The sequence below is a fragment of the Hevea brasiliensis genome, chromosome 5, assembly GCF_030052815.1.
Source record: "Hevea brasiliensis isolate MT/VB/25A 57/8 chromosome 5, ASM3005281v1, whole genome shotgun sequence".
Classification (NCBI taxonomy): Eukaryota; Viridiplantae; Streptophyta; class Magnoliopsida; order Malpighiales; family Euphorbiaceae; genus Hevea; species Hevea brasiliensis.
This window is the reverse complement of record NC_079497.1, coordinates 4,988,390-5,051,926: the sequence shown is the minus strand read 5'-3', so window position 1 is coordinate 5,051,926 and position 63,537 is coordinate 4,988,390. Positions and strand designations below refer to the sequence as shown.

Genomic DNA, 63,537 nt, shown 5'->3' with positions numbered 1-63,537 from the left:
ATACCTAGGACCTACCCAACCTGCAAAAGGGCTCAAAACACACTTCTATATTCACAATCCATATGTCCACAACTCAATCACATCACACAGCCCCTCCTGGGCCCACCAAATCAATCATCCATCACAACATGTAAAATTTCAATTTAGTCCCTATAATTGACCATTTTTGCAAAAACTGCCCAAATAAGCTCTAAAAATTCTAAAACTTTGCCCCGCGGTCCTTAGCAATATTACTAAGCTATTGCAAAAAGAATCATAATTTTCTAAGCTACCACGAATATTTTATGAATTTTTAATCCCATTTAAGCACTAGAAAATTACGAAAAAGCAAGGTTCGGGTTTACCTTTGCTAATTCCGACTTCTGGAACGCGCTCGGGACGTCTGACAATGGGGGGCTAGCCAAAACCTCGGTCCAATTCGGAGACTTTTCCGTGTCGCCGAATTTCGCATCTTGGCCAATCGAATTTTCGCGAATCGAGGATACCTACACGAAGCCCATAACACGGGGGTTAGTACATAAATTTTTTCAGAATTTTCTAAGCTCATTAAATGCTCGGAAAAACACTGCGAAGTTCCGTGAGACCCACCGAAAAACGGTGTCGGAAAAATTTGAAATTTATGTCGCCGCGAAGCTCTCGACGAGTGGAGCGCGCTGGTAGCCTCGGTTTTCTCGTGGGATTCATGGTTTTCGAGAAATCTAGCCCAAAAGTTGAAATGGGCTAAAATTTTCCCGAGCAAAAATCGGACAAACCGCTCGATGGATTTCGGCGTTCTTGGTGTCTATGGAAAGCTCTCGCCGAGTAGATGATTTTAGACACAAGACCCGGTCCAATTGGTGGCCGGATCGGCCGGATTTGGCCGGGGAAGCCGAAACGCCGCGCGCACTAGGGAGGGAGATCGCGCGCATTTTTCGGCCGTTACGGGCGGCCGGTCAGGGTGGCAGGGTGGCGCGCCGATGGGTGGGGTGGCGGGGAGGTGGTGGCCAGGGAGGGAGGAGAGAGAAAAGAGAGAGAAAAGGGAGAGGGAACGACGCGCGGGGGGAAGAAAAAGGGAAGAAGGAAAAGGCCGGTCCGATTCGACCGGTCCGATCCGGTCCGATTCGATTCGGCCGGTTCGATTCAGAATACAAAATTTTGAATTTTTACTCTGCCTCGGGACCGAAAACGAGGTCTAAAAATTTCGAAAAAATTTCAGAAAACTCAGAAAAATACGTAGACTCCAAATATATTTTTAGTTTTGCCACGTGGTCTTTAAATAAATTTTTAAAAATCATCAAAGTTTATATTTTCGGAAAATCGAACCCGATTTTTAAAATCCGAAAAATCTCAAAAAAATTCATAAAATTTAAATAAAATTAAAATATCAATAATACTCATAAAATAATAAAATTTAAAATTCTTGGGGTGTTACAAATAATGCAATACAAACTGCGTCTATAATAGCTATATACATATAATTATAAGTGAATACATGAGCATGTCTTGTATGTATAGTAATATTGAAATTATAAATAAAATCAATATCTACTCATAGTATACTGGAGACTTCTATGGCAGCTAAGTGAAGGAAGATAGTTGACCCTAATCACCTAAATAATTATATTGTGAATTTATTAGTGCTAACTCAAATCAAGAACTTAAAGAGACAAAAGACATCCTAATTTATGCCGAAAATCCGACAGACTTTTCTATATACCTAGAACCTACCCAACCTGCAAAATAGTTCAAATCACACTTTTAAAATCATAAGTCTCAAATCCACAACTCAACAACATCACAGGGCTAAACCAGATAAAACTCACGAAATCAGACAATTCAATTATAAGGCTTAAAACTAATATTTTTCAAAAATCATCCAAACTAACTTAAAAAATTCTATAGACTCACCCTGCAGTCCTTAACAATATTATAAGGCTATTGCAAAAAGAATCACAATTTTTCGACTACCCACGGATATTTTATAAATTTTATTCTAAATCTGGTATTAGGCGTAAATGAACAACTTGAAGTTTGGATTTACCTATATCAAATCTGATATCTGGAACGCGTTTGAAATGTCTAAAAATGCTATGATCGATTGTAATATTGACTATATTCCGGGACGAGCCACTGAGCAGCCGTATTTGGTCGAAACTCGATCTCGAACGTCGGTGGGCTATTATCGATCCTATCGCACCTAAATGAAGCTCAAAAATTATTAATAATTATCATAATTTTTTTTTAATTTATGGGAATTGAAAAAACCCGAAAATCTCACCAAACGATCTGGACCGTTTGATGATCACCTTTTTCAAACGGTGTTCGACCGGAGCGAGATTGGTCCCATCTCAAAAGTTTCGTCACTTTGAGTTAATCGGTGATCTCATATTGCCAATTCGACGACCAGATCATCAGAAAAATAACCAAAATGTAGCTACCTTCTCTCTCCTCCACCTTGCTGAAAACCCACCATTTCGGGCATGATTGGTCGGAAAAGAAAGCTTAGAGGAAGGGTAGTCGAATGCCGATCCCAAATCTGTTGTCTGATTTGTAGATCGCCGAAAAAAGGTTGCTAAAGTTTCTCTCTCCTCTCTTTCACTCTCTCTCTCTCTCTTTGAAACTGTCGAAAAGCACCACCTCCCACCGCCAACCTTACTCCTGCTGCGTCGTCGGACAGTGCTAGACCCTGTATGGAGGCTTGCCGATCGATGGGAGGTCGCCGGAGCAAGAAAGAAAAAGGAGAGAGGAAGTGAGATATAAGAGAGAGAAAATGTAGTGGTGGGGAGAAGTTCCCAATTCCTTTTTCTTTTGATTTTTTTTGTATTTTTGTTGTTGACAGTGATAGTGTACTACAACTGAAGTTGCAATTGTCACGTCACCTTTTATTAATTTATATATATTTATGTGTGAAATTATTATATATATATAAATAATACTTTTAACATTTAAATACATTTAAATATATAATATTTTATTTAAATCACTTTATCAAATCTCTAATCAAATTAATATTAAAATATTATTAATATTTATAATAAACTATTACTTCATAAATTAATTAAATATAATAATATTAGTAATAATAATAAGAATAATTACATTAAATTTGAAAGATCAAACATAAAATTATGATAAAGATTCAATATTTCTAAAGATTAAATTGTACACTTCAAAATAATTTTATAAAATACATTAAATACATAAATTATTTATTCCTTAGCTAATAATAACATCAAGTACAACTTAATGAATTGTTTAAATCAATAAAATAATATTATAATAATATTAAAATTATATTTTTATATAAAAAAAAAATTGGGTTGTTACAGTATATTTCTTAAAAAAACCCTTTCCTTTCTCATTATTTTTCCTTTTCCTTTACCTAGAGTTAAGCCTTGTTACCGTGACTTGTTGGTCTCTCCCTACCCTCCAGGGCAGGGGAAGGCCTCCTTCCATTTGGCCCAGCATGAGTTCCCCCTGAAGGAGCGGAAGCATGGTCGTTTGTGCATTAGAACATTGAATTTCAAAATTTTCTTCTAGGGTTTCATGCATCATGCCACGTCTCTTGTGTGCCTAATTAATTTCAATACTCAATTACATATTAAAACACTTTTAATATGTATTAGGATCTACATTTGCCATTAATTATGAATTAACAAATTAATTCAATCAAACCCTAATTTGAAAGAGGAATTTGGGCACTAACCTCTTTGATGCACTATAGATATAATTGGCACCTTTGGGAAGCACTTAAGATCCCAAGTGTTGTCCCTCTAGCTTGTCCACACCAAGATCACCAATGGGCAGCCCCCAACTTTGCTTCTCAAGCCTTGCCAATCATTTATAATTTGGGGTTTTACTTTTAGAGAGGTTATATGTGTATATAGGACACTAGAAATAATTTCTAGCAATTTTAATTCAAAGGGAATGGAGTGATTCTCTTTGAATTGATGAAGAAAAGTAAGAAGAGGAAGAGGGAGAGGGAGAGAGGTGCCGCCACCTTTGAGAATGAAGAGAGTTATCTTGTTTCTTCTTTTCTTTTCCCTTTTATAATTAGGTCAAATAATCACTTAAACCCTTTGCCACATGTCACCATCACATTGCATCTTATTTTTAATTGACTTAATCACATTAAGCCAAGTGTCAAAGCTAGACTTAATCTTGACTTTGATCACCTTGCATGATAGGAAGACAAATGACAAACTTATATGGTGCCATGTGCCACCATCTCATGCCACATGTCACTATGTGAAATGGCCAAATTACCCTCATATTTTAATTTTGAGTTCTCAACCCAAAATCATTATTTCTCCTCTTCTAATTAATTTATATCAAATATAAATTAATTAATTAATCTCCATTAATTAATTTCTCACAATTAAATTCATATTTAAACACTTTAAATATAAATTTAACTTATATTATACATCCAGTAACCTAGATTTGGTTTCAAGCCATGCTAGGGACTTTGCAATCATATTGCAAACCAAACTTATTTAATTAATCAATTAAACTCTTTAATTAATCAATTAAATCACATTTAACTTGGTGATTAACTTGTGTATATGTGTGACTCACTAGGCTCATCACTAATTGGCAATGAGATATGATATCAACTCTTAATATCATCAGAACTTTCTTACCATGAATGATTTTTCTAAATTATTTTAGGCATCTCATAGACCATGGTTGACACCTAGCATAGCGTACTATGGCCACCCAATCAATAATAATAAATACCTTAAATGAACCTTTAATCATATGTTACCATGCACTAAAATCTCTCTGTTACAAAATCCCAATTCGAGCTGGAGTCATGGTTAATGTCAAACCCCATTTGCTATGAACATTATGTTCTCTTTTAATTCCAGTTCTTGATTAATTAGATTTTCTTGTCAGAAACTCTTTTCTGATTAAATCTATCTGTCCTGGCCAAGAACTTGAAACATCAAGAACAATTAAATGAATATAAGATTTTATCCCTATTTACTTAAGGTAACAAATTCCATCTTAATCAACACCTATCTCCATATATAACTAGTAGGAGCCAACACATGCCCATATACTCATACACAGTACAAGTATGAAAGCAGTATCAAACTCAAACCACCTATATACAAGATAATTGTGTTATCTCAGGTCTAAAGATTATATGCATTGATATGATATATGACAATGCATTGACAAGAGTAAACTCCATATACTTGTCATATGCGTCACTGGTTCGGTCTACTTATCATGTATAAGTGCTTATCATGTTTGTTATGTGGCATGAGACTCACCACTCCATCTTATTTATATCTCATATAAATACCTTGGGAACAAACATGATTACAATATTTTTGGATAAGTCATGTCCTGTGTGAAGTATCCTCGATTGTGAACCAATTTATGATACTTTATGCTAGAAATACTGTCACTCATATTCTTAACAATTTAATAATAGAATTTCTAATAAAATATCAATGGATCTTTTCTATGACACATAAATACATTATGTAAATGAAAAAGTAAAATTGTCTTTTATTAATAAAATATGTACAAGATACATACTAAATAATATGCTATAGGGCATACTACTAACACCCCCTTGGATTATAAATACTGATTTTTGCTTAAGTTGCAACTGGGTTGATTATGTTGAAGGATTCATTTTAAGTTGCCTTGTGTTCCTATGCTTTCTATTATGGTTGTGTTGCATGTTATGGAGTCAAGCATCAATGCATTTTCTCCTGGTTCAAAATGGTGAGAGGAAGTTTGTTGGAAAGTATGGTATCTCACTGGGTTTGAGGTAGGGCCATAAGGAGTGAGGGGGTTGCCAATGAGCTTTGCCACCCCTTCCTCTGCTAGATCAGTGATGCTCTAAAGGTTCCTGTGCTTCTCTTGGCCTGGGTTTAAATCAATCACTGGATTCCATGAAGTTTCGATAGCTAACAGTGGCAACGAGGTCCTCCTTGGCTCTTTTGTTTGCCATTAAGCCTTGCCTCTTTAGCATTGTTTAGCTTTGCATGTTCTCTCCAGCAATTGATGGGGTAGTTTAATTATAACGGTGCTCTAATTACTGTCCTTTAATAAGTTTGGGTTATGGGTCGATTATCCGCTATATATATATATTCACATTTCATTTTATCCAAAGATTTGGCACTACCAAAAACAATGGCTGCCTAAGCATAAATTCTAAGGTGATTTATGAACCCTAAGAAAGGCACATGAGATATGGGCATTGTGCAGAGACCATTAATTCTGAGCACCACATCTTTGGCTTTTGTGGAAACTCAACTGGTCAAGAAAAGAGGCTTGATTGTGACATCTAGTGTTTGAGGATTATTCATGCTAAAAAGGAAAAATCAATAGAATATATAGTCCTCAATTTCTGGTTAAGAGGATGAGAGTCTTATAAGTACTTGTCAAGTGGGAATTGTGGCAAAACAATTTGATTGCCATACACCTATAATTGTAGGTTCCACCTTTTATATCTTTTAGTCCTTTTTTTATTTATTTTTCTGCAGAAAATTTGATGGTGTACAAAAAATATATGTAAGTAAATTAATTAATTATTCATTCATCATTGGATTTTAATCTAATAAAATTGTTAAAATTTGATTATTTTGATAGACATAACTTCTATTTTCGATTTAATTTATTACTTATTTATAAAAAAAAAATTTGATTTATTTTGTTATCAATTTGTTTACTTTGAAAATGGTAACCAAAATTTTATTATAATACAGATTGAGTATTATTAGTTAAGTGTTATTTTAGTATAATAATATTACTTAGAAGCAAACATCAATTAAGTTAGTAACATCTTCTCTCAATTATTAAAAAGAAAAAGAGTCCCTTGTTGATTTTCATTTTCCTAGATAGATATACTTGCCAAATTGAGCATTGATTCTGAAAACTTTGAATGTGGGTCTGGCCATCCTTAAATTTGGGAATCAATTCCATTTAAAAGAGAAAATTGATCATAGCCCCATCATTCTTCTTATTAGCCAACATGGGAGAGGATTCTGGGTTATGGGAGGAGAGCAACTTGTTAATTTTATTATATAGGATTGAGTTAAATAGTTGATATAAATTAATAACTCTAAATCTCAAATTTAAAGAGTTATGGCTATCATATGAAGAGTTTTATTTTTTTCAAATAACATATATATCAATTTGATACATTTAAAATAAATATTTTTTAAATATTTTCTAATAAAATTAAATTTTAATTAATAAAAAGAAGAGTCTCACTTTTACTAATTAAAGTAATTATACTTGGATAATTCAACCCTTTTCTTTAAACAAGGGAACTAAAAGAGCTCAACATTCTCTCCCTCTCAAAAACATTCTCCTAATTTTTTTTTTCTTACGCATTTCTTTTCTTTTTCAAATCTTTATCAAACACCCTTTGTCCTTCCTATAGCGGTACTGTAACGCAGGGAGCAAAAGACATTTTCTGAAGAAAGTGACAGAAAATTTGTTTAAACATTGATCATAGTCTGATGATTTGGGGTGCTTTCATTAGTAGGCTCAATCCTTCTCATCATAAATGAAGGCTTAAGTGATGAATCATCCTCGTTATGGTACACATAAGCAAATCCCCCATGCCTAGTCAGATCCATTCCTGCCATCTCATCCTCACTTGAGATCCTTAACAACCGCAACTTTTTAAGCCCATAGAACAGTGGGCCCATGGTCACCGTCACCCAACCTGTTATCACCAAAATCTGGATGATCTGAGCCGCACAAAGCTTCCCACCACCACCCATGAACAACCCATATGGCCGTCCTGGCTTGTTAGGGTACACCTCGTTGACATAACTCTTGGTGGCGAACAACCCTGTAAATAGTAAGCCCCAAGCCCCACATCCACCGTGCAATTGAGCGGCTTCTAGTGGGTCATCATACTTCAACTTCTCTGCAAGCTTGTTACACCCGATTAAAACCCAAGCTGCAATGAAGCCACATATGATTGCAGCCCACGGTTCTACCACTGAGCACCCCGAGGTGATCGCAGCAAAACCTCCTAATAAACCATTGCTAACGTCGATCACATTCCAATGACCCACTAATAATCTTTTGCTAAATAAGGTAGTAAGTGCTGCTGTGCACCCAGCCAGTGTAGTCGTGACAGCTGTCCTTCCTACAGCACTCCATTGACCATAATACCCTCCACTATCACCGTAACTCTTCAAGATTGTCAAAAATGAACCCGGGTTGAACCCATACCATCCGAACCATAATAGAAACGAGCCAAGAACTACCAAGGATGCACTGTGACCACGTAACGCCACGGATCGACCTGATTGGTCGAATCGGCCGATTCGTGGACCTTCAATGAGAGCCCCCCATAAGCCAGCAATACCTCCAACCATATGAACCACACCCGAACCAGCAAAGTCAATAGCACCCGACCCGAATAGGAGATTGTTATCAGATTTGGAAGCACTAGCCCACCCGTCGCCGGACCAAATCCAATGGGAGACAATAGGATAAACGAAGCCAGTCAAGAAGGAAGAGTATATGAGGTAAGCAACGAACTGGGTTCTCTCTGCAATGGAGCCACTAGTGATTCCAGCAGCAGCTATGGCGAAAGCCCATTGATAAAGAAAGAAGCTATAGTCAGCCTGAGGAGAAGGAAAGTCATTTAGGCCAAAGAAATGGCGGCCAATGAAGCCATTGCTAGGAGATCCAAAAGCGAAAGCATATCCAAAGAGATAGTAAGAAAGACCTCCAGCAGCAGCATCAAGAACGTTGGTGAGCATTATGTTCATGGTGTTCTTGGCCCGGACAGAGCCTGCACAAAGCATGGCAAATCCTAGTTGCATGGCAAAGACTAAGTATGCAGAGAAGAGGAGGTAGGTGTTGTTAACTGCATAGGATGTGTCAGAGAGCTGGTTGGCTATGGCGGTGAATTGGGAGCAGAGATAAGTCGCAGCTTCTGTGGAGTTTGTGGTGGAGGAAAGGAGAGAAGCTAGTTGTGAGGCTGAACAGGTAAAGGAAGCCATGGGAGACTGAAGAGTGGAAGGAGAAAGGGGTGAGTATGGAAAGGAAAAGAGTTTGTTAAGAGAGTATATATAGAACAGAGAGACATTAATTAATGTGAAGACTTTCCACTGTAAACGACATAAATGTATACACAGATTTCCATATGTACATGTCTGTATATGAATATATAATATACTATACGTATGTGCATACATTTATATACATACACATTTATATAAAATAAGTCAACGGGTCAAATTAGTGTGTGCCAACTTGTAATGGTCCATGCTGGGGTAGAAGAAGAAGAAGAAGAAGAGCGTGTGCTCAAATATTTTGAAGGTGGAGATCCATGGATCGGATCCCACCCTTGTTTTGGCTGATATAGAATAAGAATATGTTGGAAATGCAAAAAGTGAGAGATTTTTTTATAATATATATATATATATATATATATATATATATATATATATATATATAATATGAAAAAAGAAATGTTGGAATATTGCTATCACACATTTAATTTATTTAAAAATGTTAAACAAAAAATAAAACAAGCTAAGGGCCTTCTGCAAATGGCTGATTTCATAGTTGATCTCTCAAGTTTAATTTCCTGATTATATGTTGAATGAAGTTTCAATATTCTAAAGGTCAATGTGGGTTTTTGAGAAAATAATCTTAGTTATAGGCAAAAGTGAACCTCATTGTACTGTATAATTGTTCATTACAATAGTTAACCAATTGCAATTACTTAATTATAATGCTAATAATATATATCATAATGACGACTGTGATTGTTACATTTATACTAATTTAAAATTTTTGTCAATATCTCCTAAAAGTCTTCCATGCCTCACAAAGGTAATTGCCTGATGTTAGCTAAGACTAATTAAGTAATTAGCTCAATTTTTGTGATTAATTTAAAACTAATGACATAATTAAGATAGCCACACCAAAAGTTTGTCAACTACTTTATGTATTGTAGTTTAGGGACTTCATATATTAATATATATATATCTGTCTAATCTAAGGTTGAATATCTCATTGAAATTTGTTTAAAACCTTAGGAAAGAGAGAAGGGTTAATTACCTAATAATTAATGTGATTATTGGCCTTTACAACCACAGTAAAGAGTTAATCACCTGCTCAGAAATTAATCAAATATAAATAAATGGCTGCAGCTTTGGTATCTATAATTCAACAGACACCAGATTCAAAGAATCATTATGAGTATTTTCTTTTAGGGTACAGGAATCAATATGAATATTCAAACTCCAATTTAATCAAATATAATAAGCTATTGCATACCTCATTCACTGCAACTAGAAGAACTTGTTACCAATAATGCTTGCTTGCTTTCTTTAAAAGGCAATTGGGTGGTTGATATGATAAAGCATCTAGCTTTACCAGATTTTACAGATCTGCAAGACCAGTTATATGTAATTAATTAATAGCTTTTTTAAATATGTATATAGAACAGTTTACTGACCAGGAGTGGTCTTAAATTATATAATTTGTGAGGCAGCGAGTCGGTCAAGTTTCTGTGGTCCTTGCTTAGAGATGATGCATGCAGTTTTTGGTTTCTTTGATTGGCTTCTTCATTTCTAAATACTACAAAGATGATGTTTAAAGGTTAACTGAAACAAATAGGAAATACATTCCTTCAGATATCTATCTGAATTTGCATCTCAAATGAACATTCAATGAAAGTTTTGTATAAAATGACACGCAGTACAGGATGATTGCATACAAAACTAATAGCAACAAATGAATATCAAGTTATCAACGCAAGAGTCAAAAACAAGCAAAGGACATGGCCTCTTAGTGAAGTTGAAGCCACAAAGAAATAAAAATTCAATAATTAAAAAAAATATATATGTAGTAGTACTCTTACTTCAGGGAAGGTTATGCTTCATCAGAATGCGACAACACAAATTATATCTCATATCTTCACACAGATGTAATGGGCTAAAGAATCTGAATATTATAAGGTTAACAAATGCATAAATTCAAGAATCTTAAATGCAGCCAAGATGTCAAAGAATATTTTATTCTGATAATCATGCTTTGAAATAAGGAAGATTCAAATTATAATCTCAAATTTAAATGAAGATGCCTTACCTGTAAGTAAGTTAATGCCTCATCAGATTGAGACAGCATTATCATTAATAATAAACCTTCCCACGGATTGCCTCTTCACAAGCTGAAGAATCTTAATTACTAAAGAAATCAGCATGTAATTCCAAGGCTTTGATGTCAACACAGCTTCTTTATTTGCACTTGTTGCTGCATTAGAAACAATCATTTAAAGACCAGAGTAGGTAAACTTAGGCCGAAAAAGAATAATAGGTTAACTAACGTAAATCTTGTCTAACTCTCTATTCTGAAATCATAAGATGCTCAAATATTATAATATCAGCAGGAAAATGAGACTTGAATCTATTCATATCTCATCCAGATTCTATGCTCTCTTTAAGTTTCATAGTTGTACCATGTTTGTGTTATTTCAATAATTTGAAGTGTTAATCTTCCTGGCATTCGACAATAATCTTACAATATTTTGTCATATTCAATGCAGGCTCATCAATGCATCAAAAGGCATGGTTTATCCAAGCACATGTATTGTTATCCCCCAGCATCAATTGAAACACAGGGGATGGTTTGGGGTATGGAAGGGGGGGAGGGATGATAGAGTGTTTGGGGTATGGTGTTTCCGTTATCATGCATGAACATGTCTGAAAAGTTTATAGTGTTTGGAGAGACATCTCATTTATAGAAGTTAGGTTAAAAATTAAACAAAAGGTATTTAGGAGAATGCTTTACTGTTAAAATCTTCATGTTTATACCAAAGTGCCAAAATCCCCAAGAATTCTGAGTACATGTATATGACAGTCAATATGGATACTGGGTTTCTAAACATTCTTTTCTGCTCAAAGATGCAGCAGAACAGTTCAAATGATGACGTTCTGAAAATTAAATATGTGAGCTTCAATTAAGAATCTACCTTTCAAGACATTACAAAGAAAAAGAAATCTCTCCTCCCTCCACCTCCTGTTCTGATTTTGCTCCAATTCACTGCCAGCTACCATACCTTTTTTGGTACAATGGCCTCACCGAATTTGTGCAGAAATCAATGGGATTTATGGGTTGGGCCAATCTTCGTTTGGGCTAAAAAACAATGAACACTGCAGAGTCTTGTCCAGGCCTGCTTCCAACTATTTTCATTTGAGGCTATTTATGTTTTTATAAAGCATAAAATTTTACAATCACTACGAGGAGGAAAAGGGAGAAAGGGTTTGGACTCTGGATGCCTTTGATTTGTGAAGTTTTTGTTTGATTCAGGTACCGTGGAGCAACATATCTCTCTTTCTTTTGCTACTCCATTCTATTCTAGAAAAAGTTTGGTTTTTCTTTTGATATGGGTTTTGTCTAGAATATCTTGTTGTATTAGTTCTTGCTTCATTGGTATCCAATTCCAAGTTTCAATTCTTTAGTTTTTCCGTTTTATGGTTTCAATCCATTTTTCATATCATCTGGGAAGGGAAGGAAACTAACGAATTGAAATTTTTTGCTTTTTGCGGCCTCTACAAGTATATGTTATTTCTGTAATCTGAACCAAGGTAGAATCTGTGTTCTGCTTGCCTCGTTAACATTTGAGCTGCGTATCTTGTTTGTTTATGTTTCATGCTTTCTATTTCTAAGCCCAAATGCAAACCAAAGGAGAAATGAACCAAGAAAGGGGAGAGGCATAGAAGACCATAAGAATTTAGGGAAGAAAGGGATGAACAGAGAGAAGAATCAACACTTCTTTCATATCATTCACACTGAATTACAGAGCATGTTTCCCTTTTATACAAATCAATCCATCAATCAATATTAGACACGCATCGATTGAAAACTAAATTGGAAGTCTCCGTTTCTCTCCCTTTACCAAATTGGAAGTCTCCGTTTTTCTCCCGTAGACGCAAAGATGCAATGAAAAATAAATCTGTTCAATTAATTTATGTGCCTTAAAATCTAGTTAGCCTGCAAGAATCTATTTTCACCATTTTAGAAAACTTCAGCTGATCTGTTTTGCTATTTGGAATTCATATGTTTCAAATCAAAATATGAGTTGGGGTTCTCACATGTTGATTTTTACTTAATCCATTGTTTAAGGTAAGATGTTGATTTTTCCTGCTTAATCTGTCTTTTTGTTTTCCAGCATGTCTGGTGAAGAGGAAGAAAATGCTGCTGAGCTCAAAATTGGAGATGGTATGGATAAACCTACATGATAATGAATTACGTTATGAAGGAAATATTATATAAGGAAAATAGGATTTTGACAATTAGGATGTATTGCAAACTGGGTTCATGTGTTCCAGGATTACTTGTTGACATTGTAGTGATCAAAAGAGTAATGGTTACAGTATTAAGTGTTTGGCTTGGATTGCATTTATATATAGGGTTAAATAAGTGATATATATTAATTCTTAACTAGTAATAATAACCCCCCTAACTCTATAACAAAGCGACACTAGGGGTAGCAATTGAGCCAAGCATTTTGCTAATGGTTTATATTGAATTTATATGAGAAACTGATTAAACTTTCGAAGGCATTCAAATTAAATTTGTTCTCTGGTGTAAAAGTGTTTAAATATATTGCTTCAAGCTAAATTAAATAGAAATTTTATTTTTCATTTTGTACTCATCATTGTATTGTTGCACAATGGGGTGTTACATATTATAGGAAGAGGAAGAAGAATAGTAATAAGTAGTGAGAGTTGGATAGCTGAGATTTTTGGAGAGAAAAGATACTTTAGTAATTGAATTTTCTGCTGTTTGTTAGAGGCAGTTATACTACTTTGTTGTACAAGCAGTTACACTTCTCTTGTATAAAAGGGAAGTCTTTTCCTGTATTCATTCATTCCAGAATCAATAATAGAAATATTTTCTCTCTTCTTCAATATTTTTCTACTCTCTTCTCATCCAATCTCTATTCTCTTCTCACCCAATCTTCTAAAATTCTGCTTTAATCTCTATTTCAGAGATTAATTCAGATATGATCTTTAACATTTGGTATCAGAGCTTGTAGCGTGAGGGAACCAGCCAATTTCAGATCTGAAGTGTCGCAAGATGACTAGATCTGGAACAGTTACTCAAGAATCTAGGGTTTCAGAGTTGGAGGAACAAGTTAGGGTTTTACAGGAGGATTTTAAGAAAAATAAGGAGGAATTGCGTGGGGAAATCAAGCAATCTGCAATAGAATTGAGGGAGGAAATCAAGCAAACTGCAATTGATACTAGGAAAATTATCCTGGAGGAGTTCCAATCCTTGTTTGGTGCAAATTTGGCTGAGAAGACCAAAGGAAACCAGCATGGAGGCAATGAGGAGGCTGGTACTTCTATGGCTACTCTTGGAGGAAGGGGAATACTTCCTGTGCCAAGGGAGAACATTATCACAGTCGAGAGGGGCTAATAGTCTTTGGATCTACAACTGAAGTTGAAGGTATGTCCAGATTTTTGCCCAAAGTTAAGTTAATTACTTTTGATGGTAAAGAACCTAGGGTTTGGCTTAGGAAATGTATTAAATACTTTGAAGTGTATGATATTCCTAAGGATCAAAAGGTGGGAATAGCAAGTTTATTTTTGGTGGATAGGGCTGATTCGTGGTTCCATAACTGGATTAAGGGGGATGGAGGACATTCTTGGAAAGATTTTGAAAAGGAGTTGTGTGGTAGATTTGGAGATGAAGGATTGGGGGATATAATTGAAGAATTTATGAGAATGTGACAAGAAGGTACTCTTGAGGAGTATCAGGACAAATTTGAAGGCATTAGAATTAGATTGGAAAGGGAAATGCCTCATTTAGGAGAAACCTATTTTCTGTCCAGCTTTGTAAGTGGATTGAGGGATGATATTCGACCTATGGTCAAAATGTTCAAACCAACAACTCTTTCGCAAGCTATTGAAACTGCAAGATTGCAAGAGTAGCTTTTGAATAATACCAGAAAACCTAATGCCTATTCCAGACCTTACCAAAGCAATTATAGACCTAATAACTCTCTATCTTCATTACCTACTAATCACAGATCTGTTCAAAATTCTCAACAATATCCTTATGCCTCTAAACCACCTAATGCAGACCAAAATTTCCATCTGAAACAGCCTAATTTCACCAATCAAAATCAGTCTGCACAGAAAACTTTACCTACCACTAGTCAATCTTCTATCAACCAACCAGCTATTAAACCCAATTGTACCAGCTCCAATGCTTCTAACTCCATCAGACAGCCCAAACCTTGCTTTAAATGTGGAGAAAAATATTTTCCTGGCCATCAATGCAAGCAAAAAACATTAATGTCCTTGCAAATGTCTGAAAAAGAAGGAGAAGTTTTTCAATTGCAAGGACTAGAGGAAGGAGAGGAGGAATGGCATGATGTAATGGAAGGGGATATACCTGATAGTGCAGAGGCAGTAACTCTGTCAGTCCATGCTATTGAGGGAATTCAAGGAGCTGAAACTATAAGGGTCGTTGGAAGGCATCAAAATAGGGAGCTACTGATTCTTGTAGACAGTGGTAATACTCGCAGTTTTTTGGATGCCAAAGTAGCAAGTGAATTGAAGATCCCATTGGTGAAAGTCCCTGCAATATCTGTTACAGTAGCAGATGGCAGAAAAATTGTAAGCAATAGTGTGTGCCTTGCATTTAGCTGGAAGATTCAACAATACTCTTTCAATTTTGACTTGAGGTTGTTGGAAATGGGAAGTTTTGATATGATTTTGGGAGTTGACTGGATGAAAACATGTAATCCCATTCTGTTTGATTTTCAGAATTCAAAAATCAGTTTTAAGAAGGATGGGAAGTCAGTAACTTTGCAGGGAATTGGTGATTTGGGTTATCACTCTATGCTACTGAATTGTATGAGTTGTCAACAGCTTTTACACAAGCAGGGGAAGGATTTTCAAACTCCCTTGTTTTGCATACAAGTTTCTGAGTCACATTCTTCAGTAATTCCAAATACTGCAGCATTCTCAAGTAATTCTGTTGCATTTCAAGGTACTGCAGCCCTCAAGTCCTTATTCAGTTGAATTGCAGTCATTATTGGATGAGTATCATGGGATTTTTGAGGATCCAAAAGGTCTGCCACCTTTCAGAAGTCACAACCATTCAATTCCTTGGGTACCTTCAGCATTACCTGTCAATATCAGGCCTTATAGGTACCCACATTTTCAGAAGACAGAAATAGAGAAACTTGTGAATGAAATGTTACAAAATGAGGTCATTCAACCTAGCACCAGTCCATATTCTTCTCCAGTACTACTTGTCAAGAAGAAAGATGGCTCTTGGAGATTTTGCATTGACCACAGGAAGTTGAATGATCTTACTATTAAAGACAAGTTCTCAATTTCTATTATAGATGATCTTCTAGATGAGCTTCATGGTGCTTCAATTTTTTCTAAGATTGATTTAAAAGCTGGATATCATCAGATTAGGATGAATCCTTCTGATATTCACAAAACAGCTTTTAGAACACATCATGGGCATTATGAATTTACTGTCATGCCTTTTGGGCTAACAAATGCCCCTGCAACATTTCAAGCACTCATGAAACACATCTTCCAGCCTTATTTGAGGAAGTTTATATTAGTGTTTTTTGATGATATTTTTGATCTATAGCTTATCTTGGGAACAACATTTACACCATTTGAAATTAGTCTTTCAAGTTTTGCAGCAGCAACAATTGTTTGCAAAACTAAGTAAATGTTCATTTGGCAAGGCTGAAATTCATTATTTAGGCCATATTACATCAGGGGAAGGGGTAGCAACAAGCCCTACCAAGATTAAAGCTGTTTTGTCTTGGCCAATACCAACTTCAGTCAAAGAGTTGAGGAGTTTTTTGGGATTAACTGGGTATTACAGAAAATTTGCTTAACACTATGGTATTATCAGTAAACCACTCACTGACATGCTTAAGAAAGATGCTTTTCAGTGGGGTGAGACAACTCAAAGAGCATTTGATCATCTCAGAATAGCCATGTCTCAAGCTCCGGTTCTAGCACTTCCAGATTTCAATAAACCTTTCATTGTTGAAACTGATGCTAGTGGGACAGGTATGGGGGCAGTTTTACAGCAGAATGGACATCCTATAGCCTTTATCTCTAAGGCAAAAGGCCCAAGAACTAAAGCACTATTAGTCTATGAGAGAGAGCTGTTAGCCATTACCTTTGTTGTCTCTAAATGGAGACATTACCTAGAGCAAGGGCCATTCTTATTAAGACTGACCATGAGAGTATCAAACATTTATTGGAGCAAAGGTTGCACACTAATTTGCAATTGAAGGGTGTTTCAAAATTATTGGGGCTACAATATAAAATTATGTATAGAAAGGGGGTTGAAAACAAAGTTGTTGATGCCTTATCAAGGAAACCTGCTGTGGATGGTCAACTTTATGCTTTACACTCTTCATTGCAGCCTACTTGGATGGCACAATTGATTCATAGCTATGAAGGGAATGTCAAAGTTGCTGAATTCATCTCTCATTTGTCAATAGATGAGCAAGGCCACCCTGGTTATTCCTATAAAAATGGATTGCTATTCCATAAGGATAGGTTGTATGTGGGCAGCAATGGTAATTTGAGAGAGCATTTGTTAGTTCTTTACCATAATTCTCATCTAGGTGGTCATTCTGGAATTAATGCTACTTTTGTGAGGTTGAGCAGACATTTTTACTGGCCTGGTATGTTGAAATCAGTGGTGGACTGGATTAAAAGCTGTGATACTTGTGCTCGGTGTAAAACAGAAACATGTGCCTCTCCAGGGCTTTTACAACCTTTACCTATTCCAACTCAGGCATGGCAGCATGTTACAATGGATTTTGTGGAGCAACTACCAAAATCTCAAGGCAAGGATACTATTCTGGTGGTGATTTGCAGATTTACAAAGTATGGGCACTTCATTCCATTACAACATCCTTTCACAGCCTCAACTGTTGCTAAATTGTTTTTAGATACTATTTTTAAGCTCCATGGCCTTCCTGTTTCTATTATCACTGATAGAGACAAGATTTTTACAAGTTTATTCTGGAAAGATTTGTTTAAAATGATGGGGACTAAGCTTGCTTATAGTACAGCCTATCACCCTCAGTCAGATGGCCAATCTGAGAGATTAAATCAGAGTATGGAAGGGTATTTGAGGTGTCTTTGTTATCAAGCACCTCATTCATGGGTTAAATGGCTTCCTTTAGCTGAATGGTGGTATAACACTAGCTATCATAGTGCCTTGAAACTGTCTCCATTTGAAGCTTTATATGGTTACAAGCCAGCTCCATTGACTTTTCTGCCTCTTGAGAATGCTTCAGTAGGTGCAGTGACTGATTTTGTGCAAGATAGACAGCATATGTCTCAGCTTATTAGAGATAACTTGCTAGCAGCGCAGAATAGAATGAAGCAATATGCTAATAAAAAGAGGTCTGAAAGAATTTTTGAAGTGGGGGATTGGGTGTATCTTAAATTACAACCCTACAAGCAGAGTTCTATAGCCTTAAGGAAAAACTTCAAGCTGGCAGCAAGGTATTATGGGCCTTTTCAGGTGGAAGCTAAAGTTGGTACTGTGGCTTACAAACTGAAACTACCCCCTAATTCCACTGTACATCCTGTGTTCCATGTTTCGTTATTAAAGAAAAAGGTTGGCGACAATACTGTGATTGTTCAGGATCTACCTCTTTTCCAGGATGATACAGTGATAGTGACTCCAGAAAAAGTTTTGCAGATTAGAATAATTACCAGGCATGATCAGCAAGTTCTTCAAGGACTTATCAAGTGGATGAATTTACCTGAAGAAGAAGCCACCTGGGAGGATCAAACCTTTATTCTTTCTCAATTTCCTGAGTTTCAATCTTCTTGGGGACAAGAAGATACTGTTGGGGAGGGTATTGTTACATATTATAGGAAGAGGAAGAAGAATAGTAATAAGTAGTGAGAGTTGGGTAGCTGAGATTTTTGGAGGGAAAAGATACTTTAGTAATTGACTTTTCTGCTGTTTGTTAGAGGCAGTTACACTACTTTGTTGTACAAGCAGTTACACTTCTCTTGTATAAAAGGGAAGTCTTTTCCTGTATTCATTCATTCAAGAATCAATAACAGAAATATTTTCTCTCTTCTTCAATATTTTTCTACTCTCTTCTCATCCAATCTCTATTCTCTTCTCACCCAATCTTCTAAAATTCTGCTTTAATCTCTATTTCAGAGATTAATTCAGATCTGATCTTTAACATGGGGCAGTTCAAATTACTGGGGTTTTGTTTCGGTATGGGAAATGGTCACTTTTGCTCTTTGAGTATTGAGTTCTTGTTGGAAGCTTGAACTGCATTTCTGGATATGTGGCAGTTTTACTTGACGTGTCTTTTGATATTTTTATTGTGATGTTTTTCCCTTTTTACCAGAGTTTTTGAAGGCCAAGTGCTTGATGAATTGTGAAGTAGCATTAATTCTTGAACATAAATATGAGCAGCTTCAGCAGATGTCTGATGATCCGATGAACCAAGTCTCTCAGTAAGTAATAGACCAGTAATTGCTTGTTTGCTGGTATAAATTTTCACTGTTTATATATTACATACAGTACATCAAGAACATTGTCTGAAGTTTAGCTTTTTGGATTTGGTTTTCTAGTATCCAGTTGCAAGGTTGCATTTTCAAGTTTATGATGCCAATTTTTTGTAGCATATATAATCATACTGCTTGGATGGAAACTTAACTCAAGTAGCTGAAACATTTCGGGGTAACCTGTATTCGCAGGCTGACAAAAAGTTGAATGGCTTAAATTCAGAGACCTATAAGATTTAAAAGAGGAAGTAATCAGTTATCCTGCAATATGTTATTTCTTTCACCTAATAGGAAAAGACCAACATAATGATTTCATTAACCACTAAATTCACATTGTTGCAATTATGAAAATCTGTGATAAACTTTGTGATATTAAAAGTTTAGTCTTTTTCCCCTGCCTATTCCTAATTCCAGTTTGTGCACAACCATGATGAGTCCAATGGGAGGACTTTATGGAATGTTTTCTTTCAGGTTTTATAACATGTCCTTCCGGAATGTTCAGAATATGGAAATAAGCAAGTTAGAGAAGTTGGATGGTGCAAAAGGACTAGGGATTTACAAATTTCGCATGCCTCAAATATATCCCTTGCTAAATTTGGTGAAATTTTGGTTATTTTTGTTTTGCAGGGTATTTGAGAAGTCACTACAGTATGTCAAGCGGTTTAGCCGTTATAAAAATCCTGATGCTGTCAGACAAGTTCGAGAGTATCCATGAACTTTGTTGAATTGATAATAGTGCACTAATAAATCTATCTTCTTTTTGAACATTTTTTATGAATGTTTCTCTCCCGATCAGGTCTTATCTAACATACTAAAATGAATTTTGCATCAATGTCAATAGCCAAAGTTTTTTATTTAATTGAGGTTTAAAAATAAAAATTTCTTGCCTCTTGTATCAACATTGTGAAACTTAACCAATTATCAGAATTCTTAGCCGATACCAGTTGGCTGAATTCGAGGTAGGTGTAATCTACTGAGCTGAATTACTGTGCTTTGTGTGAAAGTTAGAAGTGTGAACCACTAACCTTTTACTACCTTATTGTCCAGCTATGTGTTCTTGGCAACCTTTGTCCTGAAACTGTGGAGGAAGCTATTGCTATGGTACCTTCTATTAAGGTATAACAACTTGTTCAAGATCCTGGCCTTTCTACTTTGAGTACTTCTGCTTTTATAGTTTTATAATAGACATTGCTGGAAACAAATAAAATATAAACTGTAAGATGCATGCATTGTGCTTGTGTCTCTTAAGTTGCTAGCAAATAGGCAGAGCTCAACCCACAACTGAAGAAATTTGATTATGTTCTGTCAGTGCTTCTTTGATGGTGAAGGCAACCATTTTTAGAATCCTTATTGCTATGGCGTAATCTGAGGAAACAAATTGGAATGCCTATACCGTGTGTGCTCTTTAAATAAGAACGTCTCTACTTTTGTTTATGCAGACAAAAGGACGGGCTCATGATGATGAGGCAATTGAGAAAATGTTGAACGACCTGTCATTGATCAAGAAATTTGAATAGTGGAAGCAACATCTTAATGTGATACCAGTTTTAAATGGGAATTCATGATATGTTCATGTAGAGTTTAGCTGTTTAAATCTAAAATCTTATCATACCAATTGATGTGTTTCGTATGGCTATGAAATCTTGTTTTGTAATACTACTTTGCTACTAATGCAACGTGAGCATACAGATTACATGCTAGTTTTCCGCCAAAAAATGTGTTTAATTTGTGGACTGCCCAAAAGAAACACTTGTGATGAGTACAAAAAATTTTATTATTTTCTGTTCGAGGCCATGATGTGCCACCTTCAGAGAATGGTCTCCAATTCACAAATAATAATAATAATAATAAATAAACATTAAAACTTGATTTTTGACGAAGTGGTTAAAAGAAACCAATGGTATTTTAAATTTTAATACCAAAAATCACTACAATGGTAGTCTTCCGAGGATTATGCCTCGGATTGAAATAATCAGAGCAAACTAGTTGATGCAAATGGTCAATGCGTTCCAACGTAGTCCCCATTAAAACTGCTGCAAAGATTTCTTTACATTCTTTTCCAAAATTCTTATACTTGTAAAATCTCTATTATTCTGCATATGTAAATAACCAAAAAGAAAGAGAGAAACTTCTCGCTAGTGGCTCTTCGTTTGCAGCCCACCTCACCTATCTCATTAATGAACTCTTTTCCAAGTAAAATCGCAAATTTCAAATCAATTCAAATAATCATATACCAGTGACAATAAGGCTGCATAACAAAGCATGCTAGCTTTGTATTGGCTTTCATGAAACAATTGCAAGTTTCTCAATGTTGAAAGGATATGCAATTCATGTCAGAAATCCAAAGTTCCACATTGTTTGCTCTCAATATTTTTTGTTCCGTTACTGTGTTTCATATCCTTTCTGCCATCATTATCAAGGCCTCGGCTTCGCCCAATACCCAACTTTGGCAAACCCCGGTTCAGTCCCTCAAGTAGAACACAAGCTTTACACCATTTCTGCACATTAGTGATGTTAATTATTAGGATAAAATGTACAATCATGCAAAATCAACACTGTTTACGAGTAGTTTAGCATTGCAAGAAGACATTCCATGTCTCCAATGCAACGCATCATATCTACACCAGCAAAATAGTGGACACAACTGGAATAAGACTTTTAATAGATGAGCTATTCCATCATGCATCCTGAAGTTCAATATAACATAAACTTCATGTTTATCTCACGTAAGCAAAAGCAGCACTCACCTGGCTTGAAATGTAACCACAACGTTCACAAGTCCCCTGCTCTGGCATTTTTGTATTAGTGGATATTCTGAAATTCTCCCCTGATTTAATGATGTCAAGTATGGCCCTAGGCCTGCATGGTAAGTCATCAAAAATAAGTAAACATACTGTGTGGGCATAACAGGAAAATTCTCTGCAACAGCTTTAAAAACTATTGTTTATGTTCATGCATAGTGAATGCTGATGTGAATCAGGGAATAGGAATCTTTATTCACATTCATATTTAAGAACCAGCAAACCCATTTGCATATACCCAAAGGGATGGTTAAATGTGGGAAATTTCAGACAAATTAGAAGAGTATCAACAAGCACAACTAAAAAAAGGGTAATCCAGTGCACAAAGCATCCCACAGTTATGAGCTCTTGGGAGAGTTAATGTACGCTGCCTTACGCCTACTTCGCAGAGAGGCTGTTACCAACAAGCACAACAATGACATTAGAAAATCAACAGGGTAGTAACAACCTGATTCTCTCCAAATCTTTGATGAACTCACGAGCAAAACCACGGTATGCATTTGGAGAATATATACCTGCAACAAAACACTCTGTAAATTGAGAGGCATACAACAGAAGATTGAATGCAAAAGCAACATTAAAAAAACAGAAACATATTAGAACAAGATCTAAATGACTTGCTACCAACTTGTACAAAGTCCAAATGAAAAATACCCAACATTTCAAACCCCAAGCCCAACTTCCAGACACAAAACACAAAAAGGATAAGCGCGGAGAGAGAGAGAGAGAGAGAGAGAGAGAAACAAGCACCCAAGGATATTTATATGAGACTAGACCAACAGGAACACTAAGGTGAAGAAAGGAAATGAAAAACTCATCAATTACATTCTGTGGAGAAGTAATCCAGCCTTTTGAAATAAGCATACGTGCAAATCTGGTTAAGGTTCTGCAACTATTCCCATTAAACACCAAATAATAATAATCAAAGAAAAAAACACACAGTATGCGATAAATATTTTCAATCTTTCAGCTGTAAGAAGGATATATAACAATCTCCTTCTCATAGGTGTACTTGAAAGGCTTGCATCTTGGAATTGGACCATCTTCACCAGTTGTTATTGAAGTGCATCTACTCAATCTAGAAAGTAAGCAAAATCTACATAACTACCCAAAAAGAAATAAAGAAAAGAAAAAAAAAAGGAAAAAGAGAAGAAAACAAGGATGAAAGAGAACCCTGAATTAACACTATGTTACCTAGCAATATCTCCTCGCAATATATTCAAAAGAACTGTTTCGGCAATATCATCTGCGTTATGCCCAGTAGCAACCTTGTCTACTTTCAACAATGCAGCACCTCGATCAAGGGCCTTTTAAGACAAATAACACAACACATTTTAAATTTCATTCTTGTACTGTTTTTGAGAGTGGGGGCTGGAATACCGTGTTACCTGACGACGAAAAACACCACAAAATGTGCAATTATTCTTTAAACCTATCATCTTCACAATCTCATCCATTGTCCATCCATACAAATCCTTGTAGGAAACAATCTTCAAGGGCAAGCCATACTGGAAAACATATAGAAATAGAAGGAAAAACAGAACAACACCAAATAATCAGTTTTTTAAACAATTTTCTAAGGATTTATAGTTATCAATAAATTCATGGAAAAGTCTAATGCTTACCTGAATTTCATTTCTTTTGACAGTTTCAAGCGAGTCATCCCTGTAACCAGTAATGCCTTCGTCAACAGACAATAAGAACAGATCGAGGTCATAATTATGCCGGCGATTTAATTCTGATAACACATAAGCGAGAACTGTAGAATCTGCAAACATACAGAATAACTGGGCATGGTAGGCAAATCATGAAGCAAACAAACATGACATAACATTTCAAAATATAAAAAGAAGCAAGCAAATCACCTTTACCACCAGAGGCACCAATAGCAACACGCTCACCAGGCTTGAATAGCTGGTTTTCCACAATCACTCGGTGTATCTCTTCCTCAAACACCATATAAAAACACTCCCTGCAAATCTTTTTCCACCCAAAGGGGACAACAATAACGACGAGAAGAGGTCTTAAGGGTACGAATTCTTGTTCAAGGTGGGGAAAAAAGTGAAAATTCAAAGGGATGTGAAGTCACCTGCTCTAGAGTTTTGGGTCTTTTAAGAGCAGCCCTTCTCTGATCACAGAGGCTACAGAGGCGAGCAGCACCCTTCCGGGCCTTCGTGTCGGCGACTTCCTCCATCAGCTTTCGACGGCTCTTGGGTCATTGAAGTCGAAGGCATCAAGTTAAACAGCCAGATAATTGGGGGTAATTTACAATTAAGGCAAAACCCACATATTAGCCCTTAATTATTTTGTTAATGAAATAAATATTTAAAATTAAATTATTTTAAATTAAAAAATAATTAACAGCAGATATTAATTTATTAATAGAATTAAATTTTAAAAACAAATTTTAAAGACAAAATTGTTAAGAAAAGCACACTAGGATTAAAATGTGGCTTTCGTTATAGTTTAAAGACTTACCTGTAAATTGCCCTAGATAATTTGTAAGTTTATTGATTTATTATTTATTTAGCTAAATTTTATAAAATTATTAAATTTAAATAATTTTGTCGCTAAAAATAGCATAGAGCACCCCCTAGAAATTAGTATAATCTTTTTTGCCATTACATGAAAATTTAATTTTAATTTAAAAAAAAATGGGAAATTAAAATTTTTGCTATTATTGATAAGATTAATGATAAAAAAAAACAATATTTTCAACTGAGAATTTTTTTTTTTAAAATTTTTATATCAATTATGAAGAAATTTTACATTAATGCTCAATTTGCCAACCCCTTCCCAATAGCAAGTGACCACCGACTTTAGTTTTTGATATCAAAAGGCCAATATTAAAATGCATCTCTTTACACAATAAGATTATTTTTGTAATCTTTATACTTTACCATACCTTTTATATTTTCAAAATTTTAATAAATCGCCATTTACTATACTTTTTTCCCAAATAAAATGATATTAAAAATTTTATTTTACCTTTCATTACTTTACCTTTAAATAAACCTTCTCTTACCTTAACTCTTTTCACTCCTTCCGAACAAGATCATGTCCACCCAAGAAAAAGGATAGATCACTCCAACACAACAATAGCACAAAACAAGGTAAAAACATGATAATGATAGTTCAAGGCTCTGTTTATAACAAAATCACATGAAAACAAATGATTTGAGCTAAACTAAAGACTCCTGCAGCTAATTGTTGTGTTTGTTACACAAGTTCAGTATCAGCAGTAGCAGACAGTGAACAAGAGAGAACAACACAACCTGCAAATTGTCGACATGAGACTTGGAATTGCTCCCAAGTATAAGGGTTTCATATAGCAAGAACCAAAACTAGGAAGAACATTGATCTCCCAACTAAGAAGAAATTCATAGTGCACTTCCTCCATAAAATTTCAGGAAGATACACATGCTGAAGTATATCTTAAATTTTCAATGTGGCCTGTTTTTACACCAAGGTCAGCTTCCAACCTTAGCAACTTTTCTTTGCTCAATTTGGCCAGTCAATGAGCATTGCATCTCTGTCCAGCTTATGGGAACCATTGTTGCACCTACACCAAACTCAGACAAATTGATGTGTTATGCAAAGCAGGTCACATGCTTCAGAATGAGTTAAGCAATCAAATGCAAGCAAATTTCAATTTCATATCAAGATTTGCTCAGAAAGGGGAACAAAGAAAATATAGTAAGCTTCACAATTTCTTGAGTATCAGCTTCAATATCCCTTCAGCACTAGGGGATGTTGCAACAGCATCAACCAAACTCAAAAGCAAAACACTATCTTTTGAAATCTTTAAACATTGTATTATCTATTCTTTTGAAATGGAAAAGAAATACAAACATATACCTCTATAGAATTAAAGCAATTCTAAAGTTGCAAGTAATCAGACTTGGACTTTCAAATAATAGAACACAATATTACTAAGTTGATTAGGAATACCACAATAAAAACCATATATTATGAGACAATAAAACCCAATTTTTGACATTTGTCTTTGACTTTTTCCAGCAAATATAAGAACATAAATAGTTGTGACTTGTAAAACAAGTAAAAACACACACGCACACACACTGATCTTTTTGTAGGCTGAATTCATTCAATAACCTAAAATGGAACAAACATTTACCTGCTGTGCTCTCTGCAGATACAACACCCAACTCATTCTTGGCAGTAGAAAGGTAATAAGCCCGTGCATCTCCAAGGGACAACTATTTAGTGTCAAAGAAAACTTTATTTAGTAACTACTAACTTTAGATGTCAAGGCAAATACAGACTGATGTAATCACAAACAAGAATTCAGGGACAATAGCAAGATGCAATCATGTTACGAGAGAGAGAGAGAGAGAGAGAGAGAGAGAGAAAGCAGGGATGGAAAGGCCAAAATTCTAATTTGGGATAAGAAAAGGCCTATTCTAATCTTGATTGACTCAGAGAATTTACCTTTTTCTGCCACATATACTCAATTCAAGAATTCCCTAAATAATGGCTTGAACTAGGGATAACAGCTTTCCAAGGTGTACCGAATTCCCAAAGATTAAAAACTCTGCATTTGTTTTACCCAAGCTTCCTCCACATTTCATCTAAACTCTATGTGAAAATATTGATGTGGACGTCAGCAAGAAATCATTAACATAAGAGAAAAACTATTGTCCTTTCCAGCAGTGAAACGTCCATAGATCCAGAGTCTCATAATGTCGCCATAATCCAGTAATATTAGTTTGAGATATTTGGATATCAAGAGCACTGGTGCTACACGCATATATTAGTCAATGACAATTATATTTGAATTTATTTTTATTGGAACCTCCTACCCAAGCATTAAAACCCTTTAAAAAAAATGCATGATTTAAGTTGATCAAGAATTAGCACGCAAAATGATTTCTTATGATACCACAATAAATGTTAATTTACTGATATTTTTCACAAAACAATAGCAGAACTTCAAGCACGAAGGATACCACTAGAGCTCTGACAATGTCACCAGGCCGAAAAGATAAATGCATATCCACTTTGTCAATCTCAGTAGCTCTTACGTCTTGTTGCCTGTTAAAATAAAGTGTTTGAGTTCACACTGACTTCCCAAAATAATGCATCCTACTGTAGTTCTGATGAAAAGGAGGATGATCGTAAATAGAAGACAGGATAATACAATTATTCAACTGTGTTAAGAGTGAAGATTACCCTATATACAAACTACTGTTGTTCATTTTCAAAAGGCATTAAATCAATTATAATGATGCTTTACTTAACAGATGGAACTGAGTAACATACCTAATTATGCCAGTGAACTTTTCTTGCACAGACTTGGGACCAACACACATAATGTCAGCCGATGCCATTTTAGCCATCACTTTAGTAACCTATCCAAATCATAAGAACCAAAATAAGATTATTTATCTCTAATTGAACCTTCATGGGTCTTTCTAAACATAAATAAGAAACTCACTCGGGCAATGACAACAGAACCAGGCTCTGGAACAGCACCCTGAGCCTTGTGTCCAATTATTTCCACAACTGGCCTCTGAAATTATTAGAATCATCAATAATAATGCAAAACACACTAAGGCGTACAAAATGTATACTTCAGTGAGATTACAGCATAAAGTTCAAAAACTTGAGAATTTGAGCCGTAAATTTTAGGGTATTTACACCTCCCCCTCTCCCTCACCACACCAAACACCCCCCCCCCCCCCCCCCTCTCTCACTTTATCTAAACAACCCCAAAAAACTGTACTATGAAGAAAAAAGATCAAACATTAAACAAGCAAAACCAATACAACTCCCAATACACGTACACCCCATATGCGAATGAACAAAAATGTAAAAAAGATTTGAATTTATCTGATTTTCCTCATTTCACTCATCAGCCAAAGAGCTCACCTAATAATAATAATAATAGTAATAATAAAATAGGAACACCGAAACGGAGCAGCTAGCAGCATTAAACCCATGATAAAGTAGCTTTCAAATGAAATTACGTAAAAAAGCAAGCAAACCCTAGAATAGCAAGGGAGAGAGTGATTAGAGACCTGGTCGGGAGAGTCGGGGGGAGGCGACAGAGTGCGGCGGACACCCGCGAGGGAGGAGTAGACGTAGAGGATTTCAGTGTTACGATAGGGTGCCAAGTACGCACCTTTCCCTGGTTTCACTTCAGCTGCTTTCCCTAACACCACTCCTGGTGTCACCATCTCCGGTTCTTCTTGCATTATCCCTAGCTCTGTCTGCTGCTCTTCTTCCTCGTATGTGCTAAGCGAATGAATCGCCTCAAATTCGCAACCCAGAAAATGACCCACTAAGCCCAGCCCACAGCAGATTATTGGGGCAGTGACCAAAATTTTCTATTTTTTTATTTGAAACGTCGTCGTTCCACTGTAAACCAACTATAACAATTGACAGGTGTTGTTTTTTCTAAAATTAATTCAACTATTTTTAACTTTTTTTTTTCTTTAAATTAAATTAATTTAATCTAATTTAATTTAAAAATCAAGAAAAAAAAAGATATTGAATTTCTTGATTTTTTGGATTAAATCAAGAAATCGAGCTTAAAAATTAAGAAATCAAAATTCAATTTCTTAATTTTTGGTTTAAATTAAAAAAATAAAAAATATAATTTAAGATAAATGGAGTTTAAATTAATTTGGATAAAAACCTGAAAATTAACTAAACTTACAGGGTTCAAATTTAGCTATTTTTTTTTTTATTCTCATCGATTGAGAAGGATAGAAATTATGATAAAATATGGACTTTTCACCTCTAACTTGATAACAGGTTGATAAAAATAAAAATACGTCATATAGTCAAGAAAAGCTTAGTGAGTTAAAAGAAAGAGGCTTTCTTTCTAGCATAAATTTTCTTTTAATCTGTGCACACAAAACACTTTAAACTCTATTATCTTCGCTATTTTCATGCTTAAGAAGGTAAATAAAGTTCAAGTTGTCATCTAGGATGAATTTGGATCCTTTGCTCCAAAACTTACATCCAGTTCCATCATCAGAAATAGACTTATAGGCTATACAAGTGCAATTTTTCCAGCATTTGGCATGATAATCGCTAATAGCAGAGTTTACATCAGAATCATAATACCAAGTATACCAATTGTAATTGATCAACCCTCTTTTTGGCATGAAAACCCCTGAACCATTCCTGCATTTGGTAGGCCTTTCTGTTAAGCAAACTGCGATTGGATTCTTGGAATTGTGCTTGCATGGACCTGTAGTTTCATAACCTATCCTACCATCAATAGTGAACACTGTAATTTGGCCTAACGTGTCCAAGTCCCACTTGGATACAAACAGATTTGGTTTTTTTAGAATATAAGAAGTACTTCTCGTCCTTATTTGCTACAAACCTGAAGTTATATGCATCGTTTCTTCTTGTAAGTCGTGGTGCTGATTGAAAACTCCCATTCTGCCACACTCCACTTGACTAGTAAATGTCGTCTTGCCGCCAAACAACTAGCTCATTAGCACCACTTGGATCTAGGCCTAGCTTGAAAGCCCCTGGATCTGGAACTTTTTCACTTAACCATGAAGTTAGTGACCAATTATGCCCAGTCTTGAGATTCATGCCTAGTTTCATTCCAGGCAGCAACATGTTATGAGGATAATCAAAACTTTGCCATAAAATAGTTCCTGCAATTCCACTGGAATTGACCTGTCGAATAACAATGTTTCCTGCATCTAGTAGGGTGGCAGTAAATTTCTACCTAAATTCTTTGCAGCCATATCAGGATTAATAAATATTGGCAGGCCTCCTTGATAAGTGATCTTCAACTTTCCATCCCCATCTATGGTTAGAGCACCACAAGAATCAGGAACAGGATCTTCTCGGTTGGCCATCCACATAAGTAAAATGGTGTGTGATTAAACCATTTTCCCAAGTGGCGGGGACCTGAAGGGCCAAGCTCAACTGAATATGTTTGGTTAGGATTAAAGAATCCTAACCTGATTACTCCTGAAGCAGAAATTAGGTGCTCCCAGTCCTGGAGCAGCCAGCCTTGTTCGAGTGTATCAGTTTCAGCATAGGAAATGCAATTTAGGCTAAAAAGATAAGGAATGGTAATTAGAAGAATGAAACTTGTACAAGCCATGACTACGATGTGCAAGAAAATGGTTTCTTGGTAAAGTGGAAACTTGTGTATGGTTATGCCCAAAAGATTCATGTTAGACATTACTAAGCAGCTCTCTTTATAGTATCTGAAAGATTCAGAAAGGAACAAATGTGTGCTTCCATGGACATCGGATATGGTCCTACAACTTGGTGATCTTTCATTGTATCATTGATTAATTGGAGTAGAGTGTTAGCATGATTATAGGAAAATCTGTCTTTACATGATTATAGGAGATTTGTTTAGTATGATTATAGCAATTAGTATGATTATAGGAGATTTGTTTAGTATGATTATAGCAATTAGTATGATTATAGGAGATTAGTTTAGCATAACTATAATAACTATTATTCTTGTCAAAATTAGCTCATATTCTCGTGTATAAATAGATGTAGTATCTCTGTAAATAGGACAACATACATATACACAATTTTTTCCATCATCAGTTGTATTCTTTCCGCTAATATGATATCAGAGCCTTAAGAAATCTAGAATTTTTTGGTTAATCGATATCAGACCACTGGATTTGCCCACTATTATCAGTTATGTACTACTCTTCATAATCTAAAACAAGAAGACAGTCAATCTGTGAATGATTTTCTTGCCCAGATCCAACTCATTTGGAATCAAATATCTCAGGCCAAAATCAATGAAGATCATCTTCATCTCATTCAAGTTCTAATGACTCTTCGACCAGAATATGAGGCCGTTCGAGCGTCTCTGCTATATCGAAATCCACTCCTATCATTGGATATTGCTATTCAAGAGATTATTTTTGATACAACTACTGGATCATCACATCAGAGCTGGCAATCAACTCTATAAGAATTATAATCAAATTGGTTATGCTTTTGCTTATTGTCTACTATAGAATGCAAATATTGTCATGGTTACTATCATATCATCACTTGTAATCTTTCTGCAAATACGGAGAAATCTATTTATTTCCTTTGAAAAATAAACTTTTGTGTACGCTGAAACAAGTTTGAAAAGTAGAGTTGGGATGGAGTGGACCACCTTGAATCTTCTTTATTGTTCATTTACGAACAGGTTTCCTCTGGTTTTAAAGAAATTTAAAGGATACTTTGTTCTTTGCAGAAATGAATTACCATTTTCGTAAAATCCAATTCAAAAGTTTTCAATTACACTAGTGGCATCTGAAGCTTCCACCCCAGGCATCAATTCTTCTGTTCTTCATTGCGTACTTCTGTTCTTCATTGCGTACTTCTGTTCTTCATTGCGTGCCTTTATAGTCAGAGTCTACTTTCACGCCCCACACACATTTACATCTGGATTTAGATGATTAAATTTAAGGTCTTTTCAGTTGTTATTTTTTTTAAACAAAGAATGAAACATCATTCATCACTGGAGGCAGTAATTATTAAGAACTCTCCACTTCATAATTGGAAAGGCTAGCTAATCTATTAATGTGATGATTGATCGGGACACAAACATTTTCTTTAGCAATTGAAGCTACATTACGAGTAACTCGCAATCAACATAAGAGATACCTATCCAAAACATTGCTATTTCCATTCCTGTTTATGCTATATTTTTGTATGGCTTGTTTAGTTAATGCCATGGTACATTTCTTCCCCATATTTGGAGCTAGCAGAAACAAGAATGGAAATTGCAAAACCATAATTACATGATTAAAGAATGCGACAGTAGGGATTTCAGGTGCTTCTTAGAAATTATATTTTTGTAGAAAACACGAAAATAATAACGATAGTGGTAGTAACGATGACAGGTATAATCACGGGCACTGTGGATTTTTCCCAGGACCTCCATAGTAAAAATATGTGCCCCATTCATTGTTGTAGGAGCTTTTGATATTGTAGCAATTTGTGTTCTCGGCTAGTATAGAGATAGCTTGGGCTGAGCTGAGGCTATTGTCGGAGTCAACAATTTCTAGGTTCCGAAAATAGCTTGCTTTTCCGAATCCATCTTCGGCAAAGTGGCCTGAGCCCATCTGGGTTGAGGTGTGCTGACCATTGGCCCTTGAATTTACCACTTCACCACCCCACTCCACCATGGTGGCATGGTCTGCTAGGTGTGTAAATAGCTCTGCTGGCCAATACCCTACTAGGGTATTGTCACTAAATCCCATCCACCAATTCCCCAGTTTTGGATCCTAATTTAAGGAGAAGGAGAAAAGGTGAATGAAAAATTAGTTTCATAATGGTCTTAAATATTGGAAGTTATTAGTTTATGTAATCAGAAACTAAAATTTGATTTTTTTTTTTTTTGGTTTCTTGTTTTACCTTCCAAATGAGGATGGTAATGTCATATTGGTTGCCTGCATTTGATGATACAGGAGAAATGGCAGCTCCAATGGCTATTCTGCTATTAGATTGCACAAACCCTGCACAGAGAAGGTTGTAGCATCCTGTGGCCTGGTATGAATCACTCTGCAAAAATAAAACCAACAAAGAAAGTGAATACCCAACTTCAGCCCAATTCATAAATAGGTCTCCTCTCATTTTATTAAATAGAATTTGAATCTTAATTAAATCATGAAAGATTTTTGTTTTTCATTTTCTTTTGAGCTTGTATATAATTATTATAATGATGTATGCCTAAACTTTTGTTACAATTGTTATGGTACGTATAAATACAGCAATTTGCAAGCAAAACAATGAAATTATGGCACAGTCCCCACAACACCCACCACATTAATCATGATATTAATCACAGCACTGTCAAAAGGACTGGTTTTGGGAAACCCATGCTTTCAAAACAATAGAATGATCAAATTCAAGTCCATACTGAATCATAAATGACCATTTATCCATAGGACATAAAATCCTCAAGCCCATGCTTTAGAAGCTGGCCTTAGCAAAGCTGTCTAAAATCCTAAAATTGACCTGTAGGAGTTGGGAATCATTCTTGGTTTGGCACTGAATTTTACTACTCAAAAGCTATGAAATGTGCATTGCAAGACTTGGTTTAGGCCCACAAAAGGGCTGTTGTTGAATTTAATTTTTGAGCAATTTATTGTAGGCCAAATGGTCAGGACATTGCCCTCTCAACTATCAGCCTATGCCCCAAGTGTTAAGAATCATCCATTATGAAATGCCCTAGCCCTACAAGATTAGGGAAATGATAATAGGAATAGGCCTAAATAATTATAATGAAGGCATTAATTTAATAACAGTCTACATAATTAAGAGGAATCTTACTGTCCAGTATGTAAACAATCTGGGCCTGCTGTCACCGTAAAGCTCCGGACTGACCTGACTAGTAGAATAATCACAACTTCAGAAATTCCCCAGTAATTAAATTTATTAATTATAAAATATTGATTCATTTATTCCAAGAAATTATATATTAATTTCCAATTTCAGATCTTGGAAGAATCCATTAGTTTCAAAGTTCTACAGTTCTAAAAAATAGTATTATTCAATTATGGATTATGTGCATGCGAGGACAGGAAATGGAAGAAGTACCTGCCATCCAGCTTCGATGCTGTTGAGATCTGAGCCGTCGAATGATCCCGAAAGTACCCAGATCTGTGATAAGCTGAACTCGTTGACCAATTGGATGGATGGGTCCCACACATTTATCGTTGCCTTCGCTCCGTACAATTCTTGTGATGTTCCAGTGTAGGCGATCGCATGCTGCATATGTGAAGATCAACTCAGAAACTCATATTTATTGAGAAAAATGAAAAATCAAAGAGATGGAAAGGTCAAAGATAGAAAATAAATGTAACGCGATTGCCACTAATTAATGTGGGGCCACTTGGGAAAACTAAAGATCAAACGGCTAGGATTTTGTTGGATTCAGGAGAATCTGATTAATGAATGCAAGGCAACTAATGTAGTATGGAATCCTTGGATGATTGAAATTAATTAATGTATGCCAATGAACTCATTACTATGAGGTTTCAATGAATTCATTCATTGAAATTCTATGGGCCAAAAGATAGCTGTGTTTCCACTATATATATATTATATTTTAAATTTTAAATTTATGTTAAATTGAATTTATATAAGAAAATTTTAAAATTTAAATGAGAAAAAATATAATTAAAAAAAATAAAATACTTTGAGTTTGATGTTTAAATTCCAATATCTTTTTTTATTAATTATTATATTATAATTAAAATTATAAATAGATCACTCAAATTCAAGTCTATATAATTAAAATTATAAAATGAAATTGAATCTAAATTTTTACATTATACATTGTATCAAATTCATTTTATAATATTTATTAAATTGAAAAGTCAAACTTTATTATTATTATTATTATTAATTGAGAAATTATTAGATATAATTGAAACACAAAATTTAGTGTGGGTATTTTATAATTAATTAATTAATTATTTCAAATAATTAGGGAAAATGTTAGAAAAAAGGAAAGGATAGAATACCTCATGTCCATTGCCACTAACTACATCAGGGGCATCGGAGCGTCTAGCAAGGGAGAGAGATCGTTGTTTCTTGCCAAAGTCAAACAAAGACTTGGCTCTCAAAACATCATGCACTGTGCTCCGCCGTATTGGGACGGTACCTTTTGGGCATCTTGTGCCATTTCTATGCCAAATTTGCCATGCACCTTTCACTGCTTCATTACTCATAGTTTTGTTTGGATCTTTTCCCTCTTCTGCCTTATTCATCACTTTCACTCTTGGCATTTCTGATGGCACTCTCTACAAGTACATCATCATCTTTGTTAGAGAGAGAGAGAGAGAGAGAGAGAAAGATGCCTTATAGGAGAAGAGGGTTCTTTAAGAGTCGTTACCTGAATCTTGTGATTCTTTAATAGAGGGTGATCTAGAGCTGGCTGTTTTCTTTTATGAACACAATCTATGATATCTCCATCTGAGCTCTGAAAGGGATCAAATGCAAAACATAACAATAGAAGAAAACCCACATGAGATATGCGATGAAAACATGAAGAAAGATGAAAAATATTGTGAATTTATTCAAGCTAAAAAAGGCTAGAAAATATGCACATATATATACCTCTATGGTCATAACAGCAGGCTTGTTAATCTTGTCCAAATGCCTTTGAATCCTTTTAAGTCTCAAGCTACTCACTTGCCTATAATTTGTGTAATTTAGACCATAAATGACAGTAAATCTTTCAAGGAAAAGAAGGGCAAGAACAAGAGGAACAAGAAGTGCTGGAAATCTTTTCTTCCTTTCTACAGAACCCATTTCTCATTCAGTCTCAAGAAAAGAAAGAAACTGAGAAAACTAACAAGCCATTAATAGCAAAAAAGGAAAGGAAAAAAAAAAACAACGGAGGAGCACTAGTGTAAATTGCATCAAACACCCATGCAAACAAGAACAGGTAAAAGAAAAGGACTTGTATTTCTCTCTCTTTCTGTGTGTATTAATGGTGGGAAGAATGGTGGGTGAAGAAGGTTAATTAAACCTGCAAAGAGAGGCCCTCTCTCTTATGCATTAATTCACCACCAAGATCATGATTGCCTGGTTCATATTACATTGAAGATCAGAGAAGTGGGTTTAAATTTTGTTCCTATGGAATTGCACCAAAGGCTAAGAGAGAAAGGAAATAAACAAAGACTTGAAAGCACTATAAAAACCCAAACCTACCCAACTATAAAGGTCCCCTTTTATTGCACTCCTTCAATGTGGTATCTGCCACCATATACACAACTTTTTTTTATTACTATTATTTTTTAATTTATTGTGTATTTATTTTTTTATGCTTTAGTTATAGCTTTCTTTCCTTCCCAGTCTCTCCATTCCTTTGTTTTACCTTTATTGAACTCCAAGTAGCACTCAATTGGGTGTTCTTTCTTTGCTTTGGTGTGTCCATTTTTTTTTTTTTAATTTCTTCACCTAAATGCAGATTTATATCCCATATGTGAATATGATGTGTTACCTCTTTTAGCATGCATTCCTATTCAACAACTATATTTTAATTTCTTTTTTAAATCAATTTTTAGGTAATTAAGTTTAATTATAGGAATTATTGTAATTAGCTAGCATGCACATGATGATTTGCGTCAACAACCTATCTAATTTATTAATGGAGTCAAGTAGTCATTTAGCATATGCAACTAAAAAAAATTATTTGGTTTATAATCAATTAATATTAGCTCAAAAGGTATATATATAGAGTAATTTTAAATGTGAAAAAAGAAAAATTCTTATCTAAATCTAGTTTAATTTATCATAGATTTAAAATATAAACATATAAAATTTATATATTTAATGGACGAATCTTATCATACATCTTGTGTCTTAGATCTATGGTAAATCAAGTCTAAACAAAAAATTATAATTTGTTATCTATAAGCAATTCCAACGAGTGCTTAATTAATATAATAAAGTGAGTGTGGACTTTGAGAATTTTTTTTGTTTTCTAAATTTATATGGATGAGTATTGGGTTTCAAGCAATCCCTTGATGTGTGCTTCAATACGCACTACTACCCATGTGGGCATGGATTTTAGAAAAATAAAAGTGTAAAATAGGATGAAGATAATAAATAAAGAGTAAATAGAGGACTAGAATAAAAAAAAGGGTAAGCTTCTATTCTCGAATCTCGAATTCTTCTTTCTGGCATTCAACACAAAATTTTCTTGTCAGCATCTTAACTTTCCAACCTCTAACTCTGGAATTTGACTCCATTTCTTTATTAATCTTCAAAATACCCAACTTTCCTTAGTCTTCCTCATGTAATTTTTTGTTGATTTAGCCTTGACTCTAATGTCATTGATTACTCCCCTAATCATTTTTAGCAATGCATATGGTGACAGAATGTTTCATCAGTAAAACTATTTGGCAACGCTAGTTAGTTCACAAATACATTTTGTTAGCGTCGCTAAAAATGTGTATTTTTGTCGTGTCAGTAGAATTATTATTCAGCAACTCTAGTTTTTATGGCGACTGAATTCATTAGTGTCGCGTTTAAGTTTCATGTTTAACTATTTTGTCAATGCATTTAGGAGCGTTTTGGTAGCCAAAGTATTAGCTGCTTTAATTTTAAGAGTATTTGACTGGATTATTTTCTTTTAATTTTTGACTTAAAATATATTTTTTAAATTTATAAATTAATTTAAAAATAAGCAATTTATTATTTGATAAAATTATTAAAAATTAATTTTTAAATAATTTAAGTGTTTAGTTAAAAAACGTTTAAAAGTAATTTAATTTGTCAAATGATCAAAAAAGGTATATCAATGAGTGTTCTAATTATTAAAATGAAGATAATATTAATATTATAAAAAATTAGTAGGATAATATAGTATTTTACTTGATAAAACATAGTTTTAAAATAGATGGATAAATCATAAGAGATATTTTATTTATAACTTTTAATTTATTTTAAGTAATTTTTTAGCTTATAAATCAAACAAAATACTAATTTATTTATTTATTTTTTACTCATAAGTAAGTTTGACAGATTTATAAGTTAAATAAAACACTCTCTTCGTCACCACTGCTGAATGAGTATTTTCGTATAATCACTTTAATGATGCATTTATATAGCAACGAAATCTTTTGCCGGCAAAGTTATTTAGAGATGGCTTTATTTGCATTGATAATTGGGTGTCAAGATTATTTCATCGCTAAAAGTTCTTTTCACGTAATGTTTTGTCAGTAAAAAAGTGTTAGCTATGATATTTTCTATCTTTAGTAAACACATTTTTTTTTCTATGGAAATTTTCATTATTTCTTTATGATAATTTATGTAGCATAATCATATATTAAATGATAGTGCATCAAAACCGTGAGAATTAATGTCATCAATTGATAAAAAGATTTCTTGTAACAAAAAACAAAAATTGATAAAAGGTTTCTAGAGATGTTTTCTCCCAATATTGCAACTAGCAACCATCCTCATATTCTATGATTATTAACAATAATAGTTTTTTTAATTATTAAAATTATCTTCAACTGAAAATTCACAATTTTAAAAATATTTTAATATTATTAAGTTAAAACTCATTAATAATAATAATAATATTTTGTTTTGAAATCATAATAATCTTTTTAATATAATAATAATGTGCCCTTAAATTAATTGAATGTAATTTGATAGTCAAAAAATAAATAATGCAAAAAGGTGATGAATATGATAATAATTAAAAGGGAATTTGGTCTAATTTTGATGGCTGATAAGAACCCATAAAAGAGGTGGCATGCAAAGTCATAATTAATTAAGGTAGTTCCATTTAATAACTAGTAGTTTCAACATACACAAATCAAAACGCAATGCCTCCCCCTTTCAGGTGTGAAGCTGAAGCCTCTAAAAAAACTTGAGGTCGACCGCCTACTAAGGAACCCTAATGGTTTAAGGGTTTTTTTTTTTTTTAGTGAGTTTTGCCTACACTTGAGTATATACATTCAATCAATCTGTATATTTCACATTGTATAAAATTATGGTTATCTTATCTAAAAATCATGTTATGACTTACTTAAATTTATAGTTTATTAATTTTCTGTTGGTTGGGTATATATACATTCGAGTGCATATAATAATTTTCTTTTTTTTTTTTACTAATAAAAATGTGGAGGCAACTATGTTTCTACTGGTGTCTTTTGTTTTATTTACGTTCAAGGATATCATTGGGTCAATTTTCGCAAATTGAGGTGAGTCCTTTTCTCAAACAATTTTAAAAGCGCCATGATATATAATTTTGTAGTTCTCTTGTGAAATTGTATCTTGATTGATAAGAAAAAAGAATCCTATCCTTACCAACTACACTAATCCAGTTAAGTAATTACGGAATTGTGTCTTTGGTCTAACTTAATAGAATTTAGGCCAAAGTTATAGTTGTTTGATTTATCTCTCTAATGCTAAGACACCAAAGAAGCAGAAGAACAATCTCTTGCAAGATATGTCCAGCCACGATATCCTATCAGTATTTTTCACTAAACCAGCCTTATAGATCAGGTTTGAGAACCCCATTTCTATATGAACAAAGTTATAAAATCAATTGGTGGATAAAATGACCAAGAATTTGAAATTTCCTTTTCTATTTTTGTTATGTATACATATTTATAAATTCACCTTTCGTTACATTTTGTCTCGAAGTTTCAATTTCTAGTTCCGTGTCCCAATGACATGCATGCCTTCGGCTACTGGACTAAACTGTGTTAGGTAAATTTTCTTTTTCTATACTATTTTAAAAGGTATGAATAGAGCAGCCAGGCGAAAAGTATATGGTTGCACATTCCCACCATATGGATCGCAGAGGCAAAGTGTGTGCATTGTAGGAGTGGTGGATGTATTTTGGTTGTTTTTTGTAGCGTAAAGAGAGAGTATGAATAAAGGAGGAGATTTGAGTAATTGCAGAGTGTTTGTACTGACTTCTAAGGCAAGAGGTTGGCTGGAGTTGTAACTTGTTCTTTAATATTTATTATGCCATCACCTAACTGGATGTATCCCATTCAATTACCCCCCAAAAAAAAAAAAATTCAGAGGACGTTTAATTGCACTATTAATTCCTTGATTTATCTAAACTGATATATGTGCAAGTGTAACATCAACGTAATAAAATCCTAAAATCTGATTTAGTGTCCTTTTCCTTCTCTTTTCCTCTTTCTTTTTAATCAATCTAATCCATTGTCTTTCTTTTTGTTCTTTTATTTTTTTATTTTTTTAAGTAAGGAGATTGAAATAATATGGACTCAAATTTAAATCTGTCAGGTGAGTAATATATATCTTTAACCATTGGCCTATGCCAAGTTAAGCTTATCTTTTCAAGTTTTAATCGATCACCCTCATAAGTTCACCCGAAGAGTTACTTTCAAACCCTTATTTATTAGGGAATCATTTTGGCAAATTACTTCTAATTTTAATAGAATGACTAATTTATTAACGAAATTTAAACTTGGGGATTCAACCGTTATTCAAAGATAAATTAATGGCTAACTTATAAATTCTGCTATTTCTCAAGAACTCAAATGTAAATTATCCTAAATTTATTGAATTTCTAATAGAAAGACTATTATTCACAATAATAAACATGGGTTATAATTGTTTCAAATTAAAAATAGAGGATCTAACTTGTGTTTCTAATAAACCTAAGGGGACAAACTGTAAAATACCCAAAAAAAAAAAAAATAAAATAAAAAATATACCCAATCAGAAAATTTTCCCTCCATTGGAAGAAAAATTAAAATGTATAATTTTGAAGCATTACCACTGAGGAGAAATCTATATCTGCATATAAAGTAGAAAGATATTCTCCAGGGGCTAATTTGTGCTAATATCCTTCATTATATTGTCATATGACATTTTCTATAGTCTTATTTTTTATTAATTAGTTATTCAATTATTTTAAATTATAATTAAGTTATTAATTACCTAATTATGTATATATAAGTTATAAATTATTTATTAATTACTCTCTTAATACTATAATAAGTAATCATTATTATAATGTAAGATATAATATATTAACATATATTTATTATTTATACCTGTAATTTTATATAGTTCATATATATAATTTTACTTTTTTTTATTTTATTTATACTTTTTCATATTATTAATATTAGTAAATAAAGATAATGTTTGAATATATTATATTTCTTTAATATATTAAGAGAATATAATAAAATTTTGATATTTAAAATAATAGAAATAATCACATAATTATAATTAATATTTTTATTATATTACTATATTTTCATAATGAAATTTTTATTAAAAATTTTGAGAGATCAAAAATTAAAAAAAATATGAAATAATATTTAATTAATAAAAAATAAAATTTAAAATAATTAATAAAAATTAAAGATATTATTTAATTTTTATATATTAAAATTATTATTAGTCACGTATACTAGTATGAGTAATTTCCTGATTATATAATAAAACAGTACTTTCATATAAGACTTTCTATCCAATTGTGAGTAGATTTTACACGTGTATGAAGCAGTATCTCCATTACAAGAGATGGGCCCAGTGGTATGAACACTATTCAACGGAAGACTTGGGCTAAAACCTAGCCCATCACAGCCGTTTAAATTTTTAAGGCCCTTTATGCTTTGTATCTTTTTTTTTTTTTTAAGCAATAAATTATTATTTTCTGCCATGAATTTATTAGATTTTTGCTATTTAAAGTTTTCCTTACCACATAACATATATATATATTTGAAAATTTCCCATTGAAAAATAAAAAATTAAAAGATAATTCAATCAAATGTAGTTTAATGGTCTTCCAATGTCCTTTAAAAATACGAGTAATACAAGTTTTAATTTTATATTTATATCTATTAATATGATACAATTTTTTTTTTTTTTTTTTTTTTTACCAATATGATGAAAGTTATAAAAGGGAAGGCTTATTTCTTTGTGTTGCCCATAACATATTCAATCCATTTAGTTTATAAAAAGAAATTAAATAAAAACTATACAATTAATTGAGAAAACAATGAATCCTACATTTTTATAAATCAAGAAAGCATATATTCAATAAATAGAGAAAAAAATATATAATTGATATATTCAATTAAGTTCAATAAAAAAGGTTGATGGCATTGGCCTATGTATATATACCGTATAATTCCACTCCAAAAGTTAGTTTAATAAGAGAAATTTTATCTAAATCTTATATATAGTATAAATACTTTATCTCAAATTAATATGGAATAATATTATCAAATTAACATATATGATTGACATGCTTTTTAATTTAACAAATCAAATGGATGCCTTAAATAAAAATAAAATAAAAAAAGAGAGAAATTGAAGAGCCTGTGGTGCCAGTTTGGGAATTTATTGGATGACATTGCGCTCTCATTTCTCATCTTTGCTTCATCAATAGTTTTGCTGTTGAATTAGTTGCACTATTAATTCTTATACACCTCATTCTCCTATTTTTCTTATATAAATATTTTGTTTCATTTATATATATATATATATATATATATATATATATATATATATATATATATATATATATATATATATATATATATATGCCATCAAACTAATAGTTTAAAAATGGGTCAACTGTAAGTTAGTCTTTGATATTTGGTTATATCTATAATTTAATCTTTATAATTTTAAAATTAAGTAATTTGATCCCTAACATTTTAATAAACTTACGTATTAGTCTTAAAATGTCAATCAAGTTATTGTTGATTCTAACAAAAATGAAGAAAATGCCATTAATTTTATTTTTAATTTGAAAATAATTTAGTCTGGAGTTTTATTTTATTAATAATTTAGTTCATGAAATTTTATTTTATTAAAAATTTAATCTCTGTATTTTTAGAATGTGTGTGTTATTAAATTAAAAATTTTTATTAAAAATATAGATTAATTACTTTAAAGTCCTTAAAAAATTTACTTAATTACAAAATTATTCATATATTTTACAAATTCATCCTTAAATATTATAATTATTTACAAATAAGTCATTATAATTTTACAAAATTCTAGTTGTCATAATTTTAATAATATATAAATAAATTTAATGGATGATGATTCTAACGGTAAGGACGAACTTGTATGTTTATTAAAATGCTAAGAACTAAATTGCATGATTTTAAAACTATAAGAATTAAATTGTAGGTTTAACCAAATCTCAGGGACTAAAATATTTATAAAATAAAACCTTAAGGACTAAATTATTTTCAGACTGAAAATAGAGCTAACATTTTAGTTATTTTTATTATAATTAATGATAACTTAATTGAGATTCTAACGGTGAGAACTAATTTGTAGATTTATTAAAATGTCAATAATTAAATTATTAAATTTTAAAATTATAGGAATTAAGTTATAGATTTAAGTAAAAGTCAGAGACTAAATTATAATTCACCATTTAAAAAATCAATTGTCTATCCATGAAGTCAAGAATTCAAATTCTAAAAGAAAGAATATTAATAATTTGCAAAAAGAATGTCTCTCAATTTTAAAAACTCAGGGAAATTCAACTCTTAAATCTTTCCATTCAAATCTCTATCAATTTTCTGTTAATTAATTTATGACCAAAATACCCTTAAAGTAAATATTTTATATTATTATTATTATGATTATTTTAAAAAATACTTTTTAATTTTTGAGGCATATATGCCATAATTAATATATATGTCCCTCAATTTTTAAAAGTTTAACTTACGTTTTCATCCTTAAGTTTTATTAATTCAACAATTAAGTCCTTCCATCAAGAGGGCATTTAAGTCTTTTTCTTCTTCCATTCAATTAACAGATAATCGATAGAAATATGGATGGAGAGACCTTGAATTACAAGAATTTAAAATTCAAAGACGAAACCATTGAATTTTAAAAATCAAGAGACATGTGCGTTAATTACGACATACCTCATTGGCGACTAAAAACTAATTTTCCCTAATAATTTTAATAAATTTGCAATGGTCCCAATCGGAAAAGAACCACCTTTTGGTGAGTAATTCTTGCATTCATGATAAAAGAAAACAAGAAATCACTACGTGGGTATTGAATTGATCATTCTTTGAGTGGGAGAGCAGATAGAATATAACCCCACCCTATTTAATCATGTTGGACACATGGATCTCCATGTTTGCTTCTTCTTTAATTTTATGTGTCATGTGAGTGTGTGAAGATCTGCAAAACCAATATCAATATGTCTTTCAACATTTGAAGTAAGAGTTTCTCTAAACAATCTTCTTCTAATGTTCAATCTTTCCCTTTAGTTTGCCATTCATGCTTGTTTGTATGATTAGTATCCAGCTAATTTATAATACTGTGCAAGACTCTTGGCATGCCTAAAAGTTGTTTCATATATTTTTTTTTCCTTTCTAACTCCAATGCACTCAAAACTAAAATTAAAAAAAACTTTTTATTAGATTTAATAATAAAAAATATATATTTTTTTAATTTTGATTAAAGGTTAAATTGATATACTTTCTTGTAAATTTGAATAAATTAATTAAAATTGATATAATTTTAGTAAAATTAAAAATTTTCATAGATATTGAGATTTTTTTATCATTAGTAACTGCACCATTTTTTTTTCTCCATTAAATTCATCTCTTTATATATATATATATATATATATATATATATATATATATATATATATATAATAATTGTAAGATATTTAAATTTGAATTTCAAGTAGATAATAAATTTAAAAAAAAAACAATTTTTTAGTTCAATTTAATGTTGACTATGCAGTTAAAACCCTGGATCAAAACCATATTGTTATTTTCATTTTAACAAAGGTCAAGTGGCCCATTCCATTAATGCTGGTCCATGGCCCTCTTCATTATCAACCATTTAATAGATATATCTACCCTGGAAAAAAAAGCTATGGGAAATATGGCAGTAAGTCAATAACTATACAAGTGGTGTTCATAAAGATTTCTAATTATGATAGCGCATACCCCAACAGAAAAATTGCACCCCATTAGGGCGCAACCGTTATAAATTCATTCATTTTCATATAACAACACTAAAATATACTAATAATTGATTAAAATATCTTTAAAATATAGAAAGATAATAAAAAAAATCATTGAAAATAGTAATATATAAAAGTAAAATTAAAAAAAAAATCAATTAACATTTTTTTTATTTTTGAAAATGATAAATAAGTGCTCCAATAATTGGAAAATTAAATGGAAAGGTAGCTCTATCAATTTTCCTTATCTTGAAATCAGCTGATGTTGCCCTTGCTTCTGATATTGATTGGAGCATATTTGTTGGATTTAGAACCATTTATTATCTTGTTATTATCGCCAAATGAAAAATGAAAGTGCTGCTCTATCGTCTTTGGTCTTGTGCTTCTTGTTTGTGGAATAATAATTAGACAATCAATTAATCACCACTAATGTGCCTTTTATATTTTATGCATCTATCCATAATAGAAGCTGCTTCAACAAAGCTTTCAATAACACTCAGGACTGCTATCAATTTTCTTTTTTATTGTAGTCTTTTATATATGAGATTTTTCTTGTCCAGATCAATTATGGTAGACCCAAAACACAATCTATATGGATATCATTAAGCTAAAACTCTTAACGATACTATTCCATTCCTCTCAATAAATGGTTTCGTAAAAACATTAATTCATAGTTATACAAGAGTTTATGCCATTCCTTAAAATGGCCGCCCTTATCTGTAGCCTCTGGTGGTAGAACAGACCATTAATGCCTTGTCAAAGCCTCATAACTAGACCTTTATATATAGCATTCTTTACTTGCTCATCTACTTAACATCCCAACACTATTGTCAGTAGTGCATATAGAAGCTGCTCTGCTGCTAGTTAGGGTTTCTTGGAAGTATCCTCCAATGGGCATCTCCTCGTCATCTTCGAGTTTCACCTGCTGGATAATGTTAGTCCTTCTGGTCTTAACTCCGGCAAGTTTTGCTCCTCAGGCTGAGGCTAGGGCTTTCTTTGTTTTTGGTGACTCTCTGGTTGATAATGGCAACAATAACTATCTTGCAACAACTGCTCGAGCCGATGCCCCTCCCTATGGCATTGATACTCCGACTCATCGAGCCACTGGCCGTTTTTCTAATGGCCTTAACATCCCTGACCTTATCAGTACGGTTTCACTTTGGTGTTTCATTTATAGTACCATATATGTACATATAAATATTATTTTGTGTACAAGTTTTTAATGTTGGTAATACCCTGTGTGTGTGTGTGTGTGTGTGTTATAAGGTGAGGCAATTGGCTCAGAACCCACACAGCCATACTTAAGTCCAGCACTCACAGGAGAAAGATTGCTTGTGGGTGCCAACTTTGCTTCTGCTGGAATTGGGATTCTCAATGACACAGGAGTTCAATTTGTAAGTCCATTAATCCTTGAGCTTTCAATTTCTTGCTTTTTTTTTTTTTAATTTAAAAGGAAGATGAGCGTTGAAGATTGAAATGGAAATCGTAATTTTTGTAGCTAAACATCATTCGAATTTACGAGCAATTGCAATACTTCCAACAATACCAGCAAAGGGTTAGCACCCTAATTGGAGCTGAGCAAACTCAGAGACTAGTGAACGAAGCACTTGTTCTTATGACCCTTGGAGGAAATGACTTCGTCAACAACTACTACTTGATTCCCTTCTCTGCTAGATCTCGCCAATTTTCCCTACCAAATTATGTGGTCTATCTCATCTCCGAGTACCGAGAAATTCTAACTGTAAGCTCTGTACACTTTCTTTTTCTTTGTTTTTAAATTTTAAAGGAGAAAATAAGTATTAGGAAAACATTCAAATCATTAGATTAATTTGTTTCACATTACAGAGGGTATACGAGCTGGGTGCACGCAGAGTTTTAGTGACCGGCACGGGACCTTTAGGCTGTGTTCCGGCGGAGAGAGCTATGAGGGGCAGAAACGGAGAATGCTCCATCGAATTGCAGAGAGCAACCGGCTTGTTCAACCCGCAGCTTGTACAAATGTTAAATAGACTGAATCGTGAAATTGGATCGGACATTTTTATAGCTGTAAATGCAAATGAAATGAGCCTGGATTTCGTTACCAACCCTCAAGCATATGGTACGTTAATTATCTCTCTTTTTTTTTTAAAAAAAAAAAAACACTGAATCAATTTAATACTATGTTTCTGTTAGCATGTGGCCTGTGGAAATGAAATAGTATCGAGTTGCCTTTAATAAAGTTTAGAATTCAAAGTTCAGTGGGAGTCTATTAAAAAAAAATTGTAGATGCAATGCAACAACCTATAGCAATATGACAAGCAGGCAAAAGACCTTAAATGGAGAGAAATCTATGGGACCATTGAAAATAAATGCAATATTGTGATAGGTCTCTTAGCATTATTGATGCAGGAACCCATACTGAATGAGACCAATTTTATTTGTGCAATTATAGATGAATTTTCAAAAAAAGAACAAGATTGCCCATTGTGTGAATAAATAATAAATGAATTGGTGAATAGTTGTGATTATTTTTGCAGGATTTGTGACATCCCAGGTTGCATGCTGTGGGCAAGGACCTTATAATGGGATTGGATTATGCACAGCAGCATCCAACTTGTGCCCTAATAGAGACATCTATGCCTTTTGGGATCCATTCCACCCAACTGAGAAGGCTAATAGAATCATTGTTCAAAGAATTTTAACTGGCTCCAACAAGTATATGAACCCAATGAATCTCAGCACCATCATGCTTTTGGATTCTAGGACCTAAATATTACCCATTAGTCTTTCTATTTGATTATGTCATGGACAAACTTATATTCTTTAATATGGTCCATTGATAATTAGTTTTTTTTTTTTTAGTGTCCTTATAAATTATATGGTGGATGATTATCTGCATGAAAATCATGTGTTGGCTGATAGGTGAATATTTAGTCGATTTGATTTAAAAACAAATTAATTAAATTAAATTAATCAAACTTCTTAAAATTTAAAATCGAACCGAAATTAAATTTAATAAAAATCAAATTGAATTAAGTCAAATTAATAAAATTTGAGATATGCAAAGAAAAAAAGTGTGAAGGTGAGTCTTGAACCTGAGACCCAAAGCTACTAAAGAGAGGTTATCCATTGAGGTATGTAAAGTGCATCTATAATTAATTCCCTTCAATTAAAATATATTTGATTTGGATTAATTCAGTTTAACTAAAATTTTAATTATAAGACCGAATTAAACTAAAATAATAAAAAATATTAAAAATTAAAAAACAAAGCAAACAGAATAACTATAAAAACAAATTAAATTACTGAATTAAAAGATTTAATTTGATTTATTCAGTTTAGAATGAATATTGCTCACCCCTACTGATGGTAAGCATTGGCTGAGAGCTAAGATCTCTCTTTAATATATATAATAGTGATTGTTGTACCTGTCTGCCCTTAATTAATTTTAACTAACTATGTGTGTGTGTGTGTGGATAACAGCTAACCAATCCAAGGAAAAGAATAAATTGGTCATAAATGCTGTAAAAAAGCCTTGCAGATGGGTTGTTAGAGATGTCTTTCAATTGTATAAATATTGCTTGTAATTTACTCTCATTTACTGATTCTTTTGCAGGTACCTTTGCCATTTACCTTTTCTTTTTCTTCTTTCACTTTTTCCTCACAGGTGACTAACAACAGCAGTCTTTGTTAGTTCATGCACATTCCCACCTTTTATCAGACCATATGAAATTGAGATTATAGTGACATATAGAATATAATATCTATTTTTTAGAAAATGAATATATTGGACCAATAAATTTTAATTTAGTAATAATTTTTAAAACTATGAAGTCTTGAATGCAAATTTACTTAGTTAAACAATAAATGCATTTTTCAATTTAGATAACTTCTCAAATTCTATGCTTCTGTACATGGTGTGAGTTTAATTTTAGGCTTATTTTATCATTAGAAAAAGGGTAGCTAGATTGAATGCAAAATAACAATATACATCTATTATATTGCAAGAAAATCTTTTCATGGTTGGCTGCGATCATTCTTAGTCTTTTAAGCAGTTTCCAGGCTCCATATATATGCCTAACTTGCTTCCCATATCTTTAGTTTCTAATTGAATCTCTCTTCGTATGTTGTTACTATAAAATTTTCATTGAAAGTGAGCTTTTTTGGCTTTCTTCTGCTTCCTTATGTTGCCTCAAGTGTCAGATTTCTTTCTGACGTCTCTCTGTAATTTATTTCAAATGCCTAGTTGGCTGTTTCTGATAATTAATTTATCAGGCCCTACTTTCTTGTTCGATTCTTGGTAAATTTATTTGCTTTCTTTATTCGTTTCTAAGAATTGAAAGAAAATATAATACAAAGCAACCAACAATAGAGGAGTTGGAGAACAAAAGGTTTGTTTTACTTGATAATGGATATTTTTTCCCTATATTATATGAGCTGCCTTCATCCACGGTGTTCTGTACCTTGTTTTAGAGAAGCTAAGGTCATAGAGTTGCAGTTACTACTGCAGAGAATTTATGGCACCAAACATATGCATTATTTAGGCGTTGTTATGCTTATTTCAGGCACTTCGCAAGGCCAATTGTTGATATTAAAGAATCATTTCAATTTACAAGGGAAAATCCAATTTATATTTTAATATATCTTTAACAGGAGGAAGCTAATTGTTGATTTATGCCATAAATTAATATCATTACATGCAATACTGCAATATTAGGCATTACGACATAGAAATACAGCATGCATGAATTTCCTTGGAAGTTTAGCTGCAAACAAAAACTAATTTATATCCTACATAATATTAAGGAGGGAGGAGGTTCCCAAGAGAAGGTAACTAATTAACTAGGTCCTGAAGTCCAAGGCCAAAATGGTGCTGAGATTCATGGGGTTCATGTACTCATTTGTGCCTCTCAGAATCTGTTGAACAATGTATCTGTTTGCCCTTTCTGCTGGATGGAATGGATCCCAAAATGCAAAGACATCTCTGTTAGGGCATAAATTTGAAGTTGGTGTGCATAATCCTATACCATTATAAGGTCCTTGCCCACAGCAAGCTACCTTTGCTGTAATAAATCCTGCATTCCAGCAAAATTGAGATCAGACAAATCCCTTTTACCAATAATCCCACTTGACTATGTCCTACGAGAAATATAATTGAAATGTGAAGTAGATAGTCTAAATGGGGTTTTTAAGACTAATTAGAATGTGATAGTCTAGAGCATACAACTGTGATGAAATTGACATATCATGAGTTCTCACTGAGTTCAGCTTCAGGGACATCACTATATCCATTTGTCGCATTTTCTATTGGATATCTTTTACTTATCTATCCTCAGTCGTTTAGCTTTAGAGAAGGCTAATTGTCATGTATGTGAATTAGCTTACCAAATGCTCCAGGATTATTGATAAAATCTGCACTCATTTTGCGAGTATTAGCAGCAATGAAGATGTTAGAACGATATTGGCGGTTGAGTTGTCCAATCATTTGAATGAGTTGCGGATTGAATAAGGACGCAGCTCGTTGCAGCTCAGCAGCGCACTGCCCGTTTCTGCTTCTCATCGCCAACTCTGCTGGGACACAACCCAGTGAACCTGTCCCCGTCACAAGAACTTTTCGTGCTCCTAAATCATATAGCTTCTGCGCAAGAATTTCAGCTCAAGGAACTCAACCGCTAGACTATTAGCGCAATGTGGGGGCATCACAACAAGTTTATGTGTGAAAAGAAATTACCATGAGAATCTTTTTGTACTCAGAGATGAGAAATTTGACATAATCCGGCAGATTATATTGGCGAGACCTTATAGAGTTAGGCACGAAGTAGTAGTTGTTAACAAAATCATTGCCACCAACTGTGATGAGGACAAGTGCTCCATTAGCAAGTTGCTTTGTTATCTGAGCTCCAATAAGAGCAGTCACACTCCTTTGATATTCCTTGAAGTAGTCAAATTGTTGAAACATTCTAATTATGCTTGCCTAAAAATGTCATCATTAAATTAACTTTTAAATCAATTTTGTTTTATAAAATACATAAGTGCATGTCTCAATAAGGAAATTATTGAGAACAGAGGTTGCACTTACAAACTGAATCCCAGTGTCATTGAGGATTCCAATTCCAGCAGAAGCAAAATTGGCACCAACAAGTAGCTTCTTTCCAGTGAGCTGTGGACTCAAGTATGGCAACAGGAACTCTGACCCAATTTGTTGACCTATTGATAATACACATTGTGTTAATGTCATGGAATAAAAAACGTAAGCATAATATCAATATAGCTCAAATAAATCCAACTAATAAAATCAAGAATATTAAGGCCATTGGAGAATCGGCCGGTGGGTCGATGTGTAGGAAAATCAATGCCATATGGCGGTGAATCTACCCGTGCCATGGTGGCTAAGTAATTGTTGTTACCATTATCAACTAGTGAATCTCCAAACACAAAAAATGCCCTGGCCTCAGCTTGAGAAGCAACACTCCCCAGTGCCATGACTAGAGCTAAGACCATCACTGAGGACATAATGATGAGTGAACTAGCCATGGAATTGGATGTGAAGAAGAGAAGCTAATGCGTATTCTGCACTAGTATTTGCTGCATGGATTCAAGACTGGGGTAAGGAAGGATATAATTATTTATAGGTAGGGACTTTTGTTATTGGAGGAAAGATTAGGCCCACAAATTCAAAAGCTGTCTATTACAATTTACAAGTAGTTGTTCGTAGCGATACCTTGAGGTCATCATTTCATCACTAACACACAATAATTTCAAAGGTGTTCACAGTATAGGAAATAAATTCTTCCTCTCATTTTTTTTTTAAGCTTGTATTTTTTCTTTATTTTTATATGGTTTATTAGATAATTAATTGCATTGTAAATATAATTTTACTCATCTTTTCATTAATTTCTCGCTTCATTCAGTTAAATTTATAATTGTAACTTAAAACTTTGAATCGGATTTGAATTGCAATAAGATCAAATTGATGATTTTGAATTAGATATAAATTTTTTCCTTTTAATTTTTTTTAAAGAATTATAAAAATATTATCTATGAAATTTAATCAAATCAGATCAAATTATAATGAATTAAATTAAATTAAAGTAAAAATCAAATTGAAATCAAAACTGAGAAAAACCCTTTAATCAAATTCCAAGTCCTCAGCCCTTAAGATCAAGACCATTAATATTAATTAAATATGAGCAAATAAAATATTTTTATATAATATTAATTAAATATCTTAATTAATTTTTTTATTAATGAATTATTTTCTATAAATATATTCTCGCTCTACAATCTTAGGGCCTGTTTGGTTTAACTGTTGAATACAACTGATAGCTGTTACTGTTAGATGATAGCTGTTACTGTTAGCTGATAGCTGATAATTGATGATAGCTGTTGTATGTTAAGTGTTTGGTAAAATTATATTTATCTGTTGCTATTGATATGTGAAATGACTAATAAGGATATATATCATATAATTTATTTTATTATTTAAATAAATATAAAATTATAAATTTATTACATTATATTATTTATTTATTATTAAATTAAATATATAATTATTAAATTAATATATTATATTATATAAATAAATATATAATTATTAATCTTTTATATTATATCATTTATTTTATTATTAAAATAAGAAAATAATTATTTTTTAAGATAATTAAATAATTTTAAAAATAGAGATAAAATAATAAAATAATTATTATTGTTAATAGAAAAATTTATAATTAATTTTAAGTTTTTAGATATAGGTAAATATTTTATATTTTATGTTATTAATAAAAATATTTTAACAAAGTTGAAATATGTTAATTAAAATGTTAAAATTACAAATAAAAAAAATAAAATATTAATAATATTAATTTTTAAGTTAAATAAAAAAGGATAATACAATTAAAATAAAAAATAAAACCAAATCAGCTATCAGCGATGAAAAACAACTTTAAAAATAAAGCTGATACAAACTGCAGCTTGCCTATCAACTATTAGCTATATTTTTTTAAGCTTGCCAAACACTATAATTTACTTATTTGGGTATCTATCAGCTATTAGCTGTATCCAACATATAAACCAAACACCCCCTTAGTATCCCTTCATTTGTTTGCAAAATTACAATAATGTCCCTCAAAGCATAAATGTCTCCTTAACTAACATGTAGAAGCATAATAAATGTTAGTAGACATTAATTATTAAATGATTTCTTTTTTATATTGTAATAGCATATATTAATTAAGTTATAGCTATAAAGAGCCTGAGTTTATGTGAAAATAAATTTATAATCATTAGATTAAATATTTACATATAAATTTGCATATTTTATAGACACACTTTAATTAATTCTATTAATATTTTAATATAAATATTTAATCTGATGATTGTTAAATTCGTTTTCATATGAATTCGAGCTTATATTAGATGCACCTTAAATATTTATTTTTAATTAATCTATTAAATATACATTTACTTTCAAATCAATCAATCTATTTTTTTCAAAGTGGTGATCTATTTAGTTCAAATTTAATTTTTATTAAGTACAAGAAGAGCGATTTAGCATATAAAGTATCTCACATTTGAATACTCCAAAAAGACTGGTGTATAAATAAAATAAAATCTCCATTGTAGTACAAGCTCTGTAGCCATGGACCAAAGACTGGTGCATGCAACTCAATTAACAAATATTGTTGCAGGAACGGTTGAACAACCTTTACCCACAAGGTTTTGAATTTAAATCAGGTACTATTTTGCAACCTTTTTTTTCAGGCAAATAAATTTTCCTATGCCCAAATGCATGAATTTCATGTCCCTACTAAAGGACTGATAGGAGAAATTGAAGCTGTTACGTCTCTAATAATTTGAGTTGTTGTAGCTTTTTCTAATCGAGGGAGTGAGAATTCGAACCTGATACTTATTAAGTATTTAATATGTTTTTAGTTATTGGTTATTGGACTAAAACAAGCTAAGTATATATATATATATATATATATATACTTTTTTTTTTTCTAAATTTTTTTTTGTCCTCATAGTTTTGGTAGAGAGTAGATTCACATAAGTCTTGCTTGAGATGGCTATCAAATTAAACCTGACAAAGATTGATTTCATTTCCTAAAATGGAAATGATTTTTTATTTCTTTCTGCTTATGGTGAGGAAATGGTATACACGAGCTCCTCAATGTCATGAAAAAAGGCACTCATCAAGTGGTTGAAATATCATTTCTAACCAAATCTGCAACGTGTAACATGTGAAAGTCTGAAGATATTTCATATTTTGCAGGGATGGAGGAAGGAGAAAAGAGGGGAAAAATATTTAAAGAAACAGGGAATATTACCTTATAGGAATGTAGCCAGCTTTGTTTTCTCTTCTTCTTCTTTTTTTGGTAATGGAAACCACCAGTCTCCTGAGAGAGCTAAATGGGGAGAAAAAGATTGCATCGAAAGGAGTAAGTGAATGATATGTTTTTCACCATACTAAGTAAGACCATTTGTCATATGAACTAATTACACAAACATGGTTCTAGTGGGCTGGACGTCGGTGTTATACTTGTGTCTGACGGCTCAATACTGTTCAGTACGTATTAATCAGATAAGCAGCCCAAAATCAATTTCTTTAGTCCTATTTATTCAAACTCAAACAAATTTCATATGGGTATAATATCTGCCCGACACCGATATGAAATTTATAATAATTTTATTTTAATTTATCAACATTGTTTACTCTCACTAACAAAAAATTTTCCTTCTCAAAAAAAAATTTTTTTTTTGCCATATTTCAAATGAAGGTTAAAATTATTGTTATGCCCATTTAGTGTTTAAACATAATCTCATAAATAATTTATAATCCCATATATAATAGTTTAGTAGTTGATAAAATAAATTCGGCTTAATTTCACCACAAAAATTATTTTATGAATCTAAATCATATATGGACATTAAAACTAGAATTGGCTTTAATACCATATTGATTAAGGTTTAGCTTAGTAACAATTTTTAAGATAGCGTTTAGTATTTTGACTCTTATTAAAACGTTACTTTTTTTTTTATTTATATTATACGGTGACATAATATTTATAATAATATTTAGAAGTTAAGGAAATAGCTCATAAAATATTACCCCTCCTAATTTTTAAAGATTGATAGAGTATTCACTAGTATTAAAAAAAAATGATACCATTATTTATATATGTAACAGCTAATTCAACAACTATTTTTACTAAATGCTTCTATTTTAAATCATTATATAAAGAGTTAACTACTAAGCTAACAGTCAACAGTTAAAGCATATGTGCAAATCATATATGAAGCATTTTTGCCCATGTTGATAAAATGGCTTAAACTCAATTTCCGCGTTGCTACAACATGAACGGAGATCTTGTACCGTACCAGTTTGCATCTCTCCCTGCCTACACACAAGTCCTTGCATGCACTTGAATCCAGGCAGCAACAAGATTTTCTAATTCAAAGATTTTCTTCAAATCCAAATCCATGGAAAGTTCAATTCTCAAATCAAAGATGGCTTGCTGGGGGCAATCAAAGATTTTCCTTCACAATATATAATGGTGATAATAAAGAGAAATTAATTGTGATATTAGTCTTAAGTGGTTATATGCATGCCTCAGTTGGTGCTGGTTAGTTCTCGTCCACCGCCTCCTCATTCTCATAGTCATAGTCTTCGTTGTAATTTTGGGGTAACGCTGGTGGAGGCAACCCCTGGGAGGTAAGACGCGACTTTTTCAACAGTCAGTGGCTTAGAAATGTAGTCGTCAAGTCCTGCTTCCGTGAACTCCTTCAGCTCAGTCTCCTTGGTGACACCCACAATGGGGCAATTCACACCCATGTCTCGCAGCTCCTTTGTTGCCTGCCATTCATTAAAGTGTCTATTGCTAAAATTCATTTCATTTCACTTTTGCTAAAAGTAGATTTTCTCAAATTCTATCAGATCTCAAATTCTATGAAAGAATGAAAATTTTTAATTCTCTAGATTACACACATGATGCTTGCTTCAGACTACTTAGACGACGACAAAATTTAAACCGATCCTAATTACATATTATGTCGGCTTAATAGCTTTAGACGAACTAGGCGACAAATTTTGGATTCTGCAATTGACACTAATTAAGTCAATTCTGAGTGGAACCTTCTCTTTTCATGGCTTATATATTAACTCTAGACGTCTTAAATCTCTACATTATTGAGTTTTCATCCTTGAGTTTTATTAATTCAACACTTAAGTCCTTTCATCAAGAGGGTATTTAAGTCTTTTTATCTTCCATTCAATTACCGGATAATTGATAAAAATATGGACGGAGATAACTTGAATTATAAGAATTCAAAATTCAAAGACGAAACCATTGAATTTTAAAAATCAAGAGACATGTGAGTTAATTATGACATACCTCGTTAGTGACCAAAAACTAATTTTCCCTAATAATTTTAATAAATTTGTAATGGTCCCAATCGGAAAAGAACTACCTTATGGTGAGAAATTCTTGCATCCATAAAAAAAAGGAAACAAGAAATCACTACGTGGGTATTGAGTCGATCATTCTTTAAGTGGGGGAGTAGGTAGAATATAACCCCACCCTATTTAATTGTGTTGGTCACATGGATCTCCATGTTTGCTTCTTCTTTAATTTTATGTGTCATGTGAGTTTGTAAAGATCAGCAAAAACCAATATCAATATGTGTTTCAACATTTGAAGTAAGAGTTTCTTTAAACAATCTTCTCCTAATGTTCAACCTTTCCCTCTAGTTTGACATTCATGCCAGAAGAGGCTTGGGCGTACATAAAAATTGTATTCAACATTGAAAGCAATTATTAACTATATGAATTTTTTTTTATCTAAACTCAGTTTATCATAAACTCCAAATATACGATATATAATTGAATTTACTTATTAAATATATGGATATTACATATTTCTAAGTTAAATTTATAACAAGCGACAAAGTAAATAGTAAGCTAAAAATTAAAAAAATGGATGCATTGATTAGAGTCTCAATATTGCAATATTTTCACTAAATTGATAAGTTAGAAATAATAAAGTTTGTATTAATATTGACTGTTGTTCATATTCATTTATCATTAATTTTTATACAAAAATCAATATTTTTAAATTACTTCTCGATAAAAACATTTCAACATATATGTTATTTTTCAATTTTAATTAAATCTTTTAATTTTGACTAATTTTCTCGAAGTTGTAAAATTAGAGTAAATTTTATATAATTAAAATAAATGGGTCAAAATTGATATAAAGTACTAATATTTTATTAATATTTTAAATAAAAATATTTTCAAATATTTTTTCCCTTCCTAACTCCAATACACTCAAAACTAAAATGAAAAATAACTTTTTATTAGATTTAATAATAAAATATATATTTTTTTAATTTTGATTAAAGGCTAAATTGACATACTTTTTTTTTTAATTTTGAATAAATTAATTAAAAATGATATAATTTCGGTAAAATTAAAAATTTGCATAGATATTTAGATTTTTTTTATCATTAGTAACCGCACAAATTTTTTTTCTCTATTAAATTCATCTATATATATATATATATATATATATATATATATATATATATATATATATATATATATATATATATATATATATATATATATATATGTTAATAATAATTGTTGACAATGCAGTTAAAACCCTGGATCAAAACCATATTGTTATTCATTTTAACAAAGATCAAGTGGCCCATTCCATTAATGCTGGTCCATGGCCCTCTTCATTATCAAGCATTGAATCGATATATCTACCCTGGAAAAAAAAGCAATGGGAAATATAGCACTAAGTCAATAACCATACAAGTGGTGTTCATAAAGATTTCTAATTGAGATAGCGCATACCCCAACAGAAAAATTGCACCCCATTAGAGCGCAACTGTTATAAATTCATTCATTTTCATATAACAACACTAAAATAATACTAATAATCGATTAAAATATCTTTAAAATATAGGAAGATAATAAAAAAATCATTGAAAATAGTAATATATAAAAGAAAAATTGAAAAAAAAAATTATTTTTTTTTAATTTTTGAAAATGATAAATAAAGTGCTACAATAATTGGAAAATTAAATGGAAAGGTGGCTCTATCAATTTTCCTTATCTTGAAATCAGCTGATGTTGCCCTTGCTTCTGATGTTGATTGGAGTATATTTGTTGGATTTAGAACCGTTTATTATCTTGTTATTATCGCCAAATGAAAAATGAAAGTGCTGCTCTATTGTCCTTGCTCTTGTGCTTCTTGTTTGTGGAATAATAATTAGACAATCAATCAATCACCACTAATGTGCCTTTTATATTTGTGCATCTATCCATAATAGAAGCTGCTTCAACAAAGCTTTCAATAACAATCAGGATCGCTATCAATTTTTTTTTCTATTTTAGTCTTTTATATATGAGATTTTTCTTGTCCATATCAATTATGGTAGACCCAAAACACAATGCATATGGATATCATTAAGCTAAAACTCATAAGGACACTATTCCATTCCTCTCAATAAAAGGTCTCGTAAAAACAATAATTCATAGTTATACAAGAGTTTATACCTTTCCTTATAATGGCCGCCCTTAATCTACAGCTTCTGGTGGTAGAAAAGACCAAACCACCTCAATCTCCTTTCTCTCAACTTATCCTCAATGGGCACCATTCCTACCTTCTCTCTAATACTCTCATTGTGAACTTTATCTAGTCTAGTATGGCTACTCATCCATATTAACATTCTCATCTTAGACACATACGGCTCCTTCATTACCCAACACTCACTGCCATATAATATGATCAGTCGTATGGCTGAACGGTAAAATTTTCTTTTCAACTTATTGAGAATCTTGTGATTACATAAAACTCCCATGGCTCGTCTCCACTTAAACCATTCGGCTTTAATCCTATGACTAACATCCTCCTCACATCCCTCATTTACTTGAAGGATTGAGCTGAGATATTTAAAGTGATTACTTCGGGGTAATACCACTCCATCCAAACTAACTCCTTCCCTATCATCAGTTCAGCCTTTACTAAACTTGCAATGCATATATTCTGTCTTCGTTCTACTTAACTTAATGCCTTTCGACTCTATAATACTTCTCTAAAGCTCTAGCTTTCTATTGACTCCTTCTCGCGTCTCATCTATCAGAACTACATCATCCGCAAACATCATGCACCAAGGGATACTCTCTTGTACATATTTCATCAATTCATCTAGAACTAATATAAAAAGGTAAGGGCTCATAGCTGAACCTTAGTGTAATCTAACTGAGATAGGAAAACTTCTTGTGTCCCCTCCCACTGTGCGCACAATAGTAGTTACTCCTTCATACATATCTTTCAAAACTTGTATGTACCGAATAGATATCATCTTTTATTCTAACACTCTCCATAAGATATCTCTTAGAACATTATCATAAGCCTTCTTTAAATCGATAAAAATTATATGTAGATCTTTTTTTCCATCTCTATATTTCTCCATCAAGCTTCTAATGAGAAAAATTGCTTCCATAGTTGAACAACCGGGCATGAAGCCAAATTGATTGGGAGAGATAGAAGTGTTAGTCGATATTCCACAACTCTCTCCCATAACTTCATAGTATGGCTCATGAGTTTAATTCTCTTATAGTTTGAGCAACTCTGTATGTCTCCCTTATTTTTAAAAATAGGTGCTAAAATACTCCTCCTCCATTCATTAAGCATTTTCTTTAAGTTTAGAATCTTATTAAATAATTTTGTTAACCATGCCACTCTCACATTTCCCAAATACTTCCACATTTCAATTGGTATTTCATCGGGTCCGCATGCTTTACCCACTTTCATTCTCTTAAGTGCTTCCTTTACTTCTGAAGATCTAAGCATTCTAGTATAATTCATATTCTTTTCTATTACTCTGTAGTCTGTATTCACGCTATTACCACTTTGACTATTATTATTATTAAAGAGATCATCAAAATAATTTCTCTATCTTTCTTTAATGTCCTCATCTTTCACTAATACTTTTCCTTCTTTATCCTTAATGCACCTAACTTAATTGAGATCTTGACATTTCTGTTCTCTCCTTCTTGCTAATCTATAAATATCTTTCTCTCATTCTTTAGTTTTAAGTTTCTCATATAACTTTTCAAAGGCCTGCGTTCTTGCTTGATTAACCGCCTTTTTTGCCTATTTCTTTACTATCTTATGCTGTTCATAAGCCTCACTATTATCACACTTAGGTAAGTTCTTATACCATTCCCTCTTTCTCTTCACTGCCTTTTGTACTTCCTCATTCCACTACCTTCTCTCTTTTGAGGGTGGTCCATGTTCTCTAGACTCTCCAAGTACTTTTCTAGCTACTTCTTTAATCTTTGATGCTATTTGTATCCACATACCATTAGCCACCATATCCAGCTTTCATGCTTCGGACTCGAGAAGCTCATTTTTGAACTTCACTTACTTTTTGCCTTTGAACTCCTACCACTTTGTTCGAGCTACAATATTTCTTCTAGCTTTATTTGAATTGTTCCTAAACTTGACATCCAAGACCACTAACCATTGTTGAATTATTAAAGTCTCTTCTGGAATAACCTTGCAATCCTTGCATAGAGCTCTATTTATTTTTCTTGTTAAGAGGAAGTCAATTTGGCTTCTTTGTTGTCTACTTTTAAAAGTCACTAAATGCGACTCCCTTTTTATAAAGTAGGTATTTGCAAGTATTAGATCGTGCGCCATGTCAAAATCCAGGATGCTTTTCCCCTCCTCATTTCGACTATGAAAACCAAAACCTCTATGAACATTCTCATAACTTTACCTATCACTTCTTACATGTCCATTCAAATCTCCACCGATGAAAATATTCTCTTCATTTGGTATACTTTGCATTAGATCATCCATATCTTCCCAAAACCTTTGTTTACTCTCACTATCTAGTCCTATTTATGGGGTATAAGCACTAACTACATTTATTGTTTCTCCTTCTAGTACTAGCTTTACTAGTTTAATTATATCTCCTACTCTTTTCACAGCTATTATGGCATCTTTCAATGTCCTGTCTATGATTATGCCCACTCTGTTCTTGTTCCTCTCATTTTCGGTAAACCACAGTTTGTATCATGAATTACCTATTTCCTTACTTTTTTCACCTACCCATTTAGTCTCCTGAATGCAAGTAATATTCACCATTCTCCTTTCCAAGGTATCTACGAGCTCCATTAATTTTTCCGTAAGTGATCCAACATTCCAAGTACCAATCCTGATTCTCCTCCTATTCTGTTCCTTCCTAATTGATCTCCTTCTATGATATCGTCTATTGTTCTTTATGCTTATCTTCTATTCTGTTTCACTATCTATTCTACTATCTGTTCTATGAACCCACTTCTTTATCCACACCTGTCCATGATGTGAGAACTCTTGCTCATTTAACACCACACCAGGGCACCGACATGGCACGTCGCTTTCGATAAACGCCCTATACCCTTGCATATTTCTCGCTATACCCCGGCTCTGATGCAGCGTATCGTAAGTAGAGGATGCCCTAACATTTATATCATAAGAATCCATATCATAAGGTGTGACATAATTTTTACGCTTGTTACCTACCGCAATCCTCCTTCTTTATCCGTGCTTTGGACCGACTGAGCATAAACTACTTAGGTGGAGTTATAACAGCTAACCAATCCAAGAACAAAAACAAATTAGTCATAAATGCTGTAAAAAAGCATTGCAGATGGGTTGTTAGACATGTCTTTCAATTGTATAAATATTGCTTGAAGTTTACTCTCATTTACTGATTCTTTTGCAGGTACCTTTGCCATTCACCTTTTCTTTTGCTTCTTTCACTTTTTCCTCACAGGTGACTAACAACAGGAGTCTTTGTTAGTTCATACACATTCCCACCTTTTATCAAACCATCATATGAAATTGAGATTATAGTGACATATAGAATATGATATATATATTTTTTAGAAAATGAATATATTGGACCCATGAATTTTAATTTAGTAATAATTTTTAAAACTGTGAGGTCTTGAATGGGAATTTACTTAGTTTAACAATAAATGCATTTTTCAATTTAGATAACTTTTCAAATTCTATGCTTCTGGACATGGTGTGAGTTCAATTTTAGGCTTATTTTATTATTAGAAAAAGGTTAGCTAGATTGAATGCAAAATAACAATTTACATATCTTATATTGCAAGAGAATCTTTTCATGGTTGACTGCTGTTATTCTTAGTCTTTTAAGCAGTTTCCAGGCTGCATATATATGCCCAACTTGCTTCCTATATCTTTAGTTTCTAGTTGAATCACTCTTCGCATGTTGTTACTATAAAATTTTCATTGAAAGTGAGCCTTTTGGGCTTTCTTCTGCATCCTCATATTGCCTCAAGTGACAGATTTCTTTCTGATTGGTCTCTGTAATTTATTTCAAATGCCTAGTTGGCTGTTTCTGATAATTAATTTATCAGGCCCTACTTTCTTGGTAAATTTATTTGCTTTCTTTATTCGTTTCTAAGAAAATTGAAAGGAAATATAATACAAAGCAACCAACAATAGAGGAGTTAGAGAACAGAAGGTTTGTTTTACTTGATAATGGATATTTTTTTCCCTGAATTATATGAGCTGCCTTCATCCATGGTGTTCTGCACCTTGTTTTAGAGAAGCTAAGTTCATAGAGTTGAAGTTATTACTACAGAGAATTTACGGCACCAACCATATGCATTATTTAGGCGTTGTTATGCTTATTTCAGGCACTTGCCAAGGCCAATTGTTGATATTAAAGAATCATTTCAATTTACAAGGGAAAATCCAATTTATATTTTAATATATCTTTAACAGGAGGAAGCTAATTGTTGATTTATGCCATAAATTAATATCATAACATGCAATACTACAATATTAGGCATTACGACATAGAAATACAGCATGCATGAATTTCCTTGGAAGTTTAGCTGCAAACAAACACTAATTTATATTCTACGTATTATTAAGGAGGGAGGAGGTTCCCAAGAGAAGGTAACTAATTAACTAGGTCCTGGAGTCCAAGGCCAAAATGGTGCTGAGATTCATGGGGTTCATGTACTTAGTTGTGCCTCTCAGCATCTGTTGAACAATGTATCTGTTTGCCCTTTCTGATGGATGGAATGGATCCCAAAATGCATAGATATTTCTGTTAGGGCATAAATTTGAAGCTGGTGTGCATAATCCTACACCATTATAAGGTCCTTGCCCACAGCAAGCTACCTTTGCTGTAATAAATCCTGCATTCCAGCAAAATTGAGATCAGACAAATCCCTATTACCAATAATCCCACTTGACTATGTCCTACGAGAAATATAATTGAAATGTGAAGTAGATAGGCTAATTAAACCCATGAATGCGATAGTCTAAAACTGTGATGAAATTGTGATATCATGAGTTCTCACTGAGTTCAGCTTCAGGGACATCACTGTATCCATTTGTCGCATTTTCTATTGTATATCTTTTACTTATCTATCCTCAGTCGTTTAGAGATTGATCAGCTTTAGAGAAGACTAATTGTCATGTATGTGAATTAGCTTACCAAATGCTCCAGGATTATTGATAAAATCTAGGCTCATTTTGCCAGTATTAGCAGCAATGAAGATGTTAGAACGATATTGGCGGTTGAGTTGTCCAAGCATTTGAGTGAGTTGCGGATTGAATAAGGACGCAGCTCGTTGCAGCTCAGCATCGCACTGCCCGTTTCTGCCTCTCGTCGCCAACTCTGCTGGGACACAACCCAATGGACCTGTCCCCGTCACAAGAAC

The 63,537-nt window shown here is 32.9% G+C and overlaps 8 protein-coding genes across 19 annotated transcripts in view; 2 read left to right on the top strand and 6 right to left on the bottom strand.

The window, feature by feature from the left end:
• Nucleotides 1-7,200: 7,200 nt before the first annotated feature.
• On the bottom strand, nt 7,201-12,108 carry LOC110642871 (ammonium transporter 1 member 2-like). Of its 7 annotated transcripts, none has more exons than XM_058146646.1 (6): nt 11,957-12,108; nt 11,074-11,238; nt 10,442-10,563; nt 10,261-10,373; nt 10,042-10,094; nt 7,201-8,764 (listed from the first exon to the last, which is right to left on the bottom strand). In XM_058146646.1, the coding sequence occupies exon 6, from the start codon at nt 8,739-8,741 to the stop codon at nt 7,449-7,451; it is 1,293 nt and encodes a 430-aa protein (XP_058002629.1). In that variant the 5' UTR covers nt 8,742-8,764; nt 10,042-10,094; nt 10,261-10,373; nt 10,442-10,563; nt 11,074-11,238; nt 11,957-12,108; the 3' UTR covers nt 7,201-7,448. The 7 variants fall into 7 exon arrangements, with proteins under 7 accessions (XP_058002629.1, XP_058002632.1, XP_058002631.1 ...); XM_058146649.1 differs by adding an exon at nt 11,776-11,823 and having other exon boundaries at nt 10,261-10,563; nt 11,957-12,047; XM_058146648.1 differs by lacking the exon at nt 10,442-10,563.
• Nucleotides 12,109-12,147: 39 nt separating this feature from the next.
• LOC110661471 (DNA-directed RNA polymerase II subunit 4) lies at nt 12,148-21,235 on the top strand. Of its 2 annotated transcripts, none has more exons than XM_058146656.1 (7): nt 12,148-12,294; nt 13,157-13,206; nt 19,376-19,484; nt 20,163-20,240; nt 20,461-20,494; nt 20,583-20,651; nt 20,975-21,235. In XM_058146656.1, the coding sequence occupies exons 2-7, from the start codon at nt 13,158-13,160 to the stop codon at nt 21,050-21,052; spliced, it is 417 nt and encodes a 138-aa protein (XP_058002639.1). In that variant the 5' UTR covers nt 12,148-12,294; nt 13,157; the 3' UTR covers nt 21,053-21,235. The 2 variants fall into 2 exon arrangements, with proteins under 2 accessions (XP_058002639.1, XP_058002640.1); XM_058146657.1 differs by lacking the exon at nt 12,148-12,294 and adding an exon at nt 12,359-12,572.
• Nucleotides 21,236-21,419: 184 nt separating this feature from the next.
• LOC110661472 (cytoplasmic tRNA 2-thiolation protein 1) lies at nt 21,420-24,615 on the bottom strand. Its single transcript, XM_058146653.1, has 10 exons — nt 24,426-24,615; nt 24,202-24,316; nt 23,962-24,104; nt 23,725-23,844; nt 23,531-23,643; nt 23,322-23,414; nt 23,162-23,202; nt 22,785-22,851; nt 22,283-22,394; nt 21,420-22,033 (listed from the first exon to the last, which is right to left on the bottom strand). Exons 1-10 carry the CDS (start codon nt 24,528-24,530, stop codon nt 21,869-21,871), a joined length of 1,074 nt encoding a protein of 357 aa, XP_058002636.1. The 5' UTR covers nt 24,531-24,615; the 3' UTR covers nt 21,420-21,868.
• Nucleotides 24,616-25,450: 835 nt separating this feature from the next.
• Nucleotides 25,451-30,186, bottom strand: LOC110661473 (uncharacterized). Its single transcript, XM_021820114.2, has 8 exons — nt 30,054-30,186; nt 29,801-29,916; nt 28,378-28,686; nt 27,795-27,869; nt 27,620-27,708; nt 27,307-27,391; nt 26,475-26,556; nt 25,451-25,898 (listed from the first exon to the last, which is right to left on the bottom strand). Exons 1-8 carry the CDS (start codon nt 30,184-30,186, stop codon nt 25,807-25,809), a joined length of 981 nt encoding a protein of 326 aa, XP_021675806.2. The 3' UTR covers nt 25,451-25,806.
• A 1,723-nt stretch (nt 30,187-31,909) lies between these two features.
• LOC110661474 (uncharacterized) lies at nt 31,910-36,011 on the bottom strand. The gene is made up of 7 exons (XM_021820115.2): nt 35,429-36,011; nt 35,205-35,291; nt 34,834-35,112; nt 33,905-34,075; nt 33,638-33,691; nt 32,720-32,866; nt 31,910-32,589 (listed from the first exon to the last, which is right to left on the bottom strand). The coding sequence occupies exons 1-7, from the start codon at nt 35,621-35,623 to the stop codon at nt 32,212-32,214; spliced, it is 1,311 nt and encodes a 436-aa protein (XP_021675807.2). The 5' UTR covers nt 35,624-36,011; the 3' UTR covers nt 31,910-32,211.
• Nucleotides 36,012-45,590: 9,579 nt separating this feature from the next.
• Nucleotides 45,591-47,620, top strand: LOC110661475 (GDSL esterase/lipase LTL1). 2 transcript variants are annotated; one of them, XM_021820116.2, is made up of 5 exons: nt 45,591-45,932; nt 46,053-46,180; nt 46,285-46,527; nt 46,632-46,884; nt 47,303-47,620. In XM_021820116.2, exons 1-5 carry the CDS (start codon nt 45,677-45,679, stop codon nt 47,533-47,535), a joined length of 1,113 nt encoding a protein of 370 aa, XP_021675808.2. In that variant the 5' UTR covers nt 45,591-45,676; the 3' UTR covers nt 47,536-47,620. The 2 variants fall into 2 exon arrangements, with proteins under 2 accessions (XP_021675808.2, XP_058002635.1); XM_058146652.1 differs by having other exon boundaries at nt 47,285-47,620.
• A 1,786-nt stretch (nt 47,621-49,406) lies between these two features.
• Nucleotides 49,407-51,362, bottom strand: LOC110661476 (GDSL esterase/lipase At5g33370). Of its 3 annotated transcripts, none has more exons than XM_021820120.2 (5): nt 51,173-51,362; nt 50,845-50,972; nt 50,497-50,739; nt 50,151-50,403; nt 49,407-49,840 (listed from the first exon to the last, which is right to left on the bottom strand). In XM_021820120.2, exons 1-5 carry the CDS (start codon nt 51,297-51,299, stop codon nt 49,608-49,610), a joined length of 984 nt encoding a protein of 327 aa, XP_021675812.2. In that variant the 5' UTR covers nt 51,300-51,362; the 3' UTR covers nt 49,407-49,607. The 3 variants fall into 3 exon arrangements, with proteins under 3 accessions (XP_021675812.2, XP_058002637.1, XP_058002638.1); XM_058146654.1 differs by having other exon boundaries at nt 50,151-50,400; nt 51,173-51,356; XM_058146655.1 differs by having other exon boundaries at nt 50,497-50,697; nt 51,173-51,356.
• Nucleotides 51,363-62,542: 11,180 nt separating this feature from the next.
• LOC110661477 (GDSL esterase/lipase At5g33370-like) overlaps nt 62,543-63,537 on the bottom strand; it is a 1,994-nt gene continuing 999 nt past the window's right edge. For both annotated transcript variants that reach the window (XM_021820121.2, XM_021820122.2), the window contains exons 4-5: nt 63,312-63,537; nt 62,543-63,009 (exon numbers count right to left, since the gene is read on the bottom strand). The exon at nt 63,312-63,537 is cut by the window's right edge. In XM_021820121.2, coding sequence (XP_021675813.2) covers nt 62,777-63,009; nt 63,312-63,537 — 459 coding nt within the window. In that variant the 3' untranslated portion in view covers nt 62,543-62,776. The remainder of the gene's footprint in view (nt 63,010-63,311) is intronic.

What these genes read in the sequence shown, in the direction of transcription:
- LOC110642871 (XM_021795067.2), bottom strand. Translation starts at nt 9,170, where the DNA reads ATGTATGCACATACGTATAGTATATTATATATTCATATACAGACATGT.
- LOC110661471 (XM_058146656.1), top strand. Translation starts at nt 13,158, where the DNA reads ATGTCTGGTGAAGAGGAAGAAAATGCTGCTGAGCTCAAAATTGGAGAT. An exon ending in TGAGCTCAAAATTGGAGATG is followed by an intron (nt 13,207 to 19,375) that starts GTATGGATAAAC and finishes CCTTTTTACCAG; the next exon opens with AGTTTTTGAAGGCCAAGTGC. An exon ending in ACCAGTTGGCTGAATTCGAG is followed by an intron (nt 20,495 to 20,582) that starts GTAGGTGTAATC and finishes CTTATTGTCCAG; the next exon opens with CTATGTGTTCTTGGCAACCT.
- LOC110661472 (XM_058146653.1), bottom strand. Translation starts at nt 24,530, where the DNA reads ATGGAGGAAGTCGCCGACACGAAGGCCCGGAAGGGTGCTGCTCGCCTC. An exon ending in GACCCAAAACTCTAGAGCAG is followed by an intron (nt 24,317 to 24,425) that starts GTGACTTCACAT and finishes GGGTGGAAAAAG; the next exon opens with ATTTGCAGGGAGTGTTTTTA. An exon ending in GTGGTTACATTTCAAGCCAG is followed by an intron (nt 22,034 to 22,282) that starts GTGAGTGCTGCT and finishes ACTAATGTGCAG; the next exon opens with AAATGGTGTAAAGCTTGTGT.
- LOC110661473 (XM_021820114.2), bottom strand. Translation starts at nt 30,186, where the DNA reads ATGGCCAACCGAGAAGATCCTGTTCCTGATTCTTGTGGTGCTCTAACC. An exon ending in TATGGCTGCAAAGAATTTAG is followed by an intron (nt 29,917 to 30,053) that starts GTAGAAATTTAC and finishes GAATGAAACTAG; the next exon opens with GCATGAATCTCAAGACTGGG. An exon ending in CCCCCGACTCTCCCGACCAG is followed by an intron (nt 27,870 to 28,377) that starts GTCTCTAATCAC and finishes TAATAATTTCAG; the next exon opens with AGGCCAGTTGTGGAAATAAT.
- LOC110661474 (XM_021820115.2), bottom strand. Translation starts at nt 35,623, where the DNA reads ATGGGTTCTGTAGAAAGGAAGAAAAGATTTCCAGCACTTCTTGTTCCT. An exon ending in CTGCTGTTATGACCATAGAG is followed by an intron (nt 35,292 to 35,428) that starts GTATATATATGT and finishes GATCCCTTTCAG; the next exon opens with AGCTCAGATGGAGATATCAT. An exon ending in TTACCATCCTCATTTGGAAG is followed by an intron (nt 32,590 to 32,719) that starts GTAAAACAAGAA and finishes TCCTTAAATTAG; the next exon opens with GATCCAAAACTGGGGAATTG.
- LOC110661475 (XM_058146652.1), top strand. Translation starts at nt 45,677, where the DNA reads ATGGGCATCTCCTCGTCATCTTCGAGTTTCACCTGCTGGATAATGTTA. An exon ending in ATGACACAGGAGTTCAATTT is followed by an intron (nt 46,181 to 46,284) that starts GTAAGTCCATTA and finishes TAATTTTTGTAG; the next exon opens with CTAAACATCATTCGAATTTA. An exon ending in AGTACCGAGAAATTCTAACT is followed by an intron (nt 46,528 to 46,631) that starts GTAAGCTCTGTA and finishes TTCACATTACAG; the next exon opens with AGGGTATACGAGCTGGGTGC.
- LOC110661476 (XM_021820120.2), bottom strand. Translation starts at nt 51,299, where the DNA reads ATGGCTAGTTCACTCATCATTATGTCCTCAGTGATGGTCTTAGCTCTA. An exon ending in AGATTCACTAGTTGATAATG is followed by an intron (nt 50,973 to 51,172) that starts GTAACAACAATT and finishes TATTATCAATAG; the next exon opens with GTCAACAAATTGGGTCAGAG. An exon ending in AGTACAAAAAGATTCTCATG is followed by an intron (nt 50,404 to 50,496) that starts GTAATTTCTTTT and finishes ATTCTTGCGCAG; the next exon opens with AAGCTATATGATTTAGGAGC.